At 36.5% G+C, this 72,089-nt stretch overlaps 2 protein-coding genes and 1 long non-coding RNA gene across 3 annotated transcripts; all 3 read left to right on the forward strand.

Annotated features, from left to right (window-relative positions):
- Positions 1-354: 354 nt before the first annotated feature.
- LOC127732259 (protein PFC0760c-like) lies at positions 355-4,539 on the forward strand. Its single transcript, XM_052241339.1, is given in 2 exon segments — positions 355-595; positions 1,777-4,539. Coding segments are annotated over 2 exon segments (2,799 nt in total). The 5' UTR covers positions 355-541; the 3' UTR covers positions 4,522-4,539.
- On the forward strand, positions 4,539-9,404 carry LOC127732312 (uncharacterized). Its single transcript, XM_052241375.1, has 4 exons — positions 4,539-4,957; positions 5,800-5,926; positions 7,396-7,522; positions 9,163-9,404. Exons 1-4 carry the CDS (start codon positions 4,554-4,556, stop codon positions 9,297-9,299), a joined length of 795 nt encoding a protein of 264 aa, XP_052097335.1. The 5' UTR covers positions 4,539-4,553; the 3' UTR covers positions 9,300-9,404.
- An 11,591-nt stretch (positions 9,405-20,995) lies between these two features.
- LOC127732332 (uncharacterized) lies at positions 20,996-22,210 on the forward strand. Its single transcript, XR_007996192.1, has 2 exons — positions 20,996-21,632; positions 22,165-22,210. It is a non-coding gene; the product is annotated as an uncharacterized LOC127732332 (long non-coding RNA).
- Positions 22,211-72,089: the final 49,879 nt, after the last annotated feature.

The following is a 72,089-nucleotide window of genomic DNA, read 5'->3' on the forward strand; positions in this document are numbered from 1 at the left end:
CTAAACCATATATATTCTTGTATGGGTCAATAAAACAAATCGAATGAAATATAGGGGGGATCCCAGGGGGTCATCCCCTCCCCTGCCTGTTTGAGAACTTGTAAACGTTATAGATCCCCACAACTAAACCATATACAATCTTGTATGGGACATATATAAATCAAATAAAATAAAGGGTGAGTCCTTGGGGTCACTCTTACTCCCTCAGGTGTGAGAACTTGTAAACGGTAGAAATCCCCACCCTAAACCATATATATATATATGGGACAATAAAACAAATCAAATGAAATATAATGAGTCTCCGGGGTCACCCCCCATTTTTTGAAGTCAAGATCCCAACAAAAATTTCATTAGAAAACACAATCATTTCAATTTTCATTGTCATCAAATCCTAAAAAAGCAAGTGAGATTGGACAGCTTTAATGGGAAAATTATAGGGGTAGTACCACAGGGTTTATTATTACAGGGGCTTTGTTTGGGAGACTTTGTAACAGCATCCTGTTACAATTATGTATTTTTTTTATTTTTTCTTTATAGTCCAATGTCAAGAAAAAGAAAACAAAACAAGAGCAGAAACAATTGCCAGAGCAAGCAGGTAAGTTTTCATAATTGCATCATTTGATAATTTGATGGTTTGACACTTAAATTTTTTATTACATGGAGATAGTAATGCATGATTGAGCATGTATATCTGACTGTTTTGCATTGCTAGTTTTTTGCTTTAGAATCTTGTCTTCCATTATCAATACCGAAATGAGCAAGGAATTCCTTTATAACACGAGATTTACGCATGCATGCATTGTCAATATCTGCTCAAATGGTGATTTTGATCGCTCCCTTTAAAGTTTTCATTTTTAAGATATATTCATACAAATGTGTTTTCCTTGACTTCAATGCCAAAATACACCTGTCAGAGGCTAAAAATGGAAGAACAATCTGTTTTTGTCATCAGATCAATTAACTTGAAAAAAGGGGGTGTTATCATCATCTCTATAACAGATCCTCCATTCATAACTGTATGTATTAAGACAGGTGGAATGGACTTGGTCAAAAGCTTGTTTATACAGAGGAAAATTTGTTATATTTTTTTTCCTGATTCCCCCCCCCCCCCCCCTTATAATAAGACTTATTTTTTCTTCGGCTTAGCATATCATAGTCTATAGTTTAATGTTTTAAAACATTAATATCTTTCGTAACCATCCTGAATTTTACTAGACTTAATGTCAATAAGCTGAAATTATTTTTTTAAAAGATTTACAAATTTATCAGATATTATGATATATATGCAATTTAGGTGCATTTTGCTATTACACTAAAACAGAGACAACAACGAAAGTAGGAAAGATACTATGTTTTACAAAACCATTTTGAATTTTTAACCTACAATTCTGTATTTAGAAGTACAATATAGACATAAGATGTGGTATGAATGCCAATGAGACAACTTTCCATTCAAGACATAAATAAGTAGATGTAAGCAATTATAGGTCAATGAATTCACACACAAAAGTAAGGTTTCAATGGCCCCAAATGACTAGTGTATAACAACTTAGACAAAACAAACCAATGGCCAGTTTTATATGAAACATTTAACAGAAATGGCTATTTACTTGAAATATATATATATCAATTTGGAAAAAGAAGCCACAATTTCCTATTGGACCTACTATTTTGCCCCTGGCAAACTCATTCCTTTTCTTAAGTTTAAGTCTTATCTAGCTTATCATAGGTGATGACATACATATATTAATTTAACCCTTGCTTTTTATTTTGAAGAGTATTGCCAAGAAAAAGAAAATACAGAAAGATTTTCTAACTGATGAAAATGGAGATAATCTTGCTAAGCCAGTGGATAATGATATAGAAGATCCTATTCTTACTGATGAAAATAGAGATAATCTTGCTAAGCCAGTGGATAATGATATAGAAGATCCTATTCTTACTGATGAAAATAGAGATAATCTTGCTAAGCCAGTGGATAATGAAAAAGAAGATCCTATTCTTACTGATGAAAATAGAGATAATCTTGCTAAGCCAGTGGATAATGATAAAGAAGATCCTATTCTTACTGATGAAAATAGAGATAATCTTGCTAAGCCAGTTGATAATGAAACAGAAGATCCTATTCTTACTGATGAAAATAGAGATAATCTTGCTAAGCCAGTTGATAATGAAACAGAAGATCCTATTCTTACTGATGAAAATAGAGATAATCTTGCTAAGCCAGTTGATAATGCTAAAGAAGATCCTATTCTTACTGATGAAAATAGAGATAATCTTGCTAAGCCAGTTGATAATGAAACAGAAGATCCTATTCTTACTGATGAAAATAGAAATAATCTTGCTAAGCCAGTTGATAATGAAACAGAAGATCCTATTCTTACTGATGAAAATAGAGATAATCTTGCTAAGCCAGTTGATAATGATATAGATGATCCTATTCTTACTGATGAAAATAGAGATAATCTTGCTAAGCCAGTTGATAATGAAACAGAAGATCCTATTCTTACTGATGAAAATAGAGATAATCTTGCTAAGCCAGTTGATAATGAAACAGAAGATCCTCTTCTTACTGATGAAAATAGAGATAATCTTGCGAAGCCAGTTGATAATGCTAAAGAAGATCCTATTCTTACTGATGAAAATAGAGATAATCTTCCTAAGCCAGTTGATAATGATATAGATGATCCTATTCTTACTGATGAAAATAGAGATAATCTTGCTAAGCCAGTTGATAATGATATAGATGATCCTATTCTTACTGATGAAAATAGAGATAATCTTGCTAAGCCAGTTGATAATGATATAGATGATCCTATTCTTACTGATGAAAATAGAGATAATCTTGCTAAGCCAGTTGATAATGATATAGAAGATCCTATTCTTACTGATGAAAATAGAGATAATCTTGCTAAGCCAGTTGATAATGATATAGATGATCCTATTCTTACTGATGAAAATAGAGATAATCTTGCTAAGCCAGTGGATAATGATAAAGAAGATCCTATTCTTACTGATGAAAATGGAGATAATCTTGCTAAGCCAGTGGATAATGAAAAAGCTGATCCTATTCTTACTGATGAAAATAGAGATAATCTTGCTAAGCCAGTGGATAATGATAAAGAAGATCATATTCTTACTGATGAAAATAAAGATAATCTTGCTAAGCCAGTGGATAATGATAAAGAAGATCCTATTCTTACTGATGAAATTTTGTATCTTGCTACGCCAGTTGATAGTGATGATCCTATTCTTACTGATGAAATTTTGTATCTTGCTACGCCAGTTGATAGTGATGATCCTATTCTTACTGATGAAAATAGAGATAATCTTGCTAAGCCAGTGGATAATGATAAAGAAGATCCTATTCTGACTGATGAAATTTTGTATCTTGCTACGCCAGTTGATAGTGATGATCCTATTCTTACTGATGAAAATGGAGATAATCTTGCTAAGCCAGTTGATAATGATATAGATGATCCTATTCTTACTGATGAAAATGGAGATAATCTTGCTAAGCCAGTTGATAATGAAACAGAAGATCCTATTCTTACTGATGAAAATAGAGATAATCTTGCTAAGCCAGTTGATAATGATATAGATGATCCTATTCTTACTGATGAAAATGGAGATAATCTTGCTACGCCAACAATAAAAAAAAATGATTTAGGGACAGTTAACAATGAAACAGTTCAAACTGATGACTTAGAGGCAGACCAGTTTTTACGATGTAAGCAACATAATAAAGTTTATACAAGAAGGGTTCTAAAATCAAATGAAAAAAATGACTAAGCAGAAAAAAAAGGCACTAGAGTTTATAACTCCTACCATGCTTGTTACTTTTGTGGGCAGCTAGTTCTGCATATTGGACCACACCTGAGGGCAAAACATAAAGTTGAAAAAATTGATGGCATTAGGGAAAAAGGAGATGACAAACATAATACTCAAGTAATTGGTAAAAAAGAAGGAGAACTTTTGCTGAGTAGAAGACCGACAAAAGACTTCTGTTGTGATGATTATGGACCATGTCCTCACTGTAAAGAATGGATTTTGATGTCAATGCTTCCAAGACATCAGAGTGGCTGTACTAAGAAGCCTGAAGAAAAAAAAAGAAAAAAAGATTTAGTGATACAATCAGACATTCTGAGTGGTCGCCTAGCAAATACAGCTGGTTCAGAAAAATTTAGGAATGAGGTTTTCGGAAAGATGAATAATGACAAAGTAGGAAAAGTGGCAAGAAACGATGATATAATAACATTGTTTGGTCAATCATGGTACAACAGAAGTATAGACAACGTTTTGAAAAGGGCTGAGTATTCCTCACAGAGAATGAGATTGGTTTCAAAGCTGTTGATAGAACTTAATAAAATGAAGAATAAAGAAAAAGACAATGAAAGTAAAGTGAATAATAATAATGAAGAAGAAGCAGAGGATGTTAGTGAAATGAAGAGTGATGCCAAAGAAGAAGAGGAATTTGAGTCGATGGACACCTTTTACATCCCACTTATTTTGACAATATAGTCAGAGCAGCATTGAATGTGTCAGCTCCAACAATGGACGATGAAGATGATTTAAAATCACCTTCAAATGCAATAAAAATCAAATATGACCTTACAACTATGATAAAAATAAAAAGAAATCGTCTAATCAAATCCACTGATAAAGGTGATGACACTAAAAAAGGAATAGAGGCTTGCAACAATGTGGACATTTTGATTAAGTCTGAATGGGGTGAGCGTGTGACGAAACTGGCTAGAACAATATTAATTTTGAGAACATTTAGTCAAAATAAGGCTATACCAAGTCCAGAAGATGTAAGAAAGTTAAATATTCATCTAATAACAAGGTTGAAAGATTTCCAATATAAGGAAGATGTGTACAGCAGTCTATGCACGATTGCACAAGCCAGACTCCTCCTATATAACAAAAGAAGATCAGGGGAAATAGATGCAATGAGGTAATTATTAGACTTTAGTTTGGCACAGACATGCTTTTGTCATCAATTGATGCCCACCATTCTGTAAAGTAATAATATCTGTTCCCTCATATGGTTCGGCATTACCTTGCTGCTTACCTTTGTCTTACTTGTCAATCCTTTTCATTTTTTCTAGATCCATTAAAAAACATAACAGCTGTGAATTCTAGAAAAAGAATATCTGTGGAATGGCATTTATTTGCAAATAACTGCATTACCTTAGCATTTACTTAAATTATTACATTTCAAAAATAATGTTCAATATGACAAGGATTAGCTGTGCAGTAATTTTTAGAAATATATCATGACCTACACTACTTTTAAAAGCTGATGCATTTTTCTTATGAGTGCAATAATTATACTGTGGATTCCTTTATTTCATGGGTACCAATTTTCGTGGTATGAGGTAAATTGCAATTTCATGATTTTGCCAAAGTCTGCATATATATTCTTATAGAAAATTTGTGTATTTAAATTTTTTATTCCTCTATTCATGGAATCCATGAATATTGGTGCCAAACAACACTTGTGATTAAACTTGTGTCCTGTTCTGCACACTTTTGTAATCCCTGGGTTGTTTGTCGCTTGTGATAATAAGTTTGATATCCATGGTTTTAAATTTTGAAAACATATCATACATGTATATATAGACAACATGAAATCATACTTCAATCCTCAAATTAATATGTTTGTCATGTAGGTGACAATGAATCTTTGACTACACTCAGAATTAGATAAATCACCATTATTTGCAAAATAAAATCCAGAGATTCAAGAGAAATCATTGTGAGAATCTGTATTTTCTATTAATACTTATTTTTCAGCCTCAAAGACTTTAACACAAATAGAAAAACTGAATTAAATGATGTAGACAAATCACTAATTGGAGACCTGTCAGACCTGGAAATGCACCTTCTTAGCTCGCAAGATCTGATAATCACCAGGGGTAAAGTAAGTATTGAGATACTTTTTGTATCCTGATAGGTTCCTTCATTGACTGTGCTTTCATGAGACACTTTGCCATGAGGTCTAATTTGTTAAATGATTCTTAATGAGAAAATATCTTCGATCATCAATGAATAGAATATTTGTACAATGAAACCTGTCCTAACCGAACACAGTCCAGACTTTGTGTTTTGTTTGGTTTTCACATGTATTCAGATTGCAGAGTTTAACAGAATTGAAAAGTTTAAAATCAATTTAACACTTACTGACAAGAACACCAAGTAAAACGAAATACAACAAGTTTCATGTTGATTTCAATGTTAAAAAAAAGAAAATGAAATAGATTATAGAGATATTTAAAGATCAGAAAAACAAATAGCAATTTTTTCATAATCAAATACAAGTTCAAACTGTTCATTGATCAAATTCCTTTTTAAAAATTTAATAAATATTTCAGTGTAGCTAGATTTCCTTCACAGTGATGTCCTTGGTTATTTGATTTATTTCTTCAGTTTGATTTATAGTATACATAGCAAATATTCTTCAACAACTTAGCCTAAACATCCAAAATATCAGTATGAATCAAATCTGGGGCCTCGGTTTATTTTTTGTGTGTCTACATCATTGTCTGATTCAATTATTCAAAACCAGATTTCTCCACTGATCAAGTCTGTTAATTACTGATGATGTGACTAATTTGTCATTAACATCATCAGTTTCAGTAATTTATCTGCAATCTAAGATCTTAATAAACTAATGTGATCACAGCATGCATCATTGCAGATCTTCCGACTTGTTTGCATTCGATGGCCCTTTACACAAAATCATATTTAGCATGGTATATATATATCTTTACGTTTGTGAAATTCATGGAAATTGACTCAAATTTTCAATGAATTCCAATTTGAAATCAAGAAAATATTGTTTCGTCCTTTAATATGGTGATGGAAATTTTTTATTATTTTGATTAAAATGGAGTGTATCTCAAAAGTTTTAACGACACATACATGCAAAAGCTTAGTTGTATAGAAAAATAATTTCATCAAACTTCAAATACCCTTAGGGATCAACTGTTGTGCATGCAAATCATTGCAAAACTAACATTGTTTTGAATGCTATCAATCTGTTTTGACAGGTTTTTTTATACACAATGTCATTTACTATAAAATGTGTTCTGTATTCGATGATCAGCAGGATTCTGTTTGTACAGGTTAAAATAATGTTTATTAATAGGGAGATTTTTACGAAACTTGGAAACTGTTTGGTTTGACATGAACTTCGGATTAATCAGGGTTCAGTTTTTACTGTATTTCCAAATCTTTTAATGTTTTATTGTCATCTGTCGGAGAGGGTAGTAAAACAGGGAGCATGTCTATGCATGAACACCAATGCAGTAAGCATCTGTTCATACCATATTTTATTTCAGTAGTTATTCATAAAATATTTTCTTAAAAAAAATCTTTTTATTTTGACAGCGCTGTAGACCTGTACCAGTTCTTGTCCCTGAAGATGTTAAACCAGCTCTGAACTATATTGCAGATTTAAATAATCGAAGAAAGGCAAAAATTAAAGATTCCAACAAGTACCTGTTTGCAACAAAAGGTAACATTTGCCCCTTATTTTTTTAATTCTCCATATAAGAGTTTTTTTGCAGTCAAAATGAGAAGTCCCAAGTCTTGACTTTTAAAAACTTTTAAAAAAACTTATTTTGTTTAATGTATTTGAAAGTGCTGGATCCTGTGTAACAAAGAAGGAAGTAGTTAGAATCCTTGTTTTTCTTAAAAGTCTGTACACTTTTTCAATGCCAACTTCAATAAGATTTCTATTTCATTTTTTGGTGAGTTAAGCTATTCTCAACTTATATTTTATAGTGTGTCTTTTCATTTTGTTATGATACACTATAGTCTCAGGTTTATAGGGTGAATATTTCCGCCTGTTAAAACATTCAAATCTGCTGCATTTTTATGCACCTGTATGTCGTCATGAGCCTGTTGTTCAGTAGTTGTTTTTTATTGGTGCGGTTCATAGGCATAGTTGCCAACCTTCTGCCATAAGAAATCATGTCATGACATGACAAAAAGTTTGTAAAAGCATGTAATAGCACACATGTCATGCTTTTCCCTCTGAAAAACACCCTACTAGATTAAAAAAACATCAATAAAGTATTATAAACTAAACTTGTAATCATATAACATGGTTACTTGTTTATTTTATCATGTATAAAGCTACAATTTATGCCAGTTCCTGTATTGAATGATTCAATTCAGCAGTTCAGTTTATGAAAGCTACACATTTAACAGGACTCACACTTCCAGTTGGTTGCTGATTGTTTAGATTAACAGAACGTTAAAAAGCTTATACTAATTTTTCCAGAAGTAATATGCATTCATTGATATCATCATATAATAGATTTTACTGAACAATTTAGTTGAAATTGGTATTTATAATCATGATAAGCATGAGTTCATAAATTGTCAGGGAAATGACAACTTGAAAGCTGTTTTATGACCGCTGTATTGCCGGCCAGAATTCCCTACTTTTGTTCAAGAGTCTTCCTGTGATTGTTTTGTGTGTTATCCTTTCATTGATCAGAGTCATAATTTACAAGATGCGGGGAATGAATAACTGAATATATTTGCTTAAAACACCTTCCCTTATGTTTTTCAGGCAATCACTCATTCTTTATTTGCCTAAAATCAACTAGAGAGTTCTAATCAAAATACAAAATAGATCTAGAAACATTAATGTGCACACAATATTCTTAATTTACACTAGGTCTAGACTGGTTTTCTACTTCACAACTAAATCGCTGTTCATGTGGAACAAAACTAAAAGTTTTGATTTATTTTTCTGGTGTGCGTGAGTTTGATTCAACAATCAACACCTGAAAGGATATCAATTGCTTTATACAAATTGTGATACACATTCTTTACTGACAGATAATTATCAGCATGTTTTGGTCGTTAAATATTTTTCGATATTTTTTTTTTCTTGGATAAGTTAAAATTTTTAATTACATTAATTTTAATGAAAAAAAACCAATACAAAGTGCAAAGGAACTGCATTATTTCTATGCATTACACTCATTGTTGTGGGACGTCAGCGGAGTGAAATATGTGACAAAATGGTTTTATTTTACTGGAAATCATGGTATTAGGATACTATTGCATTGTTGAATAGATTTATTAATAAGATGTAAAATTGTTTTTAATTGATAAAGTAATAAATTAAATTTATTCTAGGTGCAGGAGCAGTTAGAAGTTATGACTCGATCAAAAAGATATGTAGTGAATTATCCTTGACAAGTCCTGAAAGAATAACATCAACTGCACTTAGAAAATACACTGCCACACTTGCTCAGGTTTGTGTCATCTTTTGAAAACAACACTTGTGTAATTTTATTGACTTTTGTAGTCCAATGGAGACATATACTCTTTTTTTTTTTTCTTTTTCATTGGCATACTTAATTACATTCTAGTGTTTTCCCTATCGCACAAAAAAGGCATGGTAACTTTAATGAAACATGAGCGCATGAAAAAAATTGACAAAAGGGCACCTAGAGAATACTTAGAAATAAAGAAAAGGCAATGAATTGTCATATCGCATTGGTAAATTATAGACTGGCAGTTTTTGATGGAATCTAAACTCAACATAGCAATCAAAGTGTATTATTTTAAAATATTTCATGTTTTTAGATATCCACCTAAATTTGTTTACTTTCAACCTCATGGCTGTCTGATCTCTATTTGTGAATGCATTATTTGCTTTACAATGAAATTAGTCAAAGGACCAGTTTAAAATTTTGCACAAAATGGCTGATTGTTCAAGTCAAAACATTCAAAGAATTCATAGAATTTAGTAATTCCATTGATTTTTATTATAAAGGTGTAATACCACCAAATCATAGTAGGTCACATCAGGTTGCATAAGAAAAAGGATTGAAAACAAATATTCCCTTGAATTTGAAAGATGTATGAAATTAATCCTACATTTCATTTCATTAAAATATTTCTGTGTCATAGACATATATCTTGGGTGTTTCAAAGCACTATTATTTTTTTCATTGGGTGTTTCCATAGAATATTTGTAAACTTGAGTTTACATGGTTACTAAAGCTTGTACATAGATAGAAAAAGGGTGAATATTTGATAAGTTAACTTCCAGTGATGATTATTTTCTTGTATGCAATGAAACGTTATGTGAAATTTTGTCTATAGTACTGGACAGGATAAAACAACTCATTCCAAGTATTTCTAAATTCTTATATTAGGACAATTGAACACTGTTTAACTGATTAGATATAACAGATTAACTTAGTATTGTGGTACAGCACAGTATTGCGCAATAGCAAAAATATGAAATTGAAAATAAATACAAATCTTTTAACCAATTTCAAAGAGATTAATTTAAAGTCTTTAATTTTTGGGGGTTCTAACCTTATATTACTATTTTGGATATTGGGCTCCATTTTTAAATTGGTCTACATTAAGGTCCAAAGGGTTCAAAATTAAACTTTGTTTGATTTCATTGAATTATTGTGACTCTATGATATGCTGAATCTTACTGTGCATTTATATTTTTTTATTTTGGGCCCTGTTTTCAAATTAGTCCATATTAAGGTTTGAAGGGTCCAAAACTAAACTTTGTTTGATCTCAACTAAAATTTAAATTTATGGTGTTTTTTATATGCTGAATCTTTAACCATGTAGTTAGATTTTAGATATCAGACCATACTAGGTAAATCAAATGTCCCATTTAAAATTTTAAAGAGATTTGACCACATTTGTTTTGGGTTAGAAACCTTTATTATGTCAAAAATTTGATCACAATCCAAATTCTTACAGTATCATGCAAGCCTGAATATTGTGTCCCTAACTTGCTCCAACTATTCAGGATTCAACTTCTGTGGTCGTATTAGACTGTGATTGACGAGAAATGTTATTCCTCCAGTTAACATTACAAACAGTCTCCAGTTAAAGTTTTTAAAACATAAACAAGTTTCTGGTACCATCCTCACCCAGGATTTTTACCAAATTTGGACTGGATACTCCTTATAATCAGAAGATAGTATCCATTTTTTCAGTTTGGCGAGAACAACATAAACTTGGTAGAGGAACATATTTTAGGGCCATTGTCGGATTCGGAGCAAAACATGATAAGTGCGGCGCCTACCAAGTTTATGTTGTTCGTTGAGGGTTTTCAACAATGAACGAATCAGTCAGTATCATATAAGTCGACAATTGAGGTATAGCAATCCGGTGAAGGATCTGTCAGAGAGATCCTGTTGTGGATGTCGCCGAGTTGCTTCCTCCTGTCACGACGGACCTTGAGATTGGGAGAGTCGTTAGAAAGAGAACGACGCCAAAGATAATAAGTCATACAAAGAGAAAGTTTTCTTCGTCTCAAAGGAAGATAAGTTTATTGAAGTAGAATTTTTGAAGAAAGCCACTCCTAGTTGTACGGTTTCCTAATCGCATGGGAAGTCTCTTATAAAGGACAAGCCTACACAAGCAGGTGCTGATAGAGAGGAAGATTTGACGGAAGCGTCAACTTCTGGATAGTATTTCTACTGTTTCAACTGATTATTGTATATTATTCTTATGTAGTACTGTTACACCACTGTCCCAGGTAAGAGGTACCTGGGACAGTTGGCGCCTTCGAAATAGTTAAACCACGTTTAATTCTGTGTGTGCCTGTTTATATCCATGCTAGGATGAAAAATTTTGTCCTGCATTTTTTTTTTAGTTGTAATCTCTGTCCTGCCTTTTTATTTTTCCCTCTATTCGGTCCTGCCTTTTTTTTTTAAAATTTATCCTGACTTTTATTTATCATTTACCTGTGTGATTTTTCTTAACTTGCTACTTCTAAAAAACTGTACAGTTAATTCTTTAGTCGGCCTCCAATTGAATGTTTCGAAAGGAATTTCACTTCTAAATCCAAAAAATTGTGATGATGTGTGGTTATTAAAAAAATACGTGTCACACAATCTTATCCATCTCTCCCAACTTCTCGAACGAAGTCGGCAAGGCTTTTTGGTGGACCATAGAGAATGGAGTTTGACAGTTCACAATTTTCTCTCCCATTTTAAGTGCATATGTTCCAATAACAATGTTGAAGGAATATAGTTAACGATACTGTTGGCAGGTCATTAAAGATTGCATATTTTGGCATTTTGACCTAGGCATCGTTACCAATGAACAATTAAGAGAGTTGTTAGCCAAGGGACCAAAATAGAGAATTCCCCAGCCCATCAACTGGAAAAAGAATTTCAAGTTACTGATGGATGCAGTTGAGGACTATGCAAGAAAATGGGTAAAGCGCGAACCAGACGAACCAGAACTGGACACTTTGTCTGAATGGATCAAAGCTATTCGATCATGCATTCAGAAGCGCATTCAAAAACTACGATGCAATATGAGCACAAGAGTTACTAACCCTTTCTAAAATCAGGATGTTGTGGATGCTTTATCCTCTTTGCATGACAAATATGTCGTTGATCCAGCAGATAAAGCCTCCAATAATATTGTCTTCATATGTAAAAACCATTATTTGCAATGTCTTACAACAGAGCTTGGAATAAATAGAACTACTGGTAACCCTACATATTCTTTAACATCATTTACCAAGGACGAAATTTTACAAAATCACAAATCTGTCCTTTCTTTTGGTATCAACATCAAAGAAAACGAATAAAATTTACCATAATTATACTGGATACCAAAACTACACAAAACTCCATATAAAGAACGATACATAGCTGGGTCATCAAAATGTTCGACTAAACATCTTTCTAAAGTACTTACTACTATTCTTTCTACAGTTAAAGATGGGCTTCAAAAATATTGTGATGAGATATATTCTACCAGTGGTGTTAACCAGATGTGGATTCTCAAAAATTCGAAAGATCTACTGCTTAATCTTCGATCACAATCTTTGCAATTTTAATCCCAAGGGTGACTGGGGAATAGAAGTATGGTCACCATTGGTCTTCCTCCGACCGGCGGTAAAACCCTCGTCAAAGTGGGGCGTCCGTTTGGCTGTGCGGGATGTACAAATTTGCAGCCACGTCCGGTCAGAATGGAGACGTTAAATTCGATGCGTCGTGTAATGAGAGTGCCACGCTCTTTGCACGTTAAGAACACTTGCAACAACTCTTTGAGGGGTCCGTAGGTGACCTGTTGCAAGGCTAAATTTCTGTCCCTATCCAATATACCCTCATTTCACGTGGCAGTCTAAATTTCTCCGACCTCAATCCCAGACGCCTCTATTACAGAACCTACCTATTGTATTTATTGTTAATTTGTTCTCGTCCTGAATATGCATGAAATATTTGCCACTGGACGTTAAGCAACCAACAATCAATCAATCTTTGCAATTTTGCAGCAACATAAGACTTTTGATTTTTCTACGCTTTACACTACTACTACCCATGCTCAGTTCAAAGATCGACTTCACCATTTCATTAAACAGAGCTTTTTCTATAAAAATGGGAATCGTAGATACAAATTTCTTGTTTTGGGTTACAATAATTCATATTTTGTGAAAAACCACACTGAACCTACCAGAATATATACTGAAGATGATATTATCAAAATGCTGGACTTTTTGATCGACAATATAGTTGTTGAGTTTGGAGGATTTATGTTTCAACAGACAGTCGGTATTCCAATGGGAACTAATTGTGCACCCCTACTGGCCGATTTGTTTTTGTACTCGTATGAAGCAGAATTCATTCAGAACCTTCTAAAAGACAAAAAGAAAAAGCACCTTGCGAAATTCTTTAATTTTACTTTCCGATATATTGATGATGTTCTGTCATTGAATAACCCATATTTCAGCCAATACTTACATCTCATATATCCCAGTGAAATTGAAATTAAGGATACTACTGATACTAGAAGGACTGCTTCATACCTTGATCTTTTCCTCAATATTGACACAGATGGACGACTTCACACGAAAATCTATGATAAACGGGACGATTTCAACTTCCCAATTATCAATTTCCCATTCCATACGATGTGTCTTTGTCCAAACTAACTAAGGACATTTTTACCACGTGTTAGATTGTGGTTTGTCATTACGTCGTCTGATCTTTTAATTACCAAACGTGATTTATTCCCGATTGTGACTGTTTGCTGAGTGTGAAACCGCATTGCTATAAGACGTGTCACGGTACCTTTCTATCCCAAATTCATGTATTTAAATTTGATATTATATTTGTTGTTCTCGTCGGATTTTGTCAAATGTCTTAACGTCTTTTCTGTTATATTCGTGTGTTATGGTAAAGATAATTAATCACAACCTTCATTTATTAGATTTTAGTTTGGTTCAACGAAATTTATACGATATATTTGGTTTACAGTTTGATTCAGAAGAAACACCGACATAGCTAGATAATACAATTAATTATCTAATTACTACCGTTTGATATTAATAAGTATTGTAATTTTCATTGTTATTAATAAATGTAATGTCAGTATTACAAATCTAATCTTTAATCAATCCTAATCCTATCTTATTTTTGGGAAATATTTTTACAAATTCAAATGTGACGTCACTTTGTGTGTTTTTCTTTTAGAATTTCAAATGTAACGTCACTTTGTGCGTTGAGGCGTTGGCTAACTCGGCTGTGTATTTTTTTTATGTGTTGGATTAAGTTGTTTTATGTAATGTATCCGTTTTTATTCTGTAGTTAGTCCCCACTTTGGTTTTATCATGTATATCTATTATATAGTTGTTATGTCACACTCCGGAAATTACGGATCTGTCCGTCATTATGTCGAATTTTATTTTTGATGTCTGCCACACGGCAAAGATAAACAAACATTTCTTTGGTATTCAACCCTCCACAGGGTGAGTTTTTGTTATACTGTAGTTTATAACCTTCATTTGTATGTCCGATATACGTATTTAAAGTCTAAGGTCAGTCCTTTTGAATTTAATTGTGATTTCAAACAATTCTCAGGAGTCATATCTCATGTCACACTTATTTTGTATTTTACATGTTAAATTAAGCATTCCGATGTTTATATGATGGTTATTTTTATTCCTGCATTTATTATACACCAGTCCTAGTCAATTTAAGCTTCTTAATTCTCGATTTTTGATATTACTCCGTCAGTTTGTCAAAATTTTTTTTGTATGGAACGCCAATAGAGCCATATATTTCGGCGTTCGTTTTTTCTTAAAACAGTATGTGTATAGAACGCTTTTCGTGTTATAATTTTGTTATCTAAGATGTAATTCTATGGCACTTTTTGATCATTTTTTGGTTGTTTTATAAGATAGACATATTTTTCAATGTATGGAGAACATTGTTGATATTAATTGTACCATTATTTTGTGAACATTGTCGATTGTGAACATTGTGCTTATTAGATTTCATTTTTGTATATTTTCAGTTTTTTACCCTCTCTGGAGGTCTGCAATAAAAGATAGTAACTCAGGTTTCAGCGTATCTTTGACATTACAGTAAAAAACCTTGGTATCGGGAAGAATAGACATGGATTCAGAAAGAACTTTGCGTGAGGCAAGGAGACTTACTCCAGAAGGACAATTGGTGTTTGAGGAGAGTGTAAGACAGTTTACTTCAAAACTACGAACTCAACACAGATATATAGACATGATTATGGGAGATATACATGAGCACACCCAGATGACTAAAACATTAGCTTGTACTTACAAGCAAGAACTAATGAAACATTTAAAGGAATATGAAGAAATTTCTCGCAAGTATGACGACTATTTGTTTTCTCAACGGTGTGACGAAAGTTCTCGTGAGAGAGCTTCACATAGAATGATTGCTAGTTCAATACAACAGAAAGCCTCTATAGTAATAGATAATCTGGAAACAATGTTGCAAGTCTTTGATATGGAAGAACTACATAAAGTTAAAACTGAACAATTATCAGAAATCATTGAACCACCGGACGCTTTTAGAGAACCGTCAGATATTGGTGTCGATAGAAAATCTAGATGTTCAAGAGGAAGTTCACATCTTTCTCGGCAAAGAGCCAAAGTTGAAGCTGCAAAAACCAGAGCAAAATTTGCACAAGAAGAAGTTGAACTTATGCGTAAACAAACAGCCATACAAGCAGACATGAAACTTTTAATTCTGAAACGTGATATAGAGGAAGCTGAATGTGAACTCAGAGTCTTGAATGATAATTTTGATGACGATTGTGCTATTTCAGAACCAAATAAAGAAGACATCCAAAGACGTACTTCAGAATTCATACTAAAACAAACTGATCAAAATGACAATACGCCTTTAACTCAAAATTTAAATGTTGATGCACCTACGTTTATACCAGCAGTAGTAAGTCAAATCCCTACTGCCACGTTTACTCAGACAGACGCATGTAGGGAGTTTACTCAATTCATTGTTAAAAAAGACTTGTTATTATCAAGGCTCTGTAAATATGATGACACGCCTGGATATTTCTTAGCTTGGAAAGCTAGTTTTACAAATGTAATGCGTGAATTAAACGTTACTCCGTCTGAAGAAATAGACTTATTGGTTAAATGGTTGGGACCCGAAAGTTGCAAACAAGCATTGAGCATTCGAGCAGCTAATGCAGGAAACCCATCTCGAGGCGTAGCCAGGATTTGGGCTAGACTTCAAGACAGATTTGGAAGTCCAGAAATTGTAGAAAGTGCTTTGCGTAAGAAACTCAATAACTTTGCCAAAATAAGTAATAAAGACAACAAACGTTTATTTGAGCTTTTTGATATAGTTTCAGAAATAGAAGCAGTTAAAGAGAATGACATGTATAGAAGTATTTTTAGTGTTTATGACTCATCGGCTGGCGTAAATATTATTATAGCAAAACTTCCATATAATATCCAAGAAAAGTGGACATCAGAGGCCACCAGATATAAGATTCAAAACCACTTGGTATATCCACCATTCACAGTATTCACCAAGTTTTTGCAAAGGATGGCAAAAATGAAAAATGACCCCAGTTTTTTCTTCGAGGATTGTCGAGAAGTCAAAGTACAGAATACTACTAATGCAACAAACAATCGTTATGGAAACACAAGAAATCAGTTATCTTGTGCACGTACTGAAACATCAGTGTTGAAACCGTTAGCAGATAAAGTAAAAAGTTCAGACTTGGTATGTCCTGTGCATGGAACAAGTCACTTATTGAATGATTGTAGAGGTTTTCGCATGAAACCGATTTCAGAACGAAGGGAGTTCTTAAAAAAGAATGGAATTTGTTTTCGCTGTTGTGGGCCTAAGCGCCATCTAAGAAGAGACTGCAAAGAGTTCTTGAAATGTTCAGTCTGTCAGAGTCGGGGAACACCCTTCTGGTTTACATACCGATATAGAAAGTATTAAAAATAACAACCCCCCAGAATCTCACGAGGGGGAGAATGAATCAGGAGAAGTCAAGACAGCATGCACACAAATATGTGGTCAAGTAACTGGCACAAGTAAGTCATGTTCAAAACTAATGCTAGTAAAAGTGTATCCAAAAGGAAAACCCGAACAATCACGCATGATGCATTCTTTAATAGATGACCAAAGTAACAGGTCATTGGCCACTTCCAACTTCTTTTATTTGTTTTGTGATAATGGACCTGAAACTGAATATGTTTTGTCGTCTTGTGCAGGAAAATTCACAACATCTGGACGTTTAGCTAGGGACTACGTGGTAGAAGCTTTAGATGGGTCTTGTGTGTTTGATTTACCAACTATCATCGAATGTAATGATATTCCGAACAATAGACAGGAAATAGCGTCGCCTAATGTGGCTATTCAGTATCCTCATCTTGTAGACATTGCTCCTTACATTCCTGAAATCGATGAGCATGCACAGATTGATCTTTTGATAGGAAGAGATTTGATATCAGTACACCATGTACTCGATCAGCGTCTTGGCAAAGGTAACCTCCCATATGCACAGAAGCTGCCTTTAGGGTGGGCAATAATTGGTGAAGTGTGTCTCGGGAAAACTCATCCGCCTGGCATTCTAGATTGCGTAAATGTGAACAAGACTACCATTTTGAGTAATGGCCGTGCTAATTTTCTTAAACCTTGTCAAAATGAATTACTCATAGATACGAACGTTTTCCGTACAACTGACAAAGATGAAAAATTTGGATCATCAATCGAAGACGATAAATTCCTGAGGATCATGAATTCAGGTTTTGTTAAAGATTCAGATGGTTGTTGGGTTGCTCCATTGCCCTTCCGTGAGCATCGGCCAATATTAGAAAACAACAAACAATTAGCTTTAAAGAGAGCAAAATCTTTCGATTACAGCTTGAAAATTAATTCTAAAAAACGAGAACATGTCATACAATTCATGCAGAAAATCATCGAAAATGGTCATGCTGAAATAGCGCCACCATTGGCTATATCGTCTGAATGTTGGTACTTACCTATGTTTGGGATATATCACCCCAGAAAACCTGACAGTATCAGAGTTGTATTCGATGCATCCGCAGTGTGTAATGGTCATTCATTAAATAACATTCTGTTAAAGGGACCAGACCTCACGAACAGCCTGTTAGGGATTTTGCTTCGTTTTCGAAAAGAGGCTATAGCGGTAACTGCTGACGTCGAACAGATGTTCTATAATTTCAAAGTCAGTGAAGAGCATCGTAATTACCTTCGTTTTATTTGGCATACTGAAAATGACATTGAAAAACCATTGATTGATTACCGTATGACTGTTCACGTATTTGGCAACAGCCCCTCGCCGTCAGTGGCAACTTATGGACTTAGGAAATCTGCTGAAACTGCTGATCAAGATGTGAAGGAGTTTGTAGATCGCAACTTTTACGTGGGCGATGGTCTATTGTCGTGTCAAAATGTTGAGACAGCTGTTGATTTAGTTAAGAGAACACAAAACGCATTGTTAAGTGGTGGTAATCTTAGGTTACATAAAATAGCCTCAAATAGCAAATATTTGTTAAGCCAGTTTCCCGTTGATGATCTGGCTAAAAATCTCAAAGATCTGAAATTTTAAAATGACTGTTTACCTTTGCAAAGAAGCCTAGGTATGGCTTGGGATATTAACACTGACTGTTTTACCTTTCAAGTAGCACATGACATCAAGCCATTTAGCAAGCATGGCGTATTATCAACGATCAACTCTTTTTTTGATCCGATTGGCTTTACAGCCCCTGTTTCAGTTCGTGGTAAACTTCTCTTACGTGATATGATGACTTCACTAGGACACACTGAATGGGATGACCCATCACCTGATACTTACCTACATCCATGGAAACAGTGGAATAATACGTTACCTGATCTTGAGCAATGCTGTATTCCGCGTATGTATAGTGACATCTCCTATGCAGAAGCTTCGAACAAAGAAGTTCATATCTTTTGTGATGCTTCAAAAGAGGCAATAGGTGCGGTGGCTTATTTGAGATTAATTGACTCACACCATGTAACGGTTAGTTTTTTATTGGGAAAGGCGAAGGTTGCGCCTTCACATGGGAATACTATTCCTCGATTAGAACTGTGCGCCTCTGTTCTTGCGGCAGAATTATCTGATCTTGTCAAAGAGCATTTAAGTATAGATCAAAGTGAAATGTACTTTTACTCAGACAGCAAAATAGTGTTAGGTTACTTGACAAATGAGTCAAAGAGGTTTCATGTATACGTTGGAAACCGAGTGCGACGAATTCGAGTCTCTTGTGATCCAAAAAGATGGAGACATGTTTCAACCGAAAATAATCCGGCAGATATCGCAACACGAGGAATTAACCCTGCAGAGTTATCGAATAGTATATGGATGAAGGGACCAGTATTTCTTTATAACGTGTCCCTTGGAAATTTAGATAATGGTCCACATCAGTTGGTTGATGCTGATAGTGACAAGGAGATTCGCCCAGATGTGCAAGTAGCTAAAACACAAACTGTAGATCGAAATAATGTACATAAATTAGGAAAACATAGATTCTCAACATTTTCAGAATGGAGAACTTTAGTCAGAGCAATTTCCTTATTGAAACAACTTGTTAGAAATCTGGCACATCATAACGATAAACCTGAACATTTAGATGCATACAAACAACCAGATGCTTTGAAACGAGCCCAAAAATTCATAATTCGTGAGGTTCAAATGGAAAATTATAGAAACGAAATAGACAATATCAGACAGGGAACATCGTTACATAACAACAGTTCTCTCTCGCAACTATCGCCCATACTTGATGTTGATGATACCTTAAGAGTTGGTGGTCGCTTGCGAAATTACAAAGATTGTTCAGATCTTTCAAAACATCCTATTATCTTACCAAAACACCACCATATATCATTACTTATTGTTCGACACTTCCATGAAAAAGTGGCTCATCAAGGCAGAAGCCTCACAGATGGTGCTATCCGTACAGCTGGTTTTTGGATTTCAGGCAGTCGTCGTTTAGTTTCTTCAGTGCTTCATAAATGTGTGATATGTCGTAAGCTTCGTGGTTGTTTCGGTTGGCAGCAAATGGCAGATTTGCCTGAGGACAGATTAAAACCATCACCGCCATTTACATTCGTCGGTGTTGACACTTTTGGCCCATGGCCCATAGCTTATAGACGCACTCGTGGCATACCAGCTAATCAGAAAAGATGGGCACTTATGTTCACATGCCTCGTCAGCAGAGCAATTCATATAGAGGTCATAGAGGAGCTCAGCAGTGCTTCATTTATAAATGCGTTGCGTCGTTTCATTGCCTTAAGGGGTGAAGTTAAGCAGTTCCGTTCTGATAGGGGAACAAACTTTGTTGGCAGTTCAAAAGAGCTAAATATGATCACTGAATTTGTTGAAAAAGACTCTGTGAGAAGTTTTCTCTCAAACAACGACGTCTTGTGGCTATTTAATCCTCCACACGCCTCCCACATGGGAGGAGTGTGGGAAAGGATGATTGGTGTTTCAGGAAAGATTTTAGATTCTATGTTACTACGAGAAGGTTCAAAAACTCTTACTCATGAAGTACTTACTACCCTGTTATCGGAGGTAACAGCAATTGTAAATGCGAGACCCTTGGTCCCGGTGTCAACCGACCCAGAATCACCATGTGTACTTTGTCCAGCAATGCTTCTCACACATAAAAAAAATCAGGACAATGTATCGTTTCCAACATTCGGAAATAAAGACATGTTGAAATCTCTATGGAAGCACACTCAGGTTCTAGCAGAAGAGTTTTGGAACCGCTGGCGTAACGAATATTTAAACCGTCTACAAACTCGACAAAAATGGACCAGTGAATACAGTAATATGAAGGAAGGCGATTTAGTACTCTTAAGAGACCGTGAATGTGCTCGCAACTATTGGCCAGTCGCAATTGTTGAAAAGACATTCCCTAGTTTTGATCAGAAAGTCAGAAAGGTTCAAATTCGTGTTGTGCGTGATGGGAAAGCAGTTAGTTATGTTAGACCAATCAACGAACTAGTAATGTTGGTAGAGCATGTGGAACTAAAACAAAGTGAAACAGATTAATGATTATAATTTTAACTCGTTGAATCTTCGGATAGTCAGATCATTTTATAACAGTTATTACATTTTGCATTGATAATTTGTTCATGTTATTTTCAAATTTGTTAATGAATTGGTGATTTCAGTTTTGAAATCAGAGGGGGAGTGTTATGTCACACTCCGGAAATTACGGATCTGTCCGTCATTATGTCGAATTTTATTTTTGATGTCTGCCACACGGCAAAGATAAACAAACTTTTCTTTGGTATTCAACCCTCCACAGGGTGAGTTTTTGTTATACTGTAGTTTATAACCTTCATTTGTATGTCCGATATACGTATTTAAAGTCTAAGGTCAGTCCTTTTGAATTTAATTGTGATTTCAAACAATTCTCAGGAGTCATATCTCATGTCACACTTATTTTGTATTTTACATGTTAAATTAAGCATTCCGATGTTTATATGATGGTTATTTTTATTCCTGCATTTATTATACACCAGTCCTAGTCAATTTAAGCTTCTTAATTCTCGATTTTTGATATTACTCCGTCAGTTTGTCAAAATATTTTTTGTATGGAACGCCAATAGAGCCATATATTTCGGCGTACGTTTTTTCTTAAAACAGTATGTGTATAGAACGCTTTTCGTGTTATAATTTTGTTATCTAAGATGTAAATCTATGGCACTTTTTGATCATTTTTTGGTTGTTTCATAAGATAGACATATTTTTCAATGTATAGAGAACATTGTTGATATTAATTGTACCATTATTTTGTGAACATTGTGCTTATTAGATTTCATTTTTGTATATTTTCAGTTTTTTACCCTCTCTGGAGGTCTGCAATAAAAGATAGTAACTCAGGTTTCAGCGTATCTTTGACATTACAATAGTCATTTTATAAAATTTACTGTTTGCAAAATTATAAATTATTCTAAATAATAAGGATGTTCTTGTCCCAGGCAGAAAACCCTGGCCGTGTTAGGCGCAAATTTTTGGAAGTTTTGGTCCTCGGTGCTCTTCAGCTTTGTACTTGTTTTGGCTTCCATACTTTTTTCATCTGAACGTCACTGGTTGGTCTTGTGTGGACGAGACGCACGTCTGGCGTATTGAATTTTAAGCCTAGTACCTTTTGTTAGCTATTATTCGTGTGTTTCTTTGTCCTATATGTTCTCCCATTTATTTGTATTGTGGTCCTGTCATGTGATGTTGTCGTTTTGGTGGTGTGTTTGACGTTGCCATTAAAGCGGGAGGTTTCGCATGCCACAAAACCGGGTTCAACCCACCATTTTTTTCTTAAAATGTCCTGTACCAAGTCAGGAGAATGGCCGTTGTTATATTATAGTTCGTTTCTGTGTGTGTTACATTTTAATGTTGTGTTTTTGTTGTGTCGTTGTTCTCCTCTTATATTTGATGCGTTTCCCTCAGTTTTAGTTTGTAACCCGGATTTGTTTTTATCTCTATCGATTGATGAGTTTTCGAACAGCGGTATACTACTGTTGCCTTTATTTGGTATTAATATAGATTCTCTCATAGGATCTTTGCCTTGGAAATAAACACATGTATTCTAAAGCAGTTACTGGCATGATACGGATTATGTTCTTCTCATATATTTTATGATGGTATGATTCTAAAACTCTAAGGTGAGGGATTGTGCTTGATATTCATATTGATTGTTGGTTGCTTAACGTCCAGTGGCAAATATTTCATGCATATTTAGGACGAGGACAAATTAACAATAAATGCAATAGGTACAGTCCGTGTAACGTAAAAGTTAACAATACGAACGATGCCCGAACCATGTACGGACGATGCCCGAACGATGTACGTACGCTTCCCGAACGGTGTACGAATGCAAACGAAACGCTGACCGAACGTTGTACGGACGGTGAACGAATGATGTACGAACGAAACCATGTACCATAAACCATACCATTAACGATAACATAACCTTGTATCGTAAATCGTATGGTTTTGCGTACATCGTTTCATTTAGCGTATACCGTATCGTTTAGCGTACATCGTTTCGTTTAGCGTATATCGTATCGTTAAGCGTACATCGTTTCTTGGCGTGCATAGTTTCGTTTCGCGTATATGTTTTTTTTTTAATATAAACATGAATTTTGTTCTGTTAAATCTTTTTATATAGGTGATAATATGCGTAAAATTTTGATTGGATGCATGTTTTAGTTTTTAATTAATAATTTAATAAATTATAATTTAATCTGACATGATGTTGATCCAACATTATTTACATAAAAAGTTTGAAAAATAAACACTGAAATAAATTTAAACAAATTAAAAGATACAATTATGATTTTTTTTAACCGTAGAAATACGGACTTGGTGAATGTGCGAGTAAACTACCGTAACAGTCTGCTGAGTATTAAACCATTTTTTTTAGATTATAGATTTTTTTTATTCATTTTCAAATCAGACGAAAATAAAAACAAATATTCGAGAAATTTCAAATAAAAACAATTACTCATTATGTGCCTCATCAACCTCAAACATAAATCCCTACCAATGTACAAACGATTGTGTATTATTTTACCTATAAATGCACTTGACTTTAAACAATCATCAACGATTGTCCGTCAAAAAACTAGACCATTTCTCTCTATTCTTTAATTTTCTTAAACCATTTTCCTCTGTTCTTTATTTTGCCTGTTATACTCTATTCTAATTTAATAAAAAAAAATTCTTTATTTTCCTGTATCTATACCTCCTTTATTCAGAGCAACCCACCCTAAATATACATATGATACACAGGGTCTATAGGTCATCGCTTGTACCGTGATACACATGTTTGCATAACAAATGATACCTTGACCTTGTTCATATTTATAACATTGTAAATGTCCTCCTAATGATACATCTAATAGTGACCACTGGACATTAAACAGCTAACTATAAATTCATCCGTCATATTCTTGGTTTTGTTATAATGTGAAAATCAAACAACATGATGAAACAATAATTATTGCAGATTTTCACTACGTAAATAAAGGGAAATAATTGTAAACAAAACCACTCAATCACATCCCTACACCACAAATTAAAGTCTAGCCTTTTCGCATTAAAATACATCATTTTCATAAATCTATTTCTAAATAATTTTAAACAATTTTAAATCGAACAGTCATTTTTCTTATTTGCCATAAAAAAAAAAACAAAAAAAAACCAAACAATTATTTTCATTTCTCATTTTAAACAGTTCGATGGTTTTTCAATGGTCGGTGCCTGTCAGCATTTATAAAATCTAACACCGTGTTTGCCAGAAAGAAAGCTACATAGAACAGGAAAACAACAATGTCTTAGAAATACTTCCAGGCCCTATTTTCTAATTTCTGTTGTAATGTGGTGTAATGCAAAAAGGGTAACTCCTGAATACTGATTTGTACCCCTTAAGCATTTGTGGTTAATAACAAATCTATGGTAGTCTCTTTTTTTACTCGCAAAGTATTCTACTAAATCATGTTTTATTTATAAAAATTGCTCATGGCTGACGAATGTTAAACATTGATCCCTAGATTTTCAATTGTTTAGTTGTTAGGTTACTGTCTGATCTCGCAAACCTGACATTTTATAGTCATTATTTTTTGCATCAAATTGCACCAATGTTTTAAAAAGATATAAACGCGACACCGTACGAGAGTCGTTATTTTTCATAAACTATTAGTATATTTTTCTATAACGAAATACGAAACCACTTCTCGCAATTCGCTTTGGGGTTATTGTGCTTGTCTTTTGACAAATTATGCATGGCCTTGTCTCAAAAACAAAAAGTATAATATAATATAGAGTAATATATAAAACTGGACCAGAGTAAAGAGTTGGGAAGTACGAATTCCGAATTTTGATTGAATGTTCTAAATCTTAGTGTATTTCTGATATATGATTGTACAGACTAAAAAATTTCTTTGTTTTGGTGAAATGAAAGGTCACCGTCACCAGCCACTAATAAAAGCAAAATGGATATAGTAGATCTTTCTAATTTTGAAAACAATATTTCTCTTGCTTCGTTGATAAAAGGGCACTTAAAAAATAGTGAATACTATTCTCAACAGGATGACCACAGCTGCATGCGGGATTGGGTTTAATATTAATAAGGTTTAAATCTACATTTGAATAATTGCACCATATTTCTCAACTGTATATCAATGATATTAAGATTTCTATCATCACAACTAAACTAGGAAGTGCGTACTGTGAATAAATACTCAGTTTACTATTATTTACAGCAATTTATCACATATATTACCACGTTAACAATACGGTAGACGGTGTTTGACAGTCTGGAGGAGACAGCATCAAGGATTTGATAAGGCAAAGCCTTTGTTGTACTCAATCTTACTAAAGTTTTCTTTATTTTATTTAATAGATATATATCCGAGATACGGTAATGTAGTTTTCTTTTTTATAACACATCTGATCATCTATGATGGGATAATGTCTAATGAGAGAATTTAACCAGAGACTGAATAACGTAGAAATGACCAATCAAAGGTGACTGTACGGCCTTCAACAATGAGCAAAATCCATACAGCATAGTAAGATATTAAAGGCTCCGAAATGACAAATGTAAAATACACTCAACACTGTTCAAACATCACCGCACGTCAAACTTTGAACAACAGAAAAACCCGATTAGACATTCGTGACAATTTGGCACGCCCTCATGAATTGGCGAAAGACCTTTTATTATTAGTTATAACTTATAAGTTACTAGTTTCCTGTCAAACGAAAGGAAAATAATTGTCATATTCCTGGCTTGGTACAGGCATTTCCTTGTGTAGAAAATGGTTGATTAAACCTGGTTTTATTGCTTGCTAAAGCTTGTACTTGTATGACAGCTACATAGCATTCCATTATACTGGCCACAATCTGTCATTTATTGCATTTGATTTGTAATTTGTCCTCATGTAACACATATTTGTGTTTGAGTGTAAATAAAGAATTGAAAAATGTATTTTGCGTTAAATGTGCAATGAAACCACGGATTCGTTATCTTCAAAAATAGTTCTGAAACGGTTGATAAAATGTGGAATGTCTGAATAGAAATATAACAATTATGTCCACTGCGCGATTATAAAACGGGCTATATTTTGACATTTTGAGATACTATAAGTAATTGTTTTCTGTGATAGAATTTTAGAGGTCAATACGACTTTTAATCAGTTGGATTTTCAATTTTAATAAAAAAAAAAAATGTGTTTGGTTTTCTTTTCTTTAAATTCATATCATGATTTTTTAGTTTGAACGTATTTTATTGTTCCAAAATGACAAATGGATTAGACACAAGTTTTTCAACTTAGTAACGTCTTCTCCAATACATACATAAATATACACACGAATGAACATTACATATATCTGACTTTAACCAATTATTATTTTAGCATGAAGATATAAAAATAAATTACATATACATTTTAAGAATCGAATCATTGGATATGTTCCACTTAATATAACTAATCAAGTGCGCCTATTTTCAGAAGAAATAAATACAAACACACCGAGCTGTGTAAAATAAAATATGTTAGTGTACATGACAAGTCATGTGTGTGAATTTGTTTAAATGTAAATTATACACTCATAGTTTATGATGTGATACATATTAAGTCGCTTTTCTAGTTACGGATTAATAGGAAAACGGAATAAATCTACACGTAATTGTAAGTATCAATTTTGTTTTTTTAATTAAATCCATTGAAACGTTTCAGAATACAATAGTCAATCATAAAGATCATTCGATTACCGTATCCTTAAGAGCATAAATTGATCATGTTCTAGTAAGATCTGTTACAGAATAAGGTTGTCAAAGTTGAGAAAAACGCTTGGTACTTTTTATATACTTTTGTACAGATAGAAAAACACTGTAATTTTCGTCAGAACTCAAAGACTCATCACCAGAGAGCAATACATAAATTGTAATATAATTATTGACAGCAAAAACATTGATTTCGTTTATCATTATAAGCCTTTGTGAAGAAAAATTGTTACAATATAATAAATAAATAATGATTCTTCGATATTTCCCATTGTCTTCTGAATATTTTTTAAGTTGATTAGTTTAAAATTTGTATACCAAACATTTAAAATTTTACTCTGCGTTTATAAATAGCATTGAAAGTACAACATCTTATAAACGATAAACATTGATAGAGGTTAATGAGCCACTCTTTCTCATGTTGAGATGGAATATTTTCGTTATTTGATTTAACGAGTTTAACAATCGAAACCCCTGAAATATCGTGCTTGTCAAAAATGGCGAAACTGGACTTCCAACAGCGGACAATGATTTCTAATTATACAATATTCTTTCAATGGATTTTTAAATGCAATGTAGAACTTATCAATTAAGACATTTCTTATCCCTTTTGAAATAAGAAGTCACATGCACGAAGAAGTTTGTCTGACGTATGAAAATTGAAAAAAAAGCATGACTGGAGTTTAGAGAAAAAAGGCAGTATGGGCATCTTGCCAAAAAGAAAAGGCATAATGACTTTATGTAAAACAACTCAGAAAAAATTAATAACTAAGAAAGGCAGGACAGAATAGAGTGTAAAATAAAAAAAGCAGGACTACATTTACATTGAGATTACATTTTTCTTTAAATGCAGGACAACATTTTTCGTCCTATCAGTTTTAATATAGGCGTGGCAATCAATCACTTTTATCCAATCAACTGTCCTTAATAATAAAGATTAGCATGCAATTGTGTCTGTATTAAGTTAGATAAATATATTCATAATTCTGGACGTACATATGTCGGGGTTTAGGCTATTTCATTCGATAGTAGTAGATGAAAAAAAGGATTTTCTGATATTCTATCTATAACTGATAAAAGTGTCATTAAATCGTAGAGGTAGTCCCACTTTATGTGAAGAATAGAACATATCAGAGACATATAATACAATATATGTCTCTGAACATATTGAGCTTTTTGGATTTTCTTCTGTTCACTACCAAATGTTGGCCTGTACCACTGAAAATATATAACTTCCGGACTAGCAAACACGGGCAACCCAGTTACTAATCTTCCTGCTTCCAACTAAACGTCATGTTCTAGATTGTCGGAATCTTGTTGAGTACAACCATCCCATGACTCACGTGCATATTTCATAATTGGTCTTATAAGTGTTAAGTTTATGCGAATAAGATACTGATTCCTAGTTAATACATATTTCAATTTTTTTAGAAATTTAATCTTGAGCTTGCACACTTTAAAACGTTTTCTATATTGTATAGAATTTACCTTTGGAATCAAAAGTAATACCTAAGTGTTTATAACAAAAGACAATTCTACTACTTGATATTGAAGTTCTATTTTAATTTCATCTGGAGAAGAATTACAGGAGAATAGCATAGAAATTGTCTTGTTAGGATTAAAATCAATAAACCAATCCTTAGACCATGCTGAAATTTGCTCTAAATCGCTATTTAAGACATCCTCTATTGTGTAAGGACTATTACTTGAATACGAAAGGGATGTTTCATCAGCACACAATCGAGTTAGACTTATCAAATTACCAGCTATGTCATATACATGAATAAGGAATAGTAGGGAACCTAATACAGAGCCTTGTGAAACTCCTGCATTATTATTCTCAAAAGGAGAATATGAACTTGAAACAAAAACGCTTTTTGTATATTTGAAATATAACTAATTAAGTGATAAAATACATTTTTAAATACATTTTTTTTTCAAATACTTTGCCCACTGCTGATAATAATGAGATTGGTTTATAATTGGAAATTAGTGATTTGTCTCCGGTTTTGAAAATAAATATATGCTCAAAGTCAACTCATTTTAAAGAAGTTTTGAAAATAAAATGGTTAAAAAATGGTTAAATGCTTTTTTTTTTTACATAAAGCACAAATAAATTTACATACATTATCAGATCAAAATATCTTAAATACCCCAGTCCTGAGATACCGTGTATATTCGACTGAATATACCATATCGATAATTTTACATTCGTACTTGTTATGTAACAAGATCTATGTCCAGGTAAAATGATTCAGCAGGTGGTGTATATTCAAGTGTTTATCGCCTTCCATTATACATCTGACGATGACATTTAGCTTTAGGGCCATTTTGTTTTCGCAAAGAAAAAACAAAAATTAAAAAAAATTATATGTATAATATTCTGTTGAAAAATCTTTTTAAAGGTAAACTGATAAGCATAACGTCTTCGCAATTTCTTGTCCAGATCCAGGGACACAGATGTCAGAATGAATAAGAAAACACTAAATTCTTTAACAATTATAATATATTGTAAAATGGACACCAAGCACATTTTGACAGACTAGTGTAGTACTGATAGATTTTCTTGTGTATTTTCTATGTTCTGGAAACTTCAACATCCGATCAACAATACCTAAATTAAAGTCCTAAGTTTTATAAATTAAATATATTTTTTTTAAATATCATTTGCAAGGCTGCATGCACTGCACCTATCGTTTTCGTATATTTATTTTCCGCCATGCATAAGTTTAATGTTTACTTTGACTTTTATATATATATAATGTGTTTCAGAGATCGATTTATAAACTTTATGCTTCAAATAATTAACCCACACAGAGCGATAGCACAGACAGAAAAATGCTCTGGAAAGAGGACTGTTTGCAAACCATTTTGAAATAAAAACTGAATTTTTTTGATATCCTAATGATAATGTTTCTTTTTGACAGCACTATATTTTATTGATTATTCAATATATGTATATGGTATCCGGCATTTATATACATGTACATGCATAATGAAAATCCCTTGGATATATTTTAGTTGATTGATTGTAAGGTGTTTAATGTCCAGTGTAAACAATTTCAAACATTTCCATGAAGAAAAGAGTTTCTCATTCCTAGGAAGATTTAAGGATTTTTTGTGCACAATGTAATTTAAAGTATTAATTAACTCCGTCTTTCAAAGAAAAAAAAAATTATTTTTCTTTATTAAAAAAAAAATGGATTTTTTTTGTGCTCAATAGAATTTACTACGACCAATTAAGTTGTATTTACAATGTGGTTTATATGTAGGTGTATGCCAAATAGGGAAACAATAAACTGGTAAGTTGGTGACCATTTAGACTTCGTTTAGATGAAACACGTCTTCAAAATTAATAGTTTAAAATTTTGGGGAGTTAAAAATGGAAAAGTGAAACTTTTTCTTGTATTGTTAACTTTGCACTAAAATGTATATACAAACCTATTCTATTACTTTCCTCTGAGCAAAGTCTTAAGGGAAATATATATTGATTAACCCTATCAAATATGGTTTGTTTTAAACCGAATTAAACGTACATCAAACGGAACTGAAACTGTAGGAGATCATAGTGGGTTTAACGACAACGAGACAGCAATCAAACAACAAAAAGCACACAAGGACAGCTAGTGGGCAACATATATAGTGTTCACCAATAGAAAGGTGTATACACAACATGCCAATTTCTTAATCATCCCTAATTTCTTTATCATTGTGAATAAAGTTATCCCGGAAAATAGAATACATGTACTACATGTCTTTGATTTAACAGAACAAATAATAAAAGATCTGGCATTAAAACTTGATTCTCCATATAATTTAAAAATGAGGAGAAAGCCAGAAAATGAAAGTTATACAATTTAAAGAATACCAATCTTAAAGTTTAACTACTTAGAGGTATATTTCCCCCCTTCTTTTAGCCTAAAAGAAAACCTCCTGAGAGCCGATGATTAAATATCCGCTTAATTTTTCCGAAATGTTCATATATAATATTAATATGGATTGATTGATTGATTGTTGGTTGCTTAACGTCCAGTGGCAAATATTTCATGCATATTCAGGACGAGAACAAATTAACAATAAATACAATAGGTAGGTTCTGTAATAGGGACGTCCGGGATTAAGGTCGGAGAAATTTAGACTACCACGGGAAATGAGGGTATATTGGATAGAGACAGAAATTTAGCCTTGCAGCAGGTCACCTACGGACCCCTCAAAGAGTTGTTGCAAGGGTTCTTAACGTGCAAAGAGCGTGGCACTCTCTTTACACGAGGCATCGGATTTAACGTCCCCATTCTGACCGGACGTGGCTGCAAATTTGTACATCCCGCACAGCCAAACGGACGCCCCACTTTAACACGGGTTTTACTGCCGGTCGGAGGAAGACCAATGGTGACCATACTTCTATTCCCCAGTCACCCTTGGGGGTAATATTAATATGGCGTCAAGTGTTTAAACAGTTATTTGCCAATCAAATCGGTATGAACGTTAAATAAATATTAAAATGTCATATAAATAATGCTTAAAAAATGATGCAATTATACTATCAATCTTAATTTATTAATTATGAACAAAACATATATATATATATATTGATTGATTGATTGATTGTTGGTTGCTTAACGTCCAGTGGCAAATATTTCATGCATATTCAGGACGAGAACAAGTTCACAATAAATACAATAGGTAGGTTCTGTAATAGATTAAGGGATTAAGGTCGGAGAAATTTAGACTGCCACGGGAAATGAGGGTATATTGGATAGGGACAGAAATTTAGCCTTGCAACAGGTCACCTACGGACCCCTCAAAGAGTTGTTGCAGGGGTTCTTAACGTGCAAAGAGCGTGGCACTCTCTTTACACGAGACATCGGATTTAACGTCCCCATTCTGACCGGACGTGGCTGCAAATTTGTACATCCCGCACAGCCAAACGGACGCCCCACTTTAGCGAGGGTTTTACTGCCGGTCGGAGGAAGACCAATGGTGACCATACTTCTATTCCCCAGTCACCCTTGGGGTAGAAAGATATAACAAGTATGTAATATATAATGATAATAATTTAATAAAAGCAATTTAAAATTCTAAAGGATATTTTTACAATATTGCCGAAAACTGAGACTACTATATCTGTTATACATGTAGTAGTCTCAGCCGAAAACAATACGTAATTGATAATATAAGCAAGTATGACAAACCTGAGACTACTATGTGTTAAAGTAGTCTCAGGACAAACCAATAAAAAAATTGTTGTTTGGGATTATTCATGGTTGACTAGTTCTATATTAACCAGTGACACGTGTCCTAATTATTAAGAAAAGGGACAGAAAAGTATTAAACAGAAATAACCGGTTTTGCAAAACTATATTTTCAAAATTCACTGCATGATTTAAACAACTCAGGAACATATATATTAGATATTATACTGTTCCCAGAACAGCTTAAAAGTGTTTCATTTATTTTATCTTTGTGCGTATACGAACAATTGATAGCAAGTTGAACTTCAATGTTCATGACTTACGAGTATAAGATTTCTTTTGAAATTGATCGATGAGCGGCTTTTCACAAATACCGAAAAAAGAATATGGCGTATACGTCAATTAATGGACAAGGAACCCAACGAGAAAAATAAAATTAAAAAGCATCTATAACTAGTTTTGAGTTAGAGAAATCATTCAATGCCATATGATTCTATTTAGGTTTGTGCGTTTTTCGATTTACGAATAAGTCAATAAGATAAAAAAAAAAAAAAGTAATTTAAACCAAAAAAACATAAGTTTACAAATACGTACTTAGGTGCATTTAATGATTTAATAAAGCAACATTTGAACTTATTATTACCATTTTTTTTTAATTGTAATTTTATGTTTATGTATATTTAATGTTACCCGATATGGAGTTCTTCTAAAAGATAAAATTCACTTGAATGGGTATTTCTGGTGTATATACATGTATCACACGTGCTATCTACATGTACAATATACAGAAATGACACGACTGGGTATTGTAAAGTTACTGAAGGATTGATTGATTGATTGTTGGTTGCTTAACGTCCAGTGGCAAATATTTCATGCATATTCAGGACGAGAACAAGTTCACAATAAATACAATAGGTAGGTTCTGTAATAAATTAAGGGATTAAGGTCGGAGAAATTTAGACTGCCACGGGAAATGAGGGTATATTGGATAGGGACAGAAATTTAGCCTTGCAACAGGTCACCTACGGACCCCTCAAAGAGTTGTTGCAAGGGTTCTTAACGTGCAAAGAGCGTGGCACTCTCTTTACACGAGGCATCGGATTTAACGTCCCCATTCTGACCGGACGTGGCTGCAAATTTGTACATCCCGCACAGCCAAACGGACGCCCCACTTTAGCACGGGTTTTACTGCCGGTCGGAGGAAGACCAATGGTGACCATACTTCTATTCCCCAGTCACCCTTGGGGGGGTTACTGAAGGAAGATTAACGTCGAATGCATATCCCCGGGCGAAGAATTTACTGGATTGTCAGAACGATTAGGTGTAATTTGTGCCAACTACCATCATATTGAAAAGGTTTGAATCGCGGCCATCTGTTCTTTTCTTATAATATGAATTGAGCCAATAAACGGAACTTAATTGTGCCATATTTACCTCGAAACGATTAACCTATTTACACGTACATGTAACATTAGAATACTGACTTCAACTGTTAAATAACTTTATAATTACTAAAGATATGATTATAAAATTTGAAATTATGTACTTTTAGAAATTCTCATTCTATATGCCATGTTTTTTGTGTCAATTCTATCATTCCATCAGGTCCTTGGTTCAATATATTGTTCTTAGTGCACTAAGGAGGCCCTTTGAGGTATTTCTACTTGTACCTGTAAATACCGGAAAGTACCTCCTCAGTGCACTAAGAACACACATTTGCAAACAAGTCTATAACATTTGGGCAATTAAATGATTGTTTTATTGGCGCAAATGAATGCTGCAGTTTTTAAAATAAAATGATGCAAAAAAAGAATTGGCGTAATTAAGTTGTGGCGCAAATTAATTCTTTTTCAGCGAAACTGGATATCGGCCTTCAAAACGTCGTGTGTACACAAACAAAACAATATTCATCTTTTACGCAGTCTAGCCTGAGAATAAAAGTTTTGGCAACTTGTGTAGGATTTTAATTTTAGAATGTAATGAACAAGTAAGAAGATCGTTAGAAACCTTAAGTGAATCGGAAAATGAGCTATGCACGATGAAAGGAAAAAGTTTGGTGCGTCGATAAGAAATTCCATAGAGGCATGTGATATTTGTAAAATTTCAAGTCTTTTAATAACAACCATTTGTAGAACTGATTATTTCGATCCTTCAAATATGTGTAAATTAATTAAAATTTAAATTATTTAGTCTCTTTCATATATACAATGGCAGTATGTTTATAAATACTGTAGATTTGTATTTGATCATCGATTGCATGCATAACGTCCAGTGACAAATATTTCATGTATTCGTACAAAGAACAAATCAACAACTTTTAGAATACAATTGATTGGTTATTTAAGGTAAATGATTTGCGTTAAAGTTGGTGAAGCTTACCTCTAAAATAAAGAAATATAAAAAAGGCAGTGTTATTTTTTAATTCTGTATTTTACTCATACATCGACTTAAGCACTTTTTACAGTCAAAATAACAGTTTTAACACCGACAGCAGGAATCACAAGCGACACTGGTTCCATAGATGTCGTCAACGAATTTTTATATATCCCTGGCCATTTTCGGTTTATATCAGACTCTGACATTGAGTGGAACAAACACCATGGATGTCTTGTCTTTTTTTTTTAATACATTTAGATATAAAACGTGTATCTCATATAAAGCCTCATTTATAGAACATTATATATAATTTATTGTGTCAAGGAAATATTTGGATCAGAGAAATATTTGGTGGAGGAGAGAGAGAGAGAAAGAAAGAGACTTATATCGCGGTATTTGGTCTCATGTTATTCATGTCAAAATGTGATGGGAGGAAACGTTTCCCCTTCGTTTTATATATATATTCCATAATTAATAAATAAATAAATATATATTTTATTTGAGTGTCAAATAATGATATTAGTAGAAGATTTAATCCAATCCAAACTAATAATTGTTTTTTTTTTATCCCGCATCTTTTTATATTAAATTATTTTAACTCAAAATAATAATTGAAATAACTTTCTGAAATAAAACCCCATCATATATCAGACGCTTAACAAAACGATATACCATACGATTGATGAAACGCTAAACGATATCACATACCATACGATAAACGAAACGCTAAACCATACCATGTACCATACGACAAATAAAACGCTTAACGATACCATGAACCATACAATATATAAAACCCTAAACGGTGACATTTTCCATACGATGAACGAACGATGAACGAACGCTGACCGAACGTTGTACGGACGCTATACGAATGATGTACGAACGACGACCGAACTCTATACGAACGATTCCCGAACGCTGTACGTACGATTCCCGAATGAAAAAAGTGTTAACTTTTACGTTACAGGGACTGTAGGTCCTGGAATGTAGGCCGTTCGGGAAGAAGGTCGGGGAAATTTAGACTGCCACTGGAAGAAAATGAGGGCAAATTGGACAGGGACAGCAATTTTGCCTTGCAACAGGTCACCTACGGACCCCTCAAAAAGTTGTTGCAAGGGTTCTTAACGTGCAGAGAGCGTGGCACTCTTTCTACACGAGGCATCGGATTTAACGTGCCCATTCTGACAACGTTGGTTGTACGACTGTAACTGGAGGCAGTTTTTGTAATGTGTTTCAATTTGTTTTGTTTTTTAAGTAGACTTATTTGGCTATATCGTCAACACGGCCGTCATTCGATATATCGAGAAAAATGATTGTGAAAATCGAGAACGTTTATGTCAACATTGTTGTCTAAATAAAATAGACGACGAAGAACATTTTTTATTTACATGTACAAAAAAGTGAAGATTTGAGAATTGAATTTTTACAGAAAGTTAAAAATATCTATTCTAATATAGATAATATAGACGATTTTGGTAAATTGGTTTTATGTAGATGGATGTCAGCGAGTACTTGAGTATCGCTCGGTTGTACCGAGTATCGAATACCAAAATGATACTCGATTAACCGGCTTCCTGTTAGAATGTTGTTGCTTTCTTAAGCTTTAACAACACATATTTTCATTGAGAGCGCTTCCCGGGAAATTAAATATCAATCAAAATTAAGAAAAATTAAAATACGATTCGAATGTATGCGTTTAACTGTCATTTAAAATTCCTCCATAAAGATGTAGGCTATGGAAAAAAGCACTTTCCCAAGGCTTACACGTTTGGCTAATCTTAGTCATCATTAATGAACATACTAATAATTATGTTTTCTAAATATACTCATTTATTTTTTCACTGGTAAAGCTTATACGGCAAACTTTGAATAAAATAAAAAAACAAATCATTCTTTGAAAATTATTATAAATTTGAAACAAATTTCTTCACTAGTTCCAATTGGCAGATTTTTTTTACTTAGAGAAATGATTAAAAAATAGATTTATAGATTTTTTAATGTTTTGGTCCTAAAGATATCAAAAAAGTATGCCAGACAATGGTAATAAAGATACTATTTCATTTATAATTAAAAAAATACGTTGATTTCCGCCATTTATACAAACAATTAACATAGTTGGCTACTGTCCTGGCAGAGTTTTTTTAAGTTTACAAAATAAAAGTTCATATATATCTTTATTCTCATAACCATTGCAGATATATAGGTACAAAGAGAGTGCAAAATATGTACATGAATATGCATCTTTTTACAACACATTTATATACAATACAGTGGTTTCAAAATAATATACGTTTTAGCCAGGAGGACCCACATGTTTATTAACACACTTTATGAACTTGCATAATCTTTTTAGCTCTGACTTTTATAGTACATGTAATAAATGAGCTACTAATTATTGTATAACATTCCTTGGACTATTATCTAGTCCTAGGTAATAATGTTGAGGGTTTTACGTTCATAAGAGAACGACCCACAATACATAAAATGGGTATAATTTTGTGTTTCCATTTTGTTAATGTTTTACCGAGCGAGTACTCGAGTATCGCTCGGTAAATCCAACGAGTACTCGATTAGTAAATCTTCACCGAGTTGACATCCCTAGTTTTATGTCTTTCGTGTCCGTCAATTATGCAGCTCCATTTGTTAAAAAGTCATGGTCACTTAGGAGGGTGGACTCAACAACTGCATGATAGATACATATGTATATAATGTTTTGTTCTTTTATTGTTTTTAATGATGTATTGTAAACTTATTATGTTGATTTATGTATGCCTTCAACCCCATTGGGGTATAAATGTGCATTATTCAATAAACAAATAAACATCAGATGCCCAAATGACATACGAGCTATTGCTCCATCCAGCATTATTCGATTGATTGATTGATTGTTGGTTGCTTAACGTCCAGTGGCAAATATTTCATGCATATTCAGGACGAGAACAAGTTCACAATAAATACAATAGGTAGGTTATGTAATAGATTAAGGGATTAAGGTCGGAGAAATTTAGACTGCCACGGGAAATGAGGGTATATTGGATAGGGACAGAAATTTAGCCTTGCAACAAGTCACCTACGGACCCCTCAAAGAGTTGTTGCAAGGGTTCTTAACGTGCAAAGAGCGTGGCACTCTCTTTACACGAGGCATCGGATTTAACGTCCCCATTCTGACCGGACGTGGCTGCAAATTTGTACATCCCGCACAGCCAAACGGACGCCCCACTTTAGCACGGGTTTTACTGCCGGTCGGAGGAAGACCAATGGTGACCATATTTCTATTCCCCAGTCACCCTTGGGGGCAGCATTATTCGACAATACAAACATTACTGTGAGGAAGAAACCATTGAGTCTCTTGGTTAATAAATTAATACTCAGATAATTTTGAATACTGTTAAATGTGACAGAGAGAATTTATGTTTTGCTCTGCATCTGTCCATTTCACAACTTTACACTCTAGAGTGAATGTTCTTTGAGTGAACTTGTTTTGTTTTTCGTTCATAATTTTGTACATAAATTAGGCCGTCAGTTTTCTCGTTGACGTTCCATGCGCCTGTTGGGAGGAGTTATGGTTTATTGCGATCCAGGAATCTGGCCAGGGTCAGGGCGTTAAGGCACCCCACCACCCCAAGTGTCGCACCCTAAAGTAGATGGCACTACAAAATCTAATAAAGAGCTAAGCTGTGAGCGCAAGATACTCCCATCCCCTTTTAGCTCGTCATTGTGCTTGAAATGAATTTATATGATCAACTGAAGTTACTGCAAGCAGTGCTCAAATAGACCCCCCTCCCCCCAAAAAAGACATTCACACACAGTGGTACCCAGTTTTCAACGATTTTTCATCAAATAAAGTTCTATAACTCTGCAATGTCAAATCAGATTTTAAAAAAAGAACGGGAGCGTAATTCAATAGATATTAACAAGTCATTAAAGTTCAAAGAAAACTGCTCAAAGCGTTTTAGAGTATTTGTCTGAAAACCGGAAAATCGCCCCTGTTATGATTAGAGTCAAAATACTCCTAAACAAACCAGAAATTTCTAAAAATCGAAAGGGAACGTATGTCAATATATATAAACAATTCGCCAAAAATAAACATTTCTCAAATATATATTTCTTATAGTCTGAAAACTGGAAAATCACCTATTTTTTTTTATGAATAAACTCGGAAACGTAAAATCTGAAATTTATAAAAATCAAAAGGGAGCTTACGGCAAACAGTGTTAGCTCTCTATTTGTCATTTCACATATAATATTTGTCTTCCTCTATTCTTGGTTGTCTCTTTCCTTCATTTCAATGTTTCATCTTTTTTAAAAGTTATATTATTAGAGAAGTAATTACTGTACCGATTAATTGGTTGAGTAAATCCCATTCCTCTGAACTGAGTTTGGTCTTCAGTTGACCTTTATGATCACGAATAGCTAGCAGAAAACCACCTTTGTACTCTCTGTCTATGGAGTGTTCAATAGCCATAGGTACAGTATATACGACAATATAGGCTGTTGGTTATAGATTATCTAATGTTGGTATTCTGTAAAAAAAAGAATATTTACAGTAACATTGGATTTAAAGGAGGAGGTGAGCTGAGAAACTTGTTGAAGTGTAATATTAAAATTCTAAGAACATCCCAAATATTAATGATATAAATTTAGACTGTGGATTGATTTGTTTTTGATTGTTTTTTTATGGTATGAAAAATAAACTGTTGACACAGATAATTTAAATCAAATGCTTACTTTGGTTACATGATATATTCAATAATTAGTGACTATATGATGCAATGATTTGGGGTACAACTTCAACAAGATCTTTAAGGTTCATAAGAAAATAGTTAATTGTAACAGAATTTGACATAAACTCTTTAAAAAATCTTGCATAAGAAATTTTAAAAGCGAAATGCATAAGTGATAATGCCTTTATTCTTGATTTATTTCCACAATCTGAATTATTTTTTTTTTATGGAAAACCAAGAATTCCATGGACAAACTGGAAACTTCATTTATTTAGTAGATGTAACTGGGCTTGATCTAGCTTTAAGTAATGTGAGTTCTTTCAGATTGGCAAATTATATCCATTGTCTTGTCTGATAAAGCTGGGAGTGCAACTGTGGAATGTTATTCTGTTCGAGTATCTGCTTTTGAAGATTCTCAACAGTTACAGTCAAATGTTGCGATGAAACAATTGTATCCACATCCACTGACACAGCCTCGCCAATAAGACTCATACTTGAGGTCTCTTAATATTGATTGATTGTTGGTTGCTTAACTTCCAGTGGCAAATATTTCATGCATATTCAGGACGAGAACAAATTTACAATAAATACAATAGGTAGGTTCTGTAATAGGGGCTTCCGGGATTAAGGTCGGCGAAATTTAGACTGCCACGGGAAATGAGGGTATATTGGATAGGGACAGAAATTTAGCCTTGTAACAGGTCACCTACGGACCCCTCAAAGAGTTGTTGCAAAAGTTTTTAACGTGCAAAGAGCGTGGCACTCTCTTCACACGAGGCATCGGATTTAACGTCCCCATTCTGACCGGACGTGGCTGCAAATTTGTACATCCCGCACAGCCAAACGGACGCCCCACTTTAGCAAGGGTTTTACTGCCGGTCGGAGGAAGACCAATGGTGACCATACTTCTATTCCCCAGTCACCCTTTGGGGCTAGGTCTCTTAATAAAAGTGCATCAAACATGTTATAAAAATACTGCAACTATTTTTTTGACAATTATCACTAGCCAAACCAATTCTTTCTAGTAACAGGCTAGTGGTTCTTGGCATAGACTGTTAAATTTGGATCACTTGGGACATTTCTATTCCCCAGTCACCCTAATGGGTGACAGCATTCAATCCCCACGTATTAATTTGCTGACCACTGTAATTAATTATAATGAAACAGACCAGAGTATGCCGATTAAACCATACATCCATTTTTACAAAACCGCATCCTTGAACAACGAAACCAACAAAGAGCAGTGCTACATTCCATCTGACAAACCAACCAGCATATCAGAAACAGATAAATCCATCTTGTACTACTTATTAGGTTACATCGTTTGTCTTGAAAAAAAGAGTCGTCACAAGTTAAACACAAGAACATTCATTGTCAGAATGAACAGAAAACCTCTTCCTCTTTGGAGAGTTTGAAAATACAGTTCCTAAAGTCAACTTGAAGGAACCAACCGTACCATGTACACATAATGGCAACTGTTGTCATACCAGGCCAATCAAGACATTACCAACATGATGGTAGAAGCAAATCCACCACAAAAATAGGATGAAAAGATGTGACCGGAGCCATGCTAGCTCTATACTACGATGAAGGAAAGATCCATATGCGAAGAGAAGGTTCAAACAAAATTGTCCAGGACGTGGGCTATGGTTAACATACCTGCAGGATTCATGACCACAGCAAAGTAACTTATAGATGAATCGACAGTCCAACCATGAGTGCTGCCAAAACTACAGGGATAGGCCAGATAGTGGCAAAAAGTAATCAAGGTAAAAATCATTTCTATATAAAAGATAGATCTCAGTATTAAAGTTTAGAACGTCATTTGAAACATCACAAACAAATTGATTAATAAAAAAAATTTAGAAAATTAAGTTGATCAAATTGCTTGATCACATAGTTTAGCATTGAATCAATATGCAACATCACTGTGTAGTTGTTTATCATCATTCTATAAATAACTCTTTTGGCTGTGAAAACTAATAATAAAATAAGACGTATACAAGTCATGTAATAAAAGTACAACAATAATCAATAAAACAACAGATTCACAATATAAGAATAATTATACACTACCTTTCTGTAATCATGTTATATATAACATTGCCTCTATTTCGAATACTGACCAGATTGATCAACTGGTTAACACACGTCAATAGTTTGAACATTTACTCAAATCTTTGGTTCAAAGCTTACTGTAGGGAATGTATTATGCTCATTGTTGGAAGGTTTTATGATGACTTGCATTTTTTTCAATCCACAACATAAAGTGTTAGTTCACAGAAGTCTTATTTACCTTTATACCATAACTTATTTTACTAAAATACCTTGCTTACATATCTGGCTAAAATCATGTATGTTTAGTTGTAGCTTCTTCCTGTAAATATATATAATAATTTTACATTACAAAAACCTCTTGCAAAAACACAAGAAAAAGTCGACTTCAAGTCCATTACACTAAAAGATGATAATGAGGAAGTAAAATTTGTCACTGTGGAGACAATATGCTGGTGTTAGCCTAACAGTTGGAGACTTCAATAACGTAGCAAATCTGAAAACGCATGTTTACAACAAAGGGGTGTCTTTTAATAACACATTCAACACACAAATTGAGGTTTGTAAAGAACATTTACTTCTAAATATACACATATCTACTGTGGATTTATTTAATTCGAAGGTAACACATTTTGCATTAATCTGACTTTCCTAAACTGTGCATATGTATTCATTTCCAGTAATTCGGATTACGTTTTAAAACAATTCAGAATCAGTTACAAAGGAGCTTTTTAAGGTTGTGCTCAAACGTGCATCGATCCCCAAAGGTGACTGGGGAATAGAAATATGGTCATTATAGGTCTTCTTCCGACAGGCAGTAAAACCCTTGCCAAAGTGGGGCGTCCGTTTAGCTGTGCGGGATGTATCAAGTACGCAGCCACGTGCGGTCAGAATGGGGACGTTAAATCCGATGCTTCGTGTAGAGAGAGTGTCACGCTCTCTGCACGTTAAGAACCCTTGCAACAACTCTTTGAGGAGTCCGTAGGTGACCTGTTGCAAGGCTAAATTGCTGTCCCTATCCAATATACCCTCATTTCCCGTGGCAGTCTAAATTTCTCCGACCTTAATCCCGGACGCTCCTATTGCATTTATTGTTAATTTGTTCTCGTCCTGAATATGCATGTAATATTTGCCACTGGACGTTAAGCAACCAACAATCAATCAATCAATCAAACGTGCATCGTTCTCTCATTTGTGGCATTGATCATCAAGACGTTTTTAAATCTGATTTTATTTATATTTCGGTTTAAAACCTTTAACTCTGTGCTTCTTAATCATAGGACCAAATTGTAGATCGGAGACAAGGACATCCGTGCATAACGACCCGGAAATGCCAAAATATTGAACTCTTAATAAGATTAAGGCTAAAATTTAATGCAAGAAGGAATAGAATTCCTCAAAATTCGAGGAGGATGGCGAAGGTGAGGGTCTGGGAAAATGTTATTTCCGACGCGCGGAGAAACGACGAGGGTCACATTGACACCATGTTGGGTGGTGCGCGATCCCAGAATTCCACTGACTCCACAATCAACGATCACGTGAACGATGCCACATTAGGAAGTGTGACATCCCAAAATGCACCAGAAGATACAAACAACATAATATATGTCTTTGCAACAAAAAGTGACATTAACTGGCAAAATCAATACTTTAATATCTCAGAGGACAGTAGCAGCTCGTGAAGAAACAACAACGACCATCGGAAGCATGTGGATTCCAAAAGTGAATTGTGACTTTTTGTCCTGTGAATTTTGTCCATGAGTTTTAGTCTGTGACTTTCTGTCCTACATTCAATACTAGACAGGAAACGTCGAAATTTTACTTGGAGTACTAACGACGACAAAATAATTTACTTCAGTACCATCAACGACAAAATAATTTCTATTTACCTGTGTGGCATTGCTTACTATGCACCTATATATGCAGCTCTTTCGTCTTCTGGTATACAGTGTTAGATTTATACAACGTTGAAGATAACGAACTGTTCGCATTTAAAATATAATTCATCTACTGTACGCTAAGTATTATCAGGATGATGTTAATTATTGAGTGCTGCTTGAATTTTTGGGATATTAGCTGTTGGTGTTGTCCAATGAGAGTGAGCACTTTTGAACCTTGTCATTTGTTTGGAGGATTTATATGTAAAGATTAAGGGAGGGTCAACGGTTAACCTCGCACTTCCTCATACAGAAAAGCATTATTTTTTGACTTTCATTGACCTGATATTGGATATATTGTTGCTTCTAATGATTTTTATTGTAATTGATTGTATTGAGTTTCGACTTGAAAAAAATATCATTAGTCTAGAACCTCACTTAAAATGGAGACACTGGCTGATCACTATAACTTGAATTGGGAAGTGTGTTTACTAAACCATATGCATTGAAGTAGAGCTTTAGATTGTATTCAATTCACTTGAATTTATTATTAAAAATATAAGAATAATGAGATTTAATAATAAAAAAAACCAGTATATATCCAAATGTTCTTTCAATGAGTTCCTACAAATCAGAAGACCCATTGGTGGCCTTCGGCTATTGTCTGCTCTATGGTCGGGTTGTTGTCTCTTTGACACATTCCCCATTTCCATATTCAATTTTAAGATTACTACTGGGTACCAACTATGTTACAGCGATATAAAATGGTGAGTGAAAGTCGGTAGGTTTCACTAAACCTTCAATACTAGTATATTCTAAACAGGACGGATGACTGTCTTTCACAGGTATCGCATAACCATTATAACCTTAAAAAGATAAACATTATAACGTGAGGGTACCAAAATTGAACTTAATTTGACAGATTTTTTTTAATTCGTTCATTTACTTATTTCGATTTTCATGTTACCCGAGGTCAAAGTAAAGTCCCCCCAAGGGTGACTGGGGAATAGAAGTATGGTCACCATTGGTCTTCCTTCGACCGGCAGTAAAACCCGTGCTAAAGTGGGGCGTCCGTTTGGCTGTGCGGGGTGTACAAATTTGCAGCCACGTCCGGTCAGAATGGAGACGTTAAATCCGATGCCTCGTGTAAAGAGAGTGCCACGCTCTTTGCACGTTAAGAACCCTTGCAACAACTCTTTGAGGGGTCCGTAGGTGACCTGTTGCAAGGCTAAATTTCTGTCCCTATCCAATATACCCTCATTCCCCGTGGCAGTCTAAATTTCTCCGACCTTAATCCCGGACGCCCCTCTTACAGAACCTACCTATTGTATTTATTGTTAATTTGTTCTCGTCCTGAATATGCATGAAATATTTGCCACTGGACGTTAAGCAACCAACAATCAATCAATCAAAGTAAAGTGCACAAATTCGAAGTCGTTTATTCTAACCTTTTTCTTCTGTTGGTAGATAGCAGTCTCGTTGGTAATAACACAATTTTTCCTCGGAGTTCAGTATTTTTGTGATTTTGTTTTTTTAACACTTCCTCCTTATTTATACATTAATCGGATTAATTATGCATTCTGCTAGTTTTTATTATTCATGTAGTCATTTCAAGGTGGCATTTCGGTGTACCAAGTTTAGAAAATTCTTTGCCTAATTAGTTATCGGTGGCCGAATAGTCTTAAGTAGTTACTACTGTAATTACTAGCCAGTCGACACTTGAGGTTGTGAGTTCGAACCCCGCTCGTGCGGGTGCACTCAACTCCAATCTTAATTGACTAGGATTGTCAGTTTTTGTCTCGCCTTGATGGAGTCAAAAAGCAAGACATAGGTATGCTGTTTCCGGCGGCGTCGTCAACAATGTATTAGTTTGTGATTAGGTCTTGATTATTTGGCCCTGCCCCCTCAGTCATGGTCTATTGACTTTGAAACTATTGCTTATTTTACATATACTAGTTTGTGATTAGGTCAGTTTATGGGGAACCACTAGTGGTCTGTCAATGATATTTGGTATGCAGTTGTATAAGCATTGGCATATCTCATTTCCATGGAGATTATTTGGCTCCGCCCCCTTAGTCATGGTCTATTGATTTTGAAAATTTTGCTAAGTAAACATGTATTAGTTTGTGATTAGGTTAGTTCCAAGGGGAACCATTTAGGGTAGGCAAATGTTAATTAGTATTCAGTTGTATAATCATTAGCACATCTCATTACCATGGAGAATATTTGGCCCCGCCTCCTCAGTCATGGTATATCGACCTAGAAACGTTTGCTTAGTTTACATGTATTAGTTTGTGATTAGATCAGTTTAAGATGAACTGCTAATGTTAAGTCAATGATATTTGGTATGCAAATTTATTGGCATTTGAAAGTATCGTTTCCATGGAGATTATATAGCCCACCCCCTTTTCATGGTTCATTGACTTTGAAACTTTTACATAGTTCGATCTAGGAGTTTGACTGGTCTCTGGTATCTTTCGTCCCTCTTTTACAAGTTAATGTTTGTGTTAAGGTTTGTTTAAAGGGAACGACTTATAATAAGTCAATGGTATTTGGTATGCAGTTGTATTAGCTTTGGCACATCTCATTTACATGGAGATTGTTTGGCCATATACCTCGGTCATGGTTCATCGACTTTGAATATTTGCATAACTTATGAAACATGTTAAAGTATTGCTATTTTAATTTCAACATTTGCATAATCAAAATTACAAAAGGGCGACACATATCTCTGTGATAACAGTTTATCCTATCGAAGGTCGGTGGTTTTCTCCGGCCACTCTGGCTTCCTCCAATAAAAACTGGCCACCACGAAATAGGTCAAAAGCGGTGCTTAAAAGTGGCGTGAAAACACAGAAAATCAAATCATACACCCTGAGGCGCAGCCGAAGGATGTTTCCATTTTTGACACCGATGTAAAATTCCGTACACCCCTGATTATTTTTTTTTTGCATTTTTGGGAAATTTGGCAACATTTTATTTATCCCCGAGTAAACAAGGGTGGGGTGTTACTAACATCCGGATAATTAACCATTTAGATTGCAGGATTTTTGCTGCATAAGAAATAAAAGTATTTACCATTTGACTTTATACAAAAAAACCCACATAAATATATTCCAGACAACTGTAGACGATAGCTACTAAAAAGGTCATCGACGATTGATCTATTAAGTTTTGGTTTTGTAAGATTGAGTAAGGTTAAAGGACATTTTGATTGTTAACGGAGTATTTCAACAAATGTACAAATAAATGTTTGTTAAATATATATACTTGTTGGATGAAAGAAGAAAGCAGATTTATGATACATACCCGTCATTTTTTTGTTGTTTCAAATACATTCGTATTTTCCGCCAATTTTGTATGATGGAAATATGAAAGATCTCGGTCTTTTCTGTAATACATAAGAATTATCCAAGTAAATATACAGGTAAATATAATCTTATATGTACTTAAACTAATAATAACACTGACCTAGTGTTTTATTCATACATTGTATTTACTTTTAATCCAAAACGTAAGTTAAAGTTTGCTAATTCTTCAATAGGTAAGGAACATCCTTCATCATTTTGGTCATCTTAATTTAATTTGACACTATTTTGTTACTAATGTTAATTGTAAATCAATAAACATTTTAATTTCTCAGTAAAATACAGAAAAATATTTTCACAATTTTGTCAGTATTTTTTCTTTTAATTTTCTGAAAACATATTTTTCTCTTTATTACTAACTAACATGTTAATTGGTTTTCTATTTATCAACACAATAATTGGATTCACTTACAGAATGCGATTTTTTTTTCAAAACTTGTAGTTTAAAAAACGCTTTGTGGCCCATTATAATTTTATTTTCGAGTACTTAGTATATCATGATGGGATTAGTATGAAAACTTCTGTTATTTTTCGTTTTGAATACCACATACTACATTAAAGTTTATAATTGTTGTAACGTTAGTACTTGCCTTGTACATTCGTGGGCGTAGCTCATAACTATACGACTCAGTTTTCGGAAATAAGTGGTCGTCATGCTGGCTTCTGAGTGGTTCATCTATGTACATTTCGTGTTCAAACTGAAAATATGTATTTACTATATTATTCAAGCCTGCACAATGAAATCAAGATCGCAATGCGGTGAACTATATATATTTGTTTCTTTTATCCACGATATATGCAATCATATAGGCAATCATGCCATACGTATCATATCTAAATATTAACATACACGGTGATAATGTAAGTTCCATAAAGTAAATAGTCGTGGTATTTTTTTATAAGTATTTGCAAATGATTATGGTTTAATACATTTGATTTCCAAACATTTGGTCATGCGTGTGAATAAAAGTTATTGCAGAAACACCAAATACCATTTTGATTTTGATTTTGATTTTTGGTTTGGTTATTTTTTGGGCATAACTACTGATTAAATTTTAATAGATATAGGAAGATGTGGTATGAGTGCCAATGAGACAACTCTCCATCCAAGTTACAATTTATAAAAGTGAACTGTTATAGGTCAAGGTACGGCCTTCAACACGGAGCATTGGCTCACAACGAACAGCAAGCTATATAGGGCCCCCAAAAATTACTAGTGTAAAACCATTCAAACGGAAAAACTTAACTTCCAATACGTTAGAAAAATACCTCTTCAATTTTATAATCTCTCGGACAGGCTGAAATTCTTTCAATGTTTTCGCATTTAAATTCAGACATAATTTGATCTGATGCTATAGTTTTTGATTTCACGACAATGTCTACTGCACCAGGAGGATGAGAATGGTCTTTTATGAAATGTGCTGCATCGTCAATTGATAACGGATATGGCTGTGTTTTTCTAGAGTCCATGATAAAGATCCTGTCTCTCATCACACGGATTGCCAACCAGTGTGCCGAATTTTTCAAACGTACCAACCCCCAAGGGTGACTGGGGAATAGAAGTATGGTCACCATTGGTCTTCCTCCGACCGGCAGTAAAACCCTTGCTAAAGTGGGGTGTCCGTTTGGCTGTGCGGGATGTACAAATTTGCAGCCACGTCCGGTCAGAATGGGGACGTTAAATCCGATGCCTCGTTTAAAGAGAGTGCCACGCTCTTTGCACGTTAAGAACCCTTGCAACAACTCTTTGAGGGGTCCGTAGGTGACCTGTTGCAAGGCTAAATTTCTGTTCCTATCCAATATACCCTCATTTCCCGTGGCAGTCTAAATTTTTCCGACCTTAATCCCGGACCCCCCTTTTACAGAACCTACCTATTGTATTTATTGTTAATTTGTTCTCGTCCTGAATATGCATGAAATATTTGCCACTGGACGTTAAGCAACCAACAATCAATCAATCAATCAAACGTACCAGTAAATCGCATGCTTCGGCTTTTGCTTGATGTAGCAATAGTACAATATGCTTTATATAAAAACATTCCGTCACATTCACATGTGAAACAAGAGGTAGTACATACAAAATACAATTTCATACAATGCAGCCACGTCCGGTCAGAATGGGGACGTTAAATCCGATGTCTCGTGTAAAGAGAGTGCCACGCTCTTTGCACGTTGAGAACCCTTCTAACAACTCTATGAGGGGTTTGTAGGTGACCTGTTGCAAGGCTAAATTTCTGTCCCTATCCAATATACCCTCATTTCCCGACTAAAATCAATAACTGACTCACCACTGACTCACCAGATGATCTGTGATTGATTTCACTTATTGGTTCTTTCTCCCTGGACCCCAAGGGTGACTGGGGTATAGAAGTATGGTCACCATTCCTCCGACCGGCAGTAAAACCCGTGCTAAAGTGGGGCGTCCGTTTGGCTGTGCGGGATGTACAAATTTGCAGCCACGTCCGGTCAGAATGGGGACGTTAAATCCGATGCCTCGTGTAAAGAAAGTGCCACGCTCTTTGCACGTTACGAACCCTTGCAACAACTCTTTGAGGAGTCCGTAGGTGACCTGTTGCAAGGCTAAATTTCTGTTCCTATCCAATATACCCTCGTTTCCCGTGGCAGTCTAAATTTCTCCGACCTTAATCCCTTAATCTATTACAGATCCTACCTATTGTATTTATTGTGAACTTGTTCTCGTCCTGAATATGCATGAAATATTTGCCACTGGACGTTAAGCAACCAACAATCAATCAATCTTTCTCCCTGGGTTCAATCATTCTTCTTTGAACCCCCTGTCCTCTTGCTGGACTCCCTTTCTTCGAATTCCCTGTCCTCTTGCTGGACTCCCTTTCTTCGAATTCCCTCTTGGCATATTGGTGTTAAACCTGGTCGGCAAACAAACAGCTAGGATGGTGCTTGGACAATGGTAACGTCACACTTTTAATAGAGGCTAATGTTTTTCGGTATGAAACTATAAATGTCAACAAAATGTTTGTCTTACACAGCTCAGGAATGCACAATAATCCTAAAATATAGACTATGTCGAAAATATTTTTTTGTATAACGAAATAAAAATAAGAGGACCCCCTTTTTATAAAAGTTGTTCTAAATATAATGAGTTTTCCCCCTCGTAAATTTAAGCTAAGCTTTTCTTTTTTCTCCCCCAAGGGTGACTAGGGAATAGAAATATGGTCACCATTGGTCTTCCTCCGACCGGCGGTAAAACCCTCGCTAAAGTGGGGCGTCCGTTTGGCTGTGCGGGATGTACAAATTCGCAGTCACGTCCGGTCAGAATGGGGACGTTAAATCCGATGCCTCGTGTAAAGAGAGTGCCACGCTCTTTGCACGTTAAGAACCCTTGCAACAACTCTTTGAGGGGTCCGTAGGTGACCTGTTGCAAGGCTAAATTTCTGTCCCTATCCAATATATCCTCATTTCCTGTGGCAGTCTAAATTTATCCGACCTTAATCCCGGACGCCTTATTACAGAACCTACCTTATGTATTTATTGTTAATTTGTTCTCGGTCCTGAATATGCATGAAATATTTGCCACTGGACGCGAAGCAACCAACAATCAATCAATCTATTTTATAAAACCATAAACACCTTTAATTGATTAGTTTATTGTCGATAGCCATCAAATGCTTGTACTTTTTACAATCAGCTGATTTTTGATTTTCAGTCAAAATCGTTTTGCGTGACAAGTTCAAGGTGAAAACACCAAATACCATTTTTATTTTGATTTTGATTTTTGGTTTGGTTATTTTGTGGGCATAACTACTGATTAAATTTTAATAGATATAGGAAGATGTGGTATGAGTGCCAATGAGACAACTCTCCATCCAAGTTACAATTTATAAAAGTGAACTGTTATAGGTCAAGGTACGGCCTTCAACACGGAGCATTGGCTCACAACGAACAGCAAGCTATATAGGGCCCCCAAAAATTACTAGTGTAAAACCATTCAAACGGAAAAACTTAACTTCCAATACGTTAGAAAAATACCTCTTCAATTTTATAATCTCTCGGACAGGCTGAAATTCTTTCAATAATTTCGCATTTAAATTCAGACATAATTTGATCTGATGCTATAGTTTTTGATTTCACGACAATGTCTACTGCACCAGGAGGATGAGAATGGTCTTTTATGAAATGTGCTGCATCGTCAATTGATAACGGATATGGCTGTGTTTTTCTAGAGTCCATGATAAAGATCCTGTCTCTCATCACACGGATTGCCAACCAGTGTGCCGAATTTTTCAAACGTACCAACCCCCAAGGGTGACTGGGGAATAGAAGTATGGTCACCATTGGTCTTCCTCCGACCGGCAGTAAAACCCTTGCTAAAGTGGGGTGTCCGTTTGGCTGTGCGGGATGTACAAATTTGCAGCCACGTCCGGTCAGAATGGGGACGTTAAATCCGATGCCTCGTTTAAAGAGAGTGCCACGCTCTTTGCACGTTAAGAACCCTTGCAACAACTCTTTGAGGGGTCCGTAGGTGACCTGTTGCAAGGCTAAATTTCTGTTCCTATCCAATATACCCTCATTTCCCGTGGCAGTCTAAATTTCTCCGACCTTAATCCCGGACCCCCCTTTTACAGAACCTACCTATTGTATTTATTGTTAATTTGTTCTCGTCCTGAATATGCATGAAATATTTGCCACTGGACGTTAAGCAACCAACAATCAATCAATCAATCAAACGTACCAGTAAATCGCATGCTTCGGCTTTTGCTTGATGTAGCAATAGTACAATATGCTTTATATAAAAACATTCCGTCACATTCACATGTGAAACAAGAGGTAGTACATACAAAATACAATTTCATACAATGCAGCCACGTCCGGTCAGAATGGGGACGTTAAATCCGATGTCTCGTGTAAAGAGAGTGCCACGCTCTTTGCACGTTGAGAACCCTTCTAACAACTCTGTGAGGGGTTTGTAGGTGACCTGTTGCAAGGCTAAATTTCTGTCCCTATCCAATATACCCTCATTTCCCGACTAAAATCAATAACTGACTCACCACTGACTCACCAGATGATCTGTGATTGATTTCACTTATTGGTTCTTTCTCTCTGGACCCCAAGGGTGACTGGGGTATAGAAGTATGGTCACCATTCCTCCGACCGGCAGTAAAACCCGTGCTAAAGTGGGGCGTCCGTTTGGCTGTGCGGGATGTACAAATTTGCAGCCACGTCCGGTCAGAATGGGGACGTTAAATCCGATGCCTCGTGTAAAGAAAGTACCACGCTCTTTGCACGTTAAGAACCCTTGCAACAACTCTTTGAGGGGTCCGTAGGTGACCTGTTGCAAGGCTAAATTTCTGTTCCTATCCAATATACCCTCGTTTCCCGTGGCAGTCTAAATTTCTCCGACCTTAATCCCTTAATCTATTACAGATCCTACCTATTGTATTTATTGTGAACTTGTTCTCGTCCTGAATATGCATGAAATATTTGCCACTGGACGTTAAGCAACCCACAATCAATCAATCTTTCTCCCTGGGTTCAATCATTCTTCTTTGAACCCCCTGTCCTCTTGCTGGACTCCCTTTCTTCGAATTCCCTCTTGGCATATTGGTGTTAAACCGGGTCGGCAAACAAACAGCTAGGATGGTGCTTGGACAATGGTAACGTCACACTTTTAATAGAGGCTAATGTTTTTCGGTATGAAACTATAAATGTCAACAAAATGTTTGTCTTACACAGCTCAGGAATGCACAATAATCCTAAAATATAGACTATGTCGAAAATATTTTTTTGTATAACGAAATAAAAATAAGAGGACCCCCTTTTTATAAAAGTTGTTCTAAATATAATGAGTTTTCCCCCTCGTAAATTTAAGCTAAGCTTTTCTTTTTTCTCCCCCAAGGGTGACTGGGGAATAGAAATATGGTCACCATTGGTCTTCCTCCGACCGGCGGTAAAACCCTCGCTAAAGTGGGGCGTCCGTTTGGCTGTGCGGGATGTACAAATTCGCAGTCACGTCCGGTCAGAATGGGGACGTTAAATCCGATGCCTCGTGTAAAGAGAGTGCCACGCTCTTTGCACGTTAAGAACCCTTGCAACAACTCTTTGAGGGGTCCGTAGGTGACCTGTTGCAAGGCTAAATTTCTGTCCCTATCCAATATATCCTCATTTCCTGTGGCAGTCTAAATTTATCCGACCTTAATCCCGGACGCCTTATTACAGAACCTACCTTATGTATTTATTGTTAATTTGTTCTCGGTCCTGAATATGCATGAAATATTTGCCACTGGACGCGAAGCAACCAACAATCAATCAATCTATTTTATAAAACCATAAACACCTTTAATTGATTAGTTTATTGTCGATAGCCATCAAATGCTTGTACTTTTTACAATCAGCTGATTTTTGATTTTCAGTCAAAATCGTTTTGCGTGACAAGTTCAAGGTGAAAACACCAAATACCATTTTTATTTTGATTTTGATTTTTGGTTTGGTTATTTTTTGGGCATAACTACTGATTAAATTTTAATAGATATAGGAAGATGTGGTATGAGTGCCAATGAGACAACTCTCCATCCAAGTTACAATTTATAAAAGTGAACTGTTATAGGTCAAGGTACGGCCTTCAACACGGAGCATTGGCTCACAACGAACAGCAAGCTATATAGGGCCCCCAAAAATTACTAGTGTAAAACCATTCAAACGGAAAAACTTAACTTCCAATACGTTAGAAAAATACCTCTTCAATTTTATAATCTCTCGGACAGGCTGAAATTCTTTCAATAATTTCGCATTTAAATTCAGACATAATTTGATCTGATGCTATAGTTTTTGATTTCACGACAATGTCTACTGCACCAGGAGGATGAGAATGGTCTTTTATGAAATGTGCTGCATCGTCAATTGATAACGGATATGGCTGTGTTTTTCTAGAGTCCATGATAAAGATCCTGTCTCTCATCACACGGATTGCCAACCAGTGTGCCGAATTTTTCAAACGTACCAACCCCCAAGGGTGACTGGGGAATAGAAGTATGGTCACCATTGGTCTTCCTCCGACCGGCAGTAAAACCCTTGCTAAAGTGGGGTGTCCGTTTGGCTGTGCGGGATGTACAAATTTGCAGCCACGTCCGGTCAGAATGGGGACGTTAAATCCGATGCCTCGTTTAAAGAGAGTGCCACGCTCTTTGCACGTTAAGAACCCTTGCAACAACTCTTTGAGGGGTCCGTAGGTGACCTGTTGCAAGGCTAAATTTCTGTTCCTATCCAATATACCCTCATTTCCCGTGGCAGTCTAAATTTCTCCGACCTTAATCCCGGACCCCCCTTTTACAGAACCTACCTATTGTATTTATTGTTAATTTGTTCTCGTCCTGAATATGCATGAAATATTTGCCACTGGACGTTAAGCAACCAACAATCAATCAATCAATCAAACGTACCAGTAAATCGCATGCTTCGGCTTTTGCTTGATGTAGCAATAGTACAATATGCTTTATATAAAAACATTCCGTCACATTCACATGTGAAACAAGAGGTAGTACATACAAAATACAATTTCATACAATGCAGCCACGTCCGGTCAGAATGGGGACGTTAAATCCGATGTCTCGTGTAAAGAGAGTGCCACGCTCTTTGCACGTTGAGAACCCTTCTAACAACTCTATGAGGGGTTTGTAGGTGACCTGTTGCAAGGCTAAATTTCTGTCCCTATCCAATATACCCTCATTTCCCGACTAAAATCAATAACTGACTCACCACTGACTCACCAGATGATCTGTGATTGATTTCACTTATTGGTTCTTTCTCCCTGGACCCCAAGGGTGACTGGGGTATAGAAGTATGGTCACCATTCCTCCGACCGGCAGTAAAACCCGTGCTAAAGTGGGGCGTCCGTTTGGCTGTGCGGGATGTACAAATTTGCAGCATTCTCCGACCTTAATCCCGGAAGCCCCTATTGCAGAACCTACCTATTGTATTTATTGTTAACTTGTTCTCGTCCTGAATATGCATGAAATATTTGCCACTGGACGTTAAGCAACCAACAATCAATCAATCAATCAAATTTGCAGCCACGTCCGGTCAGAATGGGGACGTTAAATCCGATGCCTCGTGTAAAGAAAGTGCCACGCTCTTTGCACGTTAAGAACCCTTGCAACAACTCTTTGAGGGGTCCGTAGGTGACCTGTTGCAAGGCTAAATTTCTGTTCCTATCCAATATACCCTCGTTTCCCGTGGCAGTCTAAATTTCTCCGACCTTAATCCCTTAATCTATTACAGATCCTACCTATTGTATTTATTGTGAACTTGTTCTCGTCCTGAATATGCATGAAATATTTGCCACTGGACGTTAAGCAACCAACAATCAATCAATCTTTCTCCCTGGGTTCAATCATTCTTCTTTGAACCCCCTGTCCTCTTGCTGGACTCCCTTTCTTCGAATTCCCTGTCCTCTTGCTGGACTCCCTTTCTTCGAATTCCCTCTTGGCATATTGGTGTTAAACCTGGTCGGCAAACAAACAGCTAGGATGGTGCTTGGACAATGGTAACGTCACACTTTTAATAGAGGCTAATGTTTTTCGGTATGAAACTATAAATGTCAACAAAATGTTTGTCTTACACAGCTCAGGAATGCACAATAATCCTAAAATATAGACTATGTCGAAAATATTTTTTTGTATAACGAAATAAAAATAAGAGGACGCCCTTTTTATAAAAGTTGTTCTAAATATAATGAGTTTTCCCCCTCGTAGATTTAAGCTAAGCTTTTCTTTTTTCTCCCCCAAGGGTGACTGGGGAATAGAAATATGGTCACCATTGGTCTTCCTCCGACCGGCGTTAAAACCCTCGCTAAAGTGGGGCGTCCGTTTGGCTGTGCGGGATGTACAAATTCGCAGTCACGTCCGGTCAGAATGGGGACGTTAAATCCGATGCCTCGTGTAAAGAGAGTGCCACGCTCTTTGCACGTTAAGAACCCTTACAACAACTCTTTGAGGGGTCCGTAGGTGACCTGTTGCAAGGCTAAATTTCTGTCCCTATCCAATATATACTCATTTCCTGTGGCAGTCTAAATTTATCCGACCTTAATCCCGGACGCCTTATTACAGAACCTACCTTATGTATTTATTGTTAATTTGTTCTCGGTCCTGAATATGCATGAAATATTTGCCACTGGACGCGAAGCAACCAACAATCAATCAATCTATTTTATAAAACCATAAACACCTTTAATTGATTAGTTTATTGTCGATAGCCATCAAATGCTTGTACTTTTTACAATCAGCTGATTTTTGATTTTCAGTCAAAATCGTTTTGCGTGACAAGTTCAAGGTGAAAACACCAAATACCATTTTGATTTTGATTTTGATTTTTGGTTTGGTTATTTTTTGGGCATAACTACTGATTAAATTTTAATAGATATAGGAAGATGTGGTATGAGTGCCAATGAGACAACTCTCCATCCAAGTTACAATTTATAAAAGTGAACTGTTATAGGTCAAGGTACGGCCTTCAACACGGAGCATTGGCTCACAACGAACAGCAAGCTATATAGGGCCCCCAAAAATTACTAGTGTAAAACCATTCAAACGGAAAAACTTAACTTCCAATACGTTAGAAAAATACCTCTTCAATTTTATAATCTCTCGGACAGGCTGAAATTCTTTCAATAATTTCGCATTTAAATTCAGACATAATTTGATCTGATGCTATAGTTTTTGATTTCACGACAATGTCTACTGCACCAGGAGGATGAGAATGGTCTTTTATGAAATGTGCTGCATCGTCAATTGATAACGGATATGGCTGTGTTTTTCTAGAGTCCATGATAAAGATCCTGTCTCTCATCACACGGATTGCCAACCAGTGTGCCGAATTTTTCAAACGTACCAACCCCCAAGGGTGACTGGGGAATAGAAGTATGGTCACCATTGGTCTTCCTCCGACCGGCAGTAAAACCCTTGCTAAAGTGGGGTGTCCGTTTGGCTGTGCGGGATGTACAAATTTGCAGCCACGTCCGGTCAGAATGGGGACGTTAAATCCGATGCCTCGTTTAAAGAGAGTGCCACGCTCTTTGCACGTTAAGAACCCTTGCAACAACTCTTTGAGGGGTCCGTAGGTGACCTGTTGCAAGGCTAAATTTCTGTTCCTATCCAATATACCCTCATTTCCCGTGGCAGTCTAAATTTCTCCGACCTTAATCCCGGACCCCCCTTTTACAGAACCTACCTATTGTATTTATTGTTAATTTGTTCTCGTCCTGAATATGCATGAAATATTTGCCACTGGACGTTAAGCAACCAACAATCAATCAATCAATCAAACGTACCAGTAAATCGCATGCTTCGGCTTTTACTTGATGTAGCAATAGTACAATATGCTTTATATAAAAACATTCCGTCACATTCACATGTGAAACAAGAGGTAGTACATACAAAATACAATTTCATACAATGCAGCCACGTCCGGTCAGAATGGGGACGTTAAATCCGATGTCTCGTGTAAAGAGAGTGCCACGCTCTTTGCACGTTGAGAACCCTTCTAACAACTCTATGAGGGGTTTGTAGGTGACCTGTTGCAAGGCTAAATTTCTGTCCCTATCCAATATACCCTCATTTCCCGACTAAAATCAATAACTGACTCACCACTGACTCACCAGATGATCTGTGATTGATTTCACTTATTGGTTCTTTCTCCCTGGACCCCAAGGGTGACTGGGGTATAGAAGTATGGTCACCATTCCTCCGACCGGCAGTAAAACCCGTGCTAAAGTGGGGCGTCCGTTTGGCTGTGCGGGATGTACAAATTTGCAGCCACGTCCGGTCAGAATGGGGACGTTAAATCCGATGCCTCGTGTAAAGAAAGTACCACGCTCTTTGCACGTTAAGAACCCTTGCAACAACTCTTTGAGGGGTCCGTAGGTGACCTGTTGCAAGGCTAAATTTCTGTTCCTATCCAATATACCCTCGTTTCCCGTGGCAGTCTAAATTTCTCCGACCTTAATCCCTTAATCTATTACAGATCCTACCTATTGTATTTATTGTGAACTTGTTCTCGTCCTGAATATGCATGAAATATTTGCCACTGGACGTTAAGCAACCAACAATCAATCAATCTTTCTCCCTGGGTTCAATCATTCTTCTTTGAACCCCCTGTCCTCTTGCTGGACTCCCTTTCTTCGAATTCCCTGTCCTCTTGCTGGACTCCCTTTCTTCGAATTCCCTCTTGGCATATTGGTGTTAAACCTGGTCGGCAAACAAACAGCTAGGATGGTGCTTGGACAATGGTAACGTCACACTTTTAATAGAGGCTAATGTTTTTCGGTATGAAACTATAAATGTCAACAAAATGTTTGTCTTACACAGCTCAGGAATGCACAATAATCCTAAAATATAGACTATGTCGAAAATATTTTTTTGTATAACGAAATAAAAATAAGAGGACCCCCTTTTTATAAAAGTTGTTCTAAATATAATGAGTTTTCCCCCTCGTAGATTTAAGCTAAGCTTTTCTTTTTTCTCCCCCAAGGGTGACTGGGGAATAGAAATATGGTCACCATTGGTCTTCCTCCGACCGGCGTTAAAACCCTCGCTAAAGTGGGGCGTCCGTTTGGCTGTGCGGGATGTACAAATTCGCAGTCACGTCCGGTCAGAATGGGGACGTTAAATCCGATGCCTCGTGTAAAGAGAGTGCCACGCTCTTTGCACGTTAAGAACCCTTACAACAACTCTTTGAGGGGTCCGTAGGTGACCTGTTGCAAGGCTAAATTTCTGTCCCTATCCAATATATACTCATTTCCTGTGGCAGTCTAAATTTATCCGACCTTAATCCCGGACGCCTTATTACAGAACCTACCTTATGTATTTATTGTTAATTTGTTCTCGGTCCTGAATATGCATGAAATATTTGCCACTGGACGCGAAGCAACCAACAATCAATCAATCTATTTTATAAAACCATAAACACCTTTAATTGATTAGTTTATTGTCGATAGCCATCAAATGCTTGTACTTTTTACAATCAGCTGATTTTTGATTTTCAGTCAAAATCGTTTTGCGTGACAAGTTCAAGGTGAAAACACCAAATACCATTTTGATTTTGATTTTGATTTTTGGTTTGGTTATTTTTTGGGCATAACTACTGATTAAATTTTAATAGATATAGGAAGATGTGGTATGAGTGCCAATGAGACAACTCTCCATCCAAGTTACAATTTATAAAAGTGAACTGTTATAGGTCAAGGTACGGCCTTCAACACGGAGCATTGGCTCACAACGAACAGCAAGCTATATAGGGCCCCCAAAAATTACTAGTGTAAAACCATTCAAACGGAAAAACTTAACTTCCAATACGTTAGAAAAATACCTCTTCAATTTTATAATCTCTAGGACAGGCTGAAATTCTTTCAATAATTTCGCATTTAAATTCAGACATAATTTGATCTGATGCTATAGTTTTTGATTTCACGACAATGTCTACTGCACCAGGAGGATGAGAATGGTCTTTTATGAAATGTGCTGCATCGTCAATTGATAACGGATATGGCTGTGTTTTTCTAGAGTCCATGATAAAGATCCTGTCTCTCATCACACGGATTGCCAACCAGTGTGCCGAATTTTTCAAACGTACCAACCCCCAAGGGTGACTGGGGAATAGAAGTATGGTCACCATTGGTCTTCCTCCGACCGGCAGTAAAACCCGTGCTAAAGTGGGGCGTCCGTTTGGCTGTGCGGGATGTACAAATTTGCAGCCACGTCCGGTCAGAATGGGGACGTTAAATCCGATGCCTCGTGTAAAGAGAGTGCCACGCTCTTTGCACGTTAAGAACCCTTGCAACAACTCTTTGAGGGGTCCGTAGGTGACCTGTTGCCAGGCTAAATTTCTGTCCCTATCCAATATACCCTCATTTCCCGTGGCAGTCTAAATTTCTCCGACCTTAATCCCTTAATCTATTACAGAACCTACCTATTGTATTTATTGTGAACTTTTCTCGTCCTGAATATGCATGAAATATTTGCCACTGGACGTTAAGCAACCAACAATCAATCAATCAATTCTCGTCCTGAATATGCATGAAATATTTGCCACTGGACGTTAAGCAACCAACAATCAATCAATCAATCAAACGTACCAGTAAATCGCATGCTTCGGCTTTTGCTTGATGTAGCAATAGTACAATATGCTTTATATAAAAACATTCCGTCACATTCACATGTGAAACAAGAGGTAGTACATACAAAATACAATTTCATACAATGCAGCCACGTCCGGTCAGAATGGGGACGTTAAATCCGATGTCTCGTGTAAAGAGAGTGCCACGCTCTTTGCACGTTGAGAACCCTTCTAACAACTCTATGAGGGGTTTGTAGGTGACCTGTTGCAAGGCTAAATTTCTGTCCCTATCCAATATACCCTCATTTCCCGACTAAAATCAATAACTGACTCACCACTGACTCACCAGATGATCTGTGATTGATTTCACTTATTGGTTCTTTCTCCCTGGACCCCAAGGGTGACTGGGGTATAGAAGTATGGTCACCATTCCTCCGACCGGCAGTAAAACCCGTGCTAAAGTGGGGCGTCCGTTTGGCTGTGCGGGATGTACAAATTTGCAGCCACGTCCGGTCAGAATGGGGACGTTAAATCCGATGCCTCGTGTAAAGAAAGTACCACGCTCTTTGCACGTTAAGAACCCTTGCAACAACTCTTTGAGGGGTCCGTAGGTGACCTGTTGCAAGGCTAAATTTCTGTTCCTGTCCAATATACCCTCGTTTCCCGTGGCAGTCTAAATTTCTCCGACCTTAATCCCTTAATCTATTACAGATCCTACCTATTGTATTTATTGTGAACTTGTTCTCGTCCTGAATATGCATGAAATATTTGCCACTGGACGTTAAGCAACCAACAATCAATCAATCTTTCTCCCTGGGTTCAATCATTCTTCTTTGAACCCCCTGTCCTCTTGCTGGACTCCCTTTCTTCGAATTCCCTGTCCTCTTGCTGGACTCCCTTTCTTCGAATTCCCTCTTGGCATATTGGTGTTAAACCTGGTCGGCAAACAAACAGCTAGGATGGTGCTTGGACAATGGTAACGTCACACTTTTAATAGAGGCTAATGTTTTTCGGTATGAAACTATAAATGTCAACAAAATGTTTGTCTTACACAGCTCAGGAATGCACAATAATCCTAAAATATAGACTATGTCGAAAATATTTTTTTGTATAACGAAATAAAAATAAGAGGACCCCCTTTTTATAAAAGTTGTTCTAAATATAATGAGTTTTCCCCCTCGTAAATTTAAGCTAAGCTTTTCTTTTTTCTCCCCCAAGGGTGACTGGGGAATAGAAATATGGTCACCATTGGTCTTCCTCCGACCGGCGGTAAAACCCTCGCTAAAGTGGGGCGTCCGTTTGGCTGTGCGGGATGTACAAATTCGCAGTCACGTCCGGTCAGAATGGGGACGTTAAATCAGATGCCTCGTGTAAAGAGAGTGCCACGCTCTTTGCACGTTAAGAACCCTTGCAACAACTCTTTGAGGGGTCCGTAGGTGACCTGTTGCAAGGCTAAATTTCTGTCCCTATCCAATATATCCTCATTTCCTGTGGCAGTCTAAATTTATCCGACCTTAATCCCGGACGCCTTATTACAGAACCTACCTTATGTATTTATTGTTAATTTGTTCTCGGTCCTGAATATGCATGAAATATTTGCCACTGGACGCGAAGCAACCAACAATCAATCAATCTATTTTATAAAACCATAAACACCTTTAATTGATTAGTTTATTGTCGATAGCCATCAAATGCTTGTACTTTTTACAATCAGCTGATTTTTGATTTTCAGTCAAAATCGTTTTGCGTGACAAGTTCAAGGTGAAAACACCAAATACCATTTTGATTTTGATTTTGATTTTTGGTTTGGTTATTTTTTGGGCATAACTACTGATTAAATTTTAATAGATATAGGAAGATGTGGTATGAGTGCCAATGAGACAACTCTCCATCCAAGTTACAATTTATAAAAGTGAACTGTTATAGGTCAAGGTACGGCCTTCAACACGGAGCATTGGCTCACAACGAACAGCAAGCTATATAGGGCCCCCAAAAATTACTAGTGTAAAACCATTCAAACGGAAAAACTTAACTTCCAATACGTTAGAAAAATACCTCTTCAATTTTATAATCTCTAGGACAGGCTGAAATTCTTTCAATAATTTCGCATTTAAATTCAGACATAATTTGATCTGATGCTATAGTTTTTGATTTCACGACAATGTCTACTGCACCAGGAGGATGAGAATGGTCTTTTATGAAATGTGCTGCATCGTCAATTGATAACGGATATGGCTGTGTTTTTCTAGAGTCCATGATAAAGATCCTGTCTCTCATCACACGGATTGCCAACCAGTGTGCCGAATTTTTCAAACGTACCAACCCCCAAGGGTGACTGGGGAATAGAAGTATGGTCACCATTGGTCTTCCTCCGACCGGCAGTAAAACCCTTGCTAAAGTGGGGTGTCCGTTTGGCTGTGCGGGATGTACAAATTTGCAGCCACGTCCGGTCAGAATGGGGACGTTAAATCCGATGCCTCGTTTAAAGAGAGTGCCACGCTCTTTGCACGTTAAGAACCCTTGCAACAACTCTTTGAGGGGTCCGTAGGTGACCTGTTGCAAGGCTAAATTTCTGTTCCTATCCAATATACCCTCATTTCCCGTGGCAGTCTAAATTTCTCCGACCTTAATCCCGGACCCCCCTTTTACAGAACCTACCTATTGTATTTATTGTTAATTTGTTCTCGTCCTGAATATGCATGAAATATTTGCCACTGGACGTTAAGCAACCAACAATCAATCAATCAATCAAACGTACCAGTAAATCGCATGCTTCGGCTTTTGCTTGATGTAGCAATAGTACAATATGCTTTATATAAAAACATTCCGTCACATTCACATGTGAAACAAGAGGTAGTACATACAAAATACAATTTCATACAATGCAGCCACGTCCGGTCAGAATGGGGACGTTAAATCCGATGTCTCGTGTAAAGAGAGTGCCACGCTCTTTGCACGTTGAGAACCCTTCTAACAACTCTATGAGGGGTTTGTAGGTGACCTGTTGCAAGGCTAAATTTCTGTCCCTATCCAATATACCCTCATTTCCCGACTAAAATCAATAACTGACTCACCACTGACTCACCAGATGATCTGTGATTGATTTCACTTATTGGTTCTTTCTCCCTGGACCCCAAGGGTGACTGGGGTATAGAAGTATGGTCACCATTCCTCCGACCGGCAGTAAAACCCGTGCTAAAGTGGGGCGTCCGTTTGGCTGTGCGGGATGTACAAATTTGCAGCCACGTCCGGTCAGAATGGGGACGTTAAATCCGATGCCTCGTGTAAAGAAAGTACCACGCTCTTTGCACGTTAAGAACCCTTGCAACAACTCTTTGAGGGGTCCGTAGGTGACCTGTTGCAAGGCTAAATTTCTGTTCCTGTCCAATATACCCTCGTTTCCCGTGGCAGTCTAAATTTCTCCGACCTTAATCCCTTAATCTATTACAGATCCTACCTATTGTATTTATTGTGAACTTGTTCTCGTCCTGAATATGCATGAAATATTTGCCACTGGACGTTAAGCAACCAACAATCAATCAATCTTTCTCCCTGGGTTCAATCATTCTTCTTTGAACCCCCTGTCCTCTTGCTGGACTCCCTTTCTTCGAATTCCCTGTCCTCTTGCTGGACTCCCTTTCTTCGAATTCCCTCTTGGCATATTGGTGTTAAACCTGGTCGGCAAACAAACAGCTAGGATGGTGCTTGGACAATGGTAACGTCACACTTTTAATAGAGGCTAATGTTTTTCGGTATGAAACTATAAATGTCAACAAAATGTTTGTCTTACACAGCTCAGGAATGCACAATAATCCTAAAATATAGACTATGTCGAAAATATTTTTTTGTATAACGAAATAAAAATAAGAGGACCCCCTTTTTATAAAAGTTGTTCTAAATATAATGAGTTTTCCCCCTCGTAAATTTAAGCTAAGCTTTTCTTTTTTCTCCCCCAAGGGTGACTGGGGAATAGAAATATGGTCACCATTGGTCTTCCTCCGACCGGCGGTAAAACCCTCGCTAAAGTGGGGCGTCCGTTTGGCTGTGCGGGATGTACAAATTCGCAGTCACGTCCGGTCAGAATGGGGACGTTAAATCAGATGCCTCGTGTAAAGAGAGTGCCACGCTCTTTGCACGTTAAGAACCCTTGCAACAACTCTTTGAGGGGTCCGTAGGTGACCTGTTGCAAGGCTAAATTTCTGTCCCTATCCAATATATCCTCATTTCCTGTGGCAGTCTAAATTTATCCGACCTTAATCCCGGACGCCTTATTACAGAACCTACCTTATGTATTTATTGTTAATTTGTTCTCGGTCCTGAATATGCATGAAATATTTGCCACTGGACGCGAAGCAACCAACAATCAATCAATCTATTTTATAAAACCATAAACACCTTTAATTGATTAGTTTATTGTCGATAGCCATCAAATGCTTGTACTTTTTACAATCAGCTGATTTTTGATTTTCAGTCAAAATCGTTTTGCGTGACAAGTTCAAGGTGAAAACACCAAATACCATTTTGATTTTGATTTTGATTTTTGGTTTGGTTATTTTTTGGGCATAACTACTGATTAAATTTTAATAGATATAGGAAGATGTGGTATGAGTGCCAATGAGACAACTCTCCATCCAAGTTACAATTTATAAAAGTGAACTGTTATAGGTCAAGGTACGGCCTTCAACACGGAGCATTGGCTCACAACGAACAGCAAGCTATATAGGGCCCCCAAAAATTACTAGTGTAAAACCATTCAAACGGAAAAACTTAACTTCCAATACGTTAGAAAAATACCTCTTCAATTTTATAATCTCTAGGACAGGCTGAAATTCTTTCAATAATTTCGCATTTAAATTCAGACATAATTTGATCTGATGCTATAGTTTTTGATTTCACGACAATGTCTACTGCACCAGGAGGATGAGAATGGTCTTTTATGAAATGTGCTGCATCGTCAATTGATAACGGATATGGCTGTGTTTTTCTAGAGTCCATGATAAAGATCCTGTCTCTCATCACACGGATTGCCAACCAGTGTGCCGAATTTTTCAAACGTACCAACCCCCAAGGGTGACTGGGGAATAGAAGTATGGTCACCATTGGTCTTCCTCCGACCGGCAGTAAAACCCTTGCTAAAGTGGGGTGTCCGTTTGGCTGTGCGGGATGTACAAATTTGCAGCCACGTCCGGTCAGAATGGGGACGTTAAATCCGATGCCTCGTTTAAAGAGAGTGCCACGCTCTTTGCACGTTAAGAACCCTTGCAACAACTCTTTGAGGGGTCCGTAGGTGACCTGTTGCAAGGCTAAATTTCTGTTCCTATCCAATATACCCTCATTTCCCGTGGCAGTCTAAATTTCTCCGACCTTAATCCCGGACCCCCCTTTTACAGAACCTACCTATTGTATTTATTGTTAATTTGTTCTCGTCCTGAATATGCATGAAATATTTGCCACTGGACGTTAAGCAACCAACAATCAATCAATCAATCAAACGTACCAGTAAATCGCATGCTTCGGCTTTTGCTTGATGTAGCAATAGTACAATATGCTTTATATAAAAACATTCCGTCACATTCACATGTGAAACAAGAGGTAGTACATACAAAATACAATTTCATACAATGCAGCCACGTCCGGTCAGAATGGGGACGTTAAATCCGATGTCTCGTGTAAAGAGAGTGCCACGCTCTTTGCACGTTGAGAACCCTTCTAACAACTCTATGAGGGGTTTGTAGGTGACCTGTTGCAAGGCTAAATTTCTGTCCCTATCCAATATACCCTCATTTCCCGACTAAAATCAATAACTGACTCACCACTGACTCACCAGATGATCTGTGATTGATTTCACTTATTGGTTCTTTCTCCCTGGACCCCAAGGGTGACTGGGGTATAGAAGTATGGTCACCATTCCTCCGACCGGCAGTAAAACCCGTGCTAAAGTGGGGCGTCCGTTTGGCTGTGCGGGATGTACAAATTTGCAGCCACGTCCGGTCAGAATGGGGACGTTAAATCCGATGCCTCGTGTAAAGAAAGTACCACGCTCTTTGCACGTTAAGAACCCTTGCAACAACTCTTTGAGGGGTCCGTAGGTGACCTGTTGCAAGGCTAAATTTCTGTTCCTGTCCAATATACCCTCGTTTCCCGTGGCAGTCTAAATTTCTCCGACCTTAATCCCTTAATCTATTACAGATCCTACCTATTGTATTTATTGTGAACTTGTTCTCGTCCTGAATATGCATGAAATATTTGCCACTGGACGTTAAGCAACCAACAATCAATCAATCTTTCTCCCTGGGTTCAATCATTCTTCTTTGAACCCCCTGTCCTCTTGCTGGACTCCCTTTCTTCGAATTCCCTGTCCTCTTGCTGGACTCCCTTTCTTCGAATTCCCTCTTGGCATATTGGTGTTAAACCTGGTCGGCAAACAAACAGCTAGGATGGTGCTTGGACAATGGTAACGTCACACTTTTAATAGAGGCTAATGTTTTTCGGTATGAAACTATAAATGTCAACAAAATGTTTGTCTTACACAGCTCAGGAATGCACAATAATCCTAAAATATAGACTATGTCGAAAATATTTTTTTGTATAACGAAATAAAAATAAGAGGACCCCCTTTTTATAAAAGTTGTTCTAAATATAATGAGTTTTCCCCCTCGTAAATTTAAGCTAAGCTTTTCTTTTTTCTCCCCCAAGGGTGACTGGGGAATAGAAATATGGTCACCATTGGTCTTCCTCCGACCGGCGGTAAAACCCTCGCTAAAGTGGGGCGTCCGTTTGGCTGTGCGGGATGTACAAATTCGCAGTCACGTCCGGTCAGAATGGGGACGTTAAATCAGATGCCTCGTGTAAAGAGAGTGCCACGCTCTTTGCACGTTAAGAACCCTTGCAACAACTCTTTGAGGGGTCCGTAGGTGACCTGTTGCAAGGCTAAATTTCTGTCCCTATCCAATATATCCTCATTTCCTGTGGCAGTCTAAATTTATCCGACCTTAATCCCGGACGCCTTATTACAGAACCTACCTTATGTATTTATTGTTAATTTGTTCTCGGTCCTGAATATGCATGAAATATTTGCCACTGGACGCGAAGCAACCAACAATCAATCAATCTATTTTATAAAACCATAAACACCTTTAATTGATTAGTTTATTGTCGATAGCCATCAAATGCTTGTACTTTTTACAATCAGCTGATTTTCGATTTTCAGTCAAAATCGTTTTGCGTGACAAGTTCAAGGTGAAAACACCAAATACCATTTTGATTTTGATTTTGATTTTTGGTTTGGTTATTTTTTGGGCATAACTACTGATTAAATTTTAATAGATATAGGAAGATGTGGTATGAGTGCCAATGAGACAACTCTCCATCCAAGTTACAATTTATAAAAGTGAACTGTTATAGGTCAAGGTACGGCCTTCAACACGGAGCATTGGCTCACAACGAACAGCAAGCTATATAGGGCCCCCAAAAATTACTAGTGTAAAACCATTCAAACGGAAAAACTTAACTTCCAATACGTTAGAAAAATACCTCTTCAATTTTATAATCTCTCGGACAGGCTGAAATTCTTTCAATAATTTCGCATTTAAATTCAGACATAATTTGATCTGATGCTATAGTTTTTGATTTCACGACAATGTCTACTGCACCAGGAGGATGAGAATGGTCTTTTATGAAATGTGCTGCATCGTCAATTGATAACGGATATGGCTGTGTTTTTCTAGAGTCCATGATAAAGATCCTGTCTCTCATCACACGGATTGCCAACCAGTGTGCCGAATTTTTCAAACGTACCAACCCCCAAGGGTGACTGGGGAATAGAAGTATGGTCACCATTGGTCTTCCTCCGACCGGCAGTAAAACCCTTGCTAAAGTGGGGTGTCCGTTTGGCTGTGCGGGATGTACAAATTTGCAGCCACGTCCGGTCAGAATGGGGACGTTAAATCCGATGCCTCGTTTAAAGAGAGTGCCACGCTCTTTGCACGTTAAGAACCCTTGCAACAACTCTTTGAGGGGTCCGTAGGTGACCTGTTGCAAGGCTAAATTTCTGTTCCTATCCAATATACCCTCATTTCCCGTGGCAGTCTAAATTTCTCCGACCTTAATCCCGGACCCCCCTTTTACAGAACCTACCTATTGTATTTATTGTTAATTTGTTCTCGTCCTGAATATGCATGAAATATTTGCCACTGGACGTTAAGCAACCAACAATCAATCAATCAATCAAACGTACCAGTAAATCGCATGCTTCGGCTTTTGCTTGATGTAGCAATAGTACAATATGCTTTATATAAAAACATTCCGTCACATTCACATGTGAAACAAGAGGTAGTACATACAAAATACAATTTCATACAATGCAGCCACGTCCGGTCAGAATGGGGACGTTAAATCCGATGTCTCGTGTAAAGAGAGTGCCACGCTCTTTGCACGTTAAGAACCCTTGCAACAACTCTTTGAGGGGTCCGTAGGTGACCTGTTGCAAGGCTAAATTTCTGTCCCTATCCAATATACCCTCATTTCCCGTGGCAGTCTAAATTTCTCCGACCTTAATCCCTTAATCTATTACAGAACCTACCTATTGTATTTATTGTGAACTTGTTCTCGTCCTGAATATGCATGAAATATTTGCCACTGGACGTTAAGCAACCAACAATCAATCAATCAATCTTTGCACGTTGAGAACCCTTCTAACAACTCTATGAGGGGTTTGTAGGTGACCTGTTGCAAGGCTAAATTTCTGTCCCTATCCAATATACCCTCATTTCCCGACTAAAATCAATAACTGACTCACCACTGACTCACCAGATGATCTGTGATTGATTTCACTTATTGGTTCTTTCTCCCTGGCCCCCAAGGGTGACTGGGGAATAGAAGTATGGTCACCATTGGTCTTCCTCCGACCGGCAGTAAAACCCGTGCTAAAGTGGGGCGTCCGTTTGGCTGTGCGGGATGTACAAATTTGCAGCCACGTCCGGTCAGAATGGGGACGTTAAATCCGATGCCTCGTGTAAAGAGAGTGCCACGCTCTTTGCACGTTAAGAACCCTTGCAACAACTCTTTGAGGGGTCCGTAGGTGACCTGTTGCAAGGCTAAATTTCTGTCCCTATCCAATATACCATCATTTCCCGTGGCAGTCTAAATTTCTCCGACCTTAATCCCTTAATCTATTACAGAACCTACCTATTGTTTTTATTGTGAACTTGTTCTCGTCCTGAATATGCATGAAATATTTGCCACTGGACGTTAAGCAACCAACAATCAATCAATCAACCCAAGGGTGACTGGGGTATAGAAGTATGGTCACCATTCCTCCGACCGGCAGTAAAACCCGTGCTAAAGTGGGGCGTCCGTTTGGCTGTGCGGGATGTACAAATTTGCAGCCACGTCCGGTCAGAATGGGGACGTTAAATCCGATGCCTCGTGTAAAGAAAGTACCACGCTCTTTGCACGTTAAGAACCCTTGCAACAACTCTTTGAGGGGTCCGTAGGTGACCTGTTGCAAGGCTAAATTTCTGTTCCTATCCAATATACCCTCGTTTCCCGTGGCAGTCTAAATTTCTCCGACCTTAATCCCTTAATCTATTACAGATCCTACCTATTGTATTTATTGTGAACTTGTTCTCGTCCTGAATATGCATGAAATATTTGCCACTGGACGTTAAGCAACCAACAATCAATCAATCTTTCTCCCTAGGTTCAATCATTCTTCTTTGAACCCCCTGTCCTCTTGCTGGACTCCCTTTCTTCGAATTCCCTCTTGGCATATTGGTGTTAAACCTGGTCGGCAAACAAACAGCTAGGATGGTGCTTGGACAATGGTAACGTCACACTTTTAATAGAGGCTAATGTTTTTCGGTATGAAACTATAAATGTCAACAAAATGTTTGTCTTACACAGCTCAGGAATGCACAATAATCCTAAAATATAGACTATGTCGAAAATATTTTTTTGTATAACGAAATAAAAATAAGAGGACCCCCTTTTTATAAAAGTTGTTCTAAATATAATGAGTTTTCCCCCTCGTAAATTTAAGCTAAGCTTTTCTTTTTTCTCCCCCAAGGGTGACTGGGGAATAGAAATATGGTCACCATTGGTCTTCCTCCGACCGGCGGTAAAACCCTCGCTAAAGTGGGGCGTCCGTTTGGCTGTGCGGGATGTACAAATTCGCAGTCACGTCCGGTCAGAATGGGGACGTTAAATCAGATGCCTCGTGTAAAGAGAGTGCCACGCTCTTTGCACGTTAAGAACCCTTGCAACAACTCTTTGAGGGGTCCGTAGGTGACCTGTTGCAAGGCTAAATTTCTGTCCCTATCCAATATATCCTCATTTCCTGTGGCAGTCTAAATTTATCCGACCTTAATCCCGGACGCCTTATTACAGAACCTACCTTATGTATTTATTGTTAATTTGTTCTCGGTCCTGAATATGCATGAAATATTTGCCACTGGACGCGAAGCAACCAACAATCAATCAATCTATTTTATAAAACCATAAACACCTTTAATTGATTAGTTTATTGTCGATAGCCATCAAATGCTTGTACTTTTTACAATCAGCTGATTTTTGATTTTCAGTCAAAATCGTTTTGCGTGACAAGTTCAAGGTGAAAACACCAAATACCATTTTGATTTTGATTTTGATTTTTGGTTTGGTTATTTTTTGGGCATAACTACTGATTAAATTTTAATAGATATAGGAAGATGTGGTATGAGTGCCAATGAGACAACTCTCCATCCAAGTTACAATTTATAAAAGTGAACTGTTATAGGTCAAGGTACGGCCTTCAACACGGAGCATTGGCTCACAACGAACAGCAAGCTATATAGGGCCCCCAAAAATTACTAGTGTAAAACCATTCAAACGGAAAAACTTAACTTCCAATACGTTAGAAAAATACCTCTTCAATTTTATAATCTCTCGGACAGGCTGAAATTCTTTCAATAATTTCGCATTTAAATTCAGACATAATTTGATCTGATGCTATAGTTTTTGATTTCACGACAATGTCTACTGCACCAGGAGGATGAGAATGGTCTTTTATGAAATGTGCTGCATCGTCAATTGATAACGGATATGGCTGTGTTTTTCTAGAGTCCATGATAAAGATCCTGTCTCTCATCACACGGATTGCCAACCAGTGTGCCGAATTTTTCAAACGTACCAACCCCCAAGGGTGACTGGGGAATAGAAGTATGGTCACCATTGGTCTTCCTCCGACCGGCAGTAAAACCCTTGCTAAAGTGGGGTGTCCGTTTGGCTGTGCGGGATGTACAAATTTGCAGCCACGTCCGGTCAGAATGGGGACGTTAAATCCGATGCCTCGTTTAAAGAGAGTGCCACGCTCTTTGCACGTTAAGAACCCTTGCAACAACTCTTTGAGGGGTCCGTAGGTGACCTGTTGCAAGGCTAAATTTCTGTTCCTATCCAATATACCCTCATTTCCCGTGGCAGTCTAAATTTCTCCGACCTTAATCCCGGACCCCCCTTTTACAGAACCTACCTATTGTATTTATTGTTAATTTGTTCTCGTCCTGAATATGCATGAAATATTTGCCACTGGACGTTAAGCAACCAACTATCAATCAATCAATCAAACGTACCAGTAAATCGCATGCTTCGGCTTTTGCTTGATGTAGCAATAGTACAATATGCTTTATATAAAAACATTCCGTCACATTCACATGTGAAACAAGAGGTAGTACATACAAAATACAATTTCATACAATGCAGCCACATCCGGTCAGAATGGGGACGTTAAATCCGATGTCTCGTGTAAAGAGAGTGCCACGCTCTTTGCACGTTGAGAACCCTTCTAACAACTCTATGAGGGGTTTGTAGGTGACCTGTTGCAAGGCTAAATTTCTGTCCCTATCCAATATACCCTCATTTCCCGACTAAAATCAATAACTGACTCACCACTGACTCACCAGATGATCTGTGATTGATTTCACTTATTGGTTCTTTCTCCCTGGACCCCAAGGGTGACTGGGGTATAGAAGTATGGTCACCATTCCTCCGACCGGCAGTAAAACCCGTGCTAAAGTGGGGCGTCCGTTTTGCTGTGCGGGATGTACAAATTTGCAGCCACGTCCGGTCAGAATGGGGACGTTAAATCCGATGCCTCGTGTAAAGAAAGTGCCACGCTCTTTGCACGTTAAGAACCCTTGCAACAACTCTTTGAGGGGTCCGTAGGTGACCTGTTGCAAGGCTAAATTTCTGTCCCTATCCAATATACCATCATTTCCCGTGGCAGTCTAAATTTCTCCGACCTTAATCCCTTAATCTATTAC

The sequence above is a fragment of the Mytilus californianus genome, unplaced genomic scaffold, assembly GCF_021869535.1.
Source record: "Mytilus californianus isolate M0D057914Y unplaced genomic scaffold, xbMytCali1.0.p SCAF_23, whole genome shotgun sequence".
Taxonomy (NCBI): domain Eukaryota; kingdom Metazoa; phylum Mollusca; class Bivalvia; order Mytilida; family Mytilidae; genus Mytilus; species Mytilus californianus.

Coding starts and splice junctions, on each gene's coding strand:
- LOC127732312 (XM_052241375.1), top strand. CDS start 4,554: ATGGACGATGAAGATGATTTAAAATCACCTTCAAATGCAATAAAAATC. Junction 4,958..5,799: donor GGGGAAATAGATGCAATGAG/GTAATTATTAGA, acceptor CTTATTTTTCAG/CCTCAAAGACTTTAACACAA. Junction 5,927..7,395: donor TGATAATCACCAGGGGTAAA/GTAAGTATTGAG, acceptor TTATTTTGACAG/CGCTGTAGACCTGTACCAGT.